General features: G+C 33.6%; 5 protein-coding genes across 9 annotated transcripts; 3 read left to right on the top strand and 2 right to left on the bottom strand.

The window, feature by feature from the left end:
- Nucleotides 1–10,028: 10,028 nt before the first annotated feature.
- On the top strand, nucleotides 10,029–11,526 carry LOC105777869 (aquaporin PIP2-7). Its single transcript, XM_012601364.2, has 4 exons — nucleotides 10,029–10,421; nucleotides 10,541–10,836; nucleotides 10,932–11,072; nucleotides 11,178–11,526. The coding sequence occupies exons 1-4, from the start codon at nucleotides 10,136–10,138 to the stop codon at nucleotides 11,295–11,297; spliced, it is 843 nt and encodes a 280-aa protein (XP_012456818.1). The 5' UTR covers nucleotides 10,029–10,135; the 3' UTR covers nucleotides 11,298–11,526.
- Nucleotides 11,527–17,857: 6,331 nt separating this feature from the next.
- LOC105775910 (hypothetical protein) lies at nucleotides 17,858–19,078 on the bottom strand. Of its 2 annotated transcripts, none has more exons than XR_008190256.1 (3): nucleotides 18,530–19,078; nucleotides 18,357–18,408; nucleotides 17,858–18,249 (listed from the first exon to the last, which is right to left on the bottom strand). XR_008190256.1 is itself a non-coding variant. In XM_012598405.2 (3 exons), exons 1-3 carry the CDS (start codon nucleotides 18,679–18,681, stop codon nucleotides 18,058–18,060), a joined length of 393 nt encoding a protein of 130 aa, XP_012453859.1. In that variant the 5' UTR covers nucleotides 18,682–19,078; the 3' UTR covers nucleotides 17,858–18,057. The 2 variants fall into 2 exon arrangements, 1 of the variants encoding a protein (XP_012453859.1); XM_012598405.2 differs by having other exon boundaries at nucleotides 17,858–18,246.
- Nucleotides 19,079–24,560: 5,482 nt separating this feature from the next.
- LOC105777475 (protein GRIP) lies at nucleotides 24,561–31,007 on the top strand. The gene is made up of 22 exons (XM_012600771.2): nucleotides 24,561–24,757; nucleotides 25,183–25,651; nucleotides 25,872–25,987; nucleotides 26,134–26,303; nucleotides 26,466–26,559; nucleotides 26,952–27,038; nucleotides 27,166–27,246; nucleotides 27,458–27,583; nucleotides 27,706–27,814; nucleotides 27,902–27,981; nucleotides 28,173–28,301; nucleotides 28,402–28,502; nucleotides 28,595–28,728; nucleotides 28,849–28,946; nucleotides 29,026–29,145; nucleotides 29,259–29,286; nucleotides 29,416–29,474; nucleotides 29,632–29,703; nucleotides 29,768–29,815; nucleotides 30,066–30,171; nucleotides 30,311–30,369; nucleotides 30,545–31,007. Exons 2-22 carry the CDS (start codon nucleotides 25,192–25,194, stop codon nucleotides 30,656–30,658), a joined length of 2,391 nt encoding a protein of 796 aa, XP_012456225.1. The 5' UTR covers nucleotides 24,561–24,757; nucleotides 25,183–25,191; the 3' UTR covers nucleotides 30,659–31,007.
- Nucleotides 31,008–35,031: 4,024 nt separating this feature from the next.
- LOC105777346 (phosphoinositide phosphatase SAC6) lies at nucleotides 35,032–41,760 on the top strand. 4 transcript variants are annotated; one of them, XM_052622088.1, is made up of 20 exons: nucleotides 35,032–35,728; nucleotides 35,818–35,901; nucleotides 36,273–36,331; nucleotides 36,418–36,509; nucleotides 36,879–36,936; nucleotides 37,161–37,217; nucleotides 37,322–37,355; nucleotides 37,489–37,569; nucleotides 37,968–38,074; nucleotides 38,552–38,638; nucleotides 38,730–38,807; nucleotides 39,065–39,135; nucleotides 39,221–39,319; nucleotides 39,494–39,590; nucleotides 40,115–40,223; nucleotides 40,405–40,477; nucleotides 40,661–40,754; nucleotides 41,125–41,217; nucleotides 41,371–41,437; nucleotides 41,526–41,760. In XM_052622088.1, exons 1-20 carry the CDS (start codon nucleotides 35,578–35,580, stop codon nucleotides 41,663–41,665), a joined length of 1,731 nt encoding a protein of 576 aa, XP_052478048.1. In that variant the 5' UTR covers nucleotides 35,032–35,577; the 3' UTR covers nucleotides 41,666–41,760. The 4 variants fall into 4 exon arrangements, 3 of the variants coding, with proteins under 3 accessions (XP_052478048.1, XP_012456025.1, XP_012456026.1); XM_012600571.2 differs by having other exon boundaries at nucleotides 36,204–36,331; XM_012600572.2 differs by having other exon boundaries at nucleotides 35,579–35,728; nucleotides 35,822–35,901; nucleotides 36,204–36,331.
- Nucleotides 41,761–44,708: 2,948 nt separating this feature from the next.
- LOC105774909 (uncharacterized) lies at nucleotides 44,709–46,926 on the bottom strand. The gene is made up of 4 exons (XM_012597477.2): nucleotides 46,514–46,926; nucleotides 45,579–46,370; nucleotides 45,445–45,492; nucleotides 44,709–45,369 (listed from the first exon to the last, which is right to left on the bottom strand). Exons 1-4 carry the CDS (start codon nucleotides 46,694–46,696, stop codon nucleotides 45,124–45,126), a joined length of 1,269 nt encoding a protein of 422 aa, XP_012452931.1. The 5' UTR covers nucleotides 46,697–46,926; the 3' UTR covers nucleotides 44,709–45,123.
- Nucleotides 46,927–71,389: the final 24,463 nt, after the last annotated feature.

The following is a 71,389-nucleotide window of genomic DNA, read 5'->3' as shown; positions in this document are numbered from 1 at the left end:
AGCAAGGTATGAGCTAGAAAGAAGGAAAGTGATGTTGAAGTGGCGAGAAATATGATAATATGGATCTAGCGAGTTTCTTTGCAAATTTAGGTGATATTTCGAGTCTGAAAAAGTGGAATATGTCGATTTTTTTTGGAGGCAACAATTCAATGACTAGAGAGAGGGGCAACTAACTAGGTTTTGGGTTGAACACAAACAAGTCAGACGATAATCAAGCCATTGTTCGTCAAGAATAAAGTGGACTGAAACAAATTCTCATGGATGCATTTGACAAAGAAATGAATGATGAAGGAAATACTCAAGAAATAGATGCTAATGTTGTTGGCTGTGAATGGGCTGATGATGTTTTTACAAAATCTATTTTTGATGTTACTGAATACAAGAAGTATGAAGGGGATAATGAGAATGAAGACAAGGATAGTGAAAAATAAAACTTGAGTGGCAGTAGTGGAAGCAAATGGAAAAGAGATGACCATTTGAAGAAAAATGAGGAAGATAAAAAGTAGTGTTTGGGTAGAAGCACACGTATCCTAAATTAGACAATTGAAATGCAAAATGGTGAGATGGGCTTCACGCCAATTTGGGGGCTTATGAGGGTTGGCCTACAACAACCCCAAGCAACCCTTGAGGATTTTAAGCTTGAACACTAGGGTTTTGGTTGGCCCCTAGCTGTTCAGTAGTTGAAATATTTGATCCACTACTATAAGTTCAATCTCTATGTTTTGATGGAAACTAGAAAGCATTTTGATGTTTTGAATGTATGGGCTAAAAGTTGGGGTTTTCTAAATCATTTGGGGGTTTCATATGAATGCAAAAGTGGGGGACTTTTTGTAATGTGGAGAATGACTATTGTAGTGAAACCCGTTATTATTCATAAAAATTGTTGAGTGTTTCTATGTATCCTTTTCATGAAAGCCAATTTCTTATTTATATTGCACAGTTCTATGATTTCAGTACTAGGATTAGGTAGGCCCCCATACAGGTCAACAAGTATTCTACTATAAGGTCTACATGTGCTTTCTGGATGGAGGTTTGCCTACATAGTGATGCAAACCCATGCAGGTGAACTGTATGATGGTGACCTACATATCAGCAAGTTATGCTTCGTTGATCGGGTTGTGGGTTGATATGGGAATCGGGTCAGTCGAGTTGAGGTGAATACCATAACAATATGTCCCCCTCTTAGTCGAAGAAGAGTTATAAAGTGTCTTTTCTGAGATCTAGTACGTGCATGACACGGGGACTTTGAAATGAAGCTTGTCAGGTACACTTATAAAACTTGTTGATTATTCTTTGCCACGCAATAGGAAAGGTATAGTTGTAATAATTCGATTGCTTAAAAAAATGAACCGTTAAATTTTTTACTTTTTAAAAATGACCCTTATTCAGCCCTAAAATCATCCAACCATCTGAATTTCAAATTCTTTGCAAAAGAGGTGTAGTTGAGAAGAGAAATCGACATTCAAAGGTAAAAATTATGTAAACCATTATTCTGGTTAGTCTAGATTTAGTAAGTAGTCATGGTTAAAACAAGGGGAGGTGGTTGTAGTAGTGCCAGCGGTCGTGGTAGGCGCCATTATGATTATTTGAGGTATGTGGAGGATTGTGTTACATGCACTCTGGTGGAGGCCAAAGCCTATCCTTACACCACCAAGTACGAGGATATGAGCTAACACGTGGCTACATGAGGCATTCAATTGCCTAATTTTTCTTATGAGTTTTCTATTGTGGAGGGTGTGAGGAGGTTAAGTGACATCAATAAGGGATTTCTACTTCTTTTACATGTTTTGGAGGCTGATTTTCACCTTCCTCTTCATCCATTCTTCTGTCACCTGCTGGAGGAATATGAGATAGCTCTGGAACTATTGTTTGGTTTCTAGTAGTGGGTCGCAATTGCGTATTTCATAGACTGTTATTGCCAAAAAGAAGCACCATTTCTCTCTGTTTTTCAAAATATCTACCAGTTAAAAGCTTGCAATTGGGGAGGATCGTTAGGCCTTTTCTATTTTTCTCATCTCGAAGGATGCAAGTCAATTATCTCAAATTGGTCGTCTAACCTTCGTTTAAATCGTTTCAAATATATGCGAGTGAAAAATAAATTTAGGGAAGGCTTTGAGTTACCTATCAAATGGTCTATCCCCAGTAAAATCGTTTGTATGTGGAAGCAACCTATTCAGTGTGAAGTAGGGCGGGCTCAACTTGCGAGGCTTCACAAAGGTTGCATCTTGGAGCTTAAGGAAGTGCTGACAACTAGGAATGTGTTCCACTTTTGCCTTCTAGATTTGAGCCCTAATGGTTGACGACCCATTGATGATCGAAATGGCAAGGACACTCAGTCAGTGTTAACTGTAGAGTTCACGTGGCCACACGAGGCTACTAACAAACTCGAGCTTTTTCTTGTAAGGAAAAGAGTGGAACCTAGGAATTATTTTTATACATTTTGAAAATTGAAGCCTTGTTCATGGTCTTCCAAGTCTACTGGTATTCAAGAAGGTAGCACAAACACTCCTATAAATATTGTTTGTTCTGACGATAAACCTATTGGTAATGCAAGCACAACTCAAGTTGGTGAAGAGTATACACCATCAATCGAATCAACAAGCCTATTGAGAGAGATCGACACATACATGAATGTACGGTCATTTATACAGAATGTGCGAAGAGCTCCTTCTAGGGAGGGAAGCAATAGTAGTCAAAAGAGCAAAGGACAATAGTTGGTTCTGCTAATATTGTACTGAGCAGTGAAAAAGAAGATATGCCAGAAGTGTGCGAGCTTTATTGAAAGAAAGGTAAAGATCATGCGACACCCTCGATGACCATTACAACTACTACTATAGCCCCTATTCCATCAATTCCTCCTCTCCCTATGAGGCCACTTGCTGGAGGCACATTTGGCGTAATTCAAAATATAGAACCCATTATTCCTGGGGACATACTAAAATTGGTGTCCACTAGTGGTGAAGTTGACACCTTATTTGCTTGGCCCGATCAACTAAGTGCAAAAAGGTTCCCTTTTTTCCCTGTTGAAGTGGGGAGAAAATGGAAAGAATCGACGCCACAAGAGTTCAAAGAATATGTTTCTCCTTCTGCTTCATCTTATTTTACTAAAAGGCCATCCTTGAGAGAGCTAGTCTTGTATTCGCAAGTTGCTCTTCCTAAAGCTGAAGTTATCAGCTTAGGGCTCGCGAAAAGTATAGATGAGGAAGAAATAAAGATAAAAGAATTTGAGGGCTCCTTCGAATCCACTCAATGAACCTTAAGGGAAGCTCGCAATTTATATAAGAAATTAGAGAAGATTATAGGAGGCCAGAGGAAGGCCTTATACTCTTGGAGAAAGCCAATGATCAACTACATCAAGAGGTTGTTATGCTTCGAGCTGAAAAAATTGGCCTTCAGAAAAGTATGGAAGCCATGGATGAGAAACAAAAATTGATACGGTTAATTTGGAAAAGTGCCATGAGAAAGCTTTGGCGAAGTATCAAGAAAGAAGATGCAAAACTTTCAGGATTATCTGCCAGAGTTAAAGTCAAACATTTTGTTGCATGCCCAGGTTATTTGTGGGCCCTTTGATGCTCAAAGGGTAAACCTTGATGCTTTGAGTCATGTCACAGCTGCTAATATTTTTTAACATCCGTTTCCCCTCGGGTCCTACTTGGGAAGAGTTCGCTAAAGAGTGTAAGAACTCAAGCAAACTTTTTGTGGCTGATGAACCTATCGAGGCTAGTGTTTCTCTCGTCGTAGATTCTGAGAAAGGTGAGAACAAAGATACAATGGAGGATGTTGATAACTCGAATTCCAATGTTTAATTTCCTTCTCTTATATTCGTTGCATCTTGACATATCGCTTTGAAATGAAAAGACTATTTTTATTGTGTTTTAAAATTCAAGCAACTTGTCTCCAATATGCTTCTTTTACTGATTGCAAGTTAATAAATTGTTTAGAATAGTTATGACTTTAAATCAATAAACTCTTAAAACATTTATTATGATTGTAAATCAGTGAATTCAAAATGACTTGCTCATGATCGTAAATAAATGAACTTAGGTTGTGATCGTAAATCAACTAGCCTTAATAATATTAGTCGTGATCGTAAATCAACGAGCCTTAATAGCATCAGTCGTGATCGTAAATTAGTGAACTGTTTGAACAGAGTTGAGATTGTAAATAAGCTTACTCAGAAGAACTTGTTCATGATTGTTAATCAATGAACTTAGGTTGTGATTGTAAATCAATAAGCCTTAATAATATTAGTCATGATCATAAATTAGCAAACTGTTTAAATGAAGTTCCGATCGTAAATCAACTAACTTAAAAGAACTTGTTCATGGTCAAAAATCAATGAACTTAGGCTGTGACCATAAATTAGCGAGCTTTAACAATATCAGTCGTAATCGTAAATCAACAAACTATTGGAATGGAGTTGCGATCATAAATCAATTAATTCAGAAGAACTTGTTCATAATTATAAATAAATGAACTTAGGTTGTGATCATAAATCAACGAGCCTTAATAATATTAGTTGTGATCATAAATCAGCGAACTGTTTGAATGGAGTTGTGATTGTAAATCAACTAACTCAGATAAAATTGTTTATGATCGTAAATCAATACACTTAGGTTGTAATCATAAATCAACGAGCCTTAATAATATCAGTCGTGATCGCAAATCAACAAACTGTTTAATATATTTCCTATTTGGAAAAATTAAACAAAATTTTTAAAAATCATAAATTTATTGAAAAAGAAGATAAACCTTTATACATAGTATTTTTTCAAATGGCGAGCATTCCATGTACGAGGAAGAACAATACCATCCACTTTTGCTATCTTATAAGCTCTAAAGCCTATTTTCTCCACAATTTTGTAGGGTCCTTCCCAATTTGGACCTATTTTTCCTTGTTATGATGTCGATAAACAGGCTTCGGTATTTCTCAAGACTAGATCACCCACTTGAAATTGCTTGTTTTTACTCTAGCGTTATAATATCAACCAACATTTTGAGCTTGCGAAGCGTTTCTAACTTCTGTTGCCTCTTTGATTTCATCGATAAGATCTAAATTGAGTCTGATGGCTTCCTGGTTGAAATTTTCATCAAAATGAGATGTCTTGTGGGATCGTAAGCCTATTTCAGCAGGGATTACTGCTTGGGTACCATATACCAATAAGAATGATGTTTCTCTAGTTGCTGTGTGAAGAGATGTTCTTGGGGCCCATATAATTCATGGCAATTCTTCAAGCTAGGCACCCTCAGTATCATCAATCTCCTTCTTTAAAGCTGCGAGGATTTTCTTGTTCATTGTCTCTACTTGACCGTACGTTTGGGGCTTTTTAACAAAAATTTAGACGAGTGATATCTATAGGTCTATATAGAAGCTCTAGAATTTTCGCTGGAATTGATTTCTATTTTTCGTTATGATTAAATGTGGGATGCCGAACCTAAGGAAAAAGGATTTCCAAACAAAAAGATTCCATATGCCTCTCTGTTATTGTAGCTAAGGCCACAGCTTCTATCTATTTAGTAAAATAATCCACTACTACAAATATTAACTTCTTTTGAGTTATGGCAATTAGAAATGGATCCAAGATATCAATTTCCCATGTTGCAAATGGCCAAGGACCAGACATCATTTGTAGGGGTTCAGCTAGTTATCGATGTACTAGATCATGTTTCTGGAAGGAATCACAAGTGCAAACCATTTCATGAGTATCTTTCTATATGGTTGACCAATAATATCCCTACATGAGAACCTTATAGACTAATAATCTTCCCCCTAGGTGATCGCCACACACTCCTTTATGTATCTCTTTCATGGCATACTCAACTTCAGCAGGAGTGAGGCATCTCAAAAGTAGCTAAGAGCAACCTTTTCTATATAGTACACCTTCTAACATGATAATTTAAATAATTTTAGCTGAATGAAATCCAGATAATCTTTAAGTATGAAAATGTGTTAAATATGAATAGTAGTGTCACACCTCGCTGCTTTATGTTGCATCTTAGTTAACTCTTTTTTCTCTCAACTGTTGATTTTCTCCTTGTAAGGGTTGTATAATGGAAGTCATCCGTGTTTGCTCCTGATTTAAATCAAGCACTTGTTGGCTGTCACAGCTTGGGTGACTCTATGCTCTAGCAAAATTTTCCCTTTTTTTTTCGATGACAATGAAGGAAGCTAACTTGGATAAAGTATCAACTTTGGTGTTCTCTATTTTGGATAACTGTCTGACCTCTGCTTTATTAAATTGAGTGACCAACTCACTAGCATGGCATGGTATCTCTTTAAATTAGGCTCATTTACCTCATATTCTTCAATCATTTGATTCGCTACCAATTGAGAATCGATGAATATTATCAACTCCTTTACACTTAGTTGTCAGGATAGTTGTAGCCCAAAAATTAGTGTTTGCATACTTTATTTGGGTTCACTAACAAGTAAGGCTTTCACTAATAAGGGTTCACATGTAATTTTGGGGTTGCAAACACACAGGAGTCACATACATGGATACCTCGTATTAAAACTGGCTTGCATAAGGGGGTTAAATCATATTTAGTCAAAATTTAAAGAATATAACAGGCACGTACAAAAGGAAAGGTACTTAAACTTAGAACTTTTTCTCATACTGAAAGGAATTCAAACAAACAAGTGTTTTACTTCATGGTTCGCAAAAATCGTAAATAAAATAGTCTTAAGAAAATTAAGTCTAGTAAAAATAGCAAAGTCATTTATCATGATATCACTAATCTCAAGCAAATGACCATATCGCCTTTTCCTAGGGTTCGCTGGTACCCATCCTAGTCAGCCTCGCTTGGATTAATCACCTTGCCACTGCCTTCCGCGATCTATTTACCTACGAAGTAATAGAGGAATGGGTGAGTTCGTTGAAAACTCAATGAATATACAGGAAACATCATAGTATGCTTAAAATACGGAGTTAAAACAAAAACTTAGTCTGAAAATCATTTCACGAGCTAGGTTCACCGTGAAGGTGTAAGACCTAGTTCGTAATTACCTGCTTGTCAGGAAAAACATATAATTTTGTAAAACAGTTTCACATGTGCTTGTTGGAAATCATACTTAAAAACTTGGGTTTTTTTTGCAAGAAAACATAAAACATATTCACGTACTTATCATGTCCTTTTGCTTGTTCTTGTTATTGTCATTATACTGAACATATTACATGCTCTTATACTTCTCACATCTGTTGGATAAGCGGATCTCCTTATATCACCTCATTTGTGACTCAGAGAGTCCTTATCATGTCTCATAAGTGTAGCAGAAAGCTAAACATTCTCTTGTACACTAACATGTCCCTTTGGATGGAGCATAGCTGGACATTCCCTTGTCTTTCCACATGTCCTAGGGCCTCAACACCCAAATCACAGAACTTATAGGTCAATACTCACAATCCTTTGGCATGCCAATATACCCAACATAGGCTCACATAAAGAGCTCGCATAAAATACTTGTTCACATAGAGCTCGCATAGAAGCTCGCAAAAATACGGTTTATAAAATCATGCTTTAAAAATATATCCTAAAATATTTAAAACATAAGTTTGCATATAAGCACGCATAAAACATATCTTTAAAAGCATATTCACATATCTTGGATACATATTTTATAGAAAATCTTACTCTTGCAACTTAGTTTTTTTTTTAAAAAACCTAAGCTCCTAAAAAACACAATGGTTCTTACACAAATGGCGATCCTTGAACACTTACCGGTTAGTTGAGAATCTAGACAAGTTTTGCTTTTCCATTTTCCTTGGTGGTAGATGGTTCGGCTAGTTCACAACATACATACATAAACATAAATTACTTAACAAAGTGCATAAAATTCAAACATACGAGCGAACCTAGTATCTTGGACAATTAACCCTGGTAGAACAGAAGCTTGCATTGGTTTCTAAGATCTTTGGTTCAGAATAGAGACTTGACAAAAAGAATAATTGATGAGAGAACTCTTTATGAGAATGGCTTAATTTATAAGTGTTTTAGTACTATTAGTATACTTTATTTGACTTAAGAAAAAAGTTACGTGCATGGATAGTTGTCCTAACTGGAAAATAAGTCAACTTCCTAATTCAAGTATAACTTGACTTGTACTGGCGAACTGAGGTTCGCCAAACCAACTAGCGAACCCCAGCTCACCAACCAACTGGCGAACCCTAATTCACTAAAGCAACTAATGAACCCTCAATTCACTAAACATTGGCAAACATTCCTTACCACGTCTTTAGGCATATTTTGTTCGTCAAACCTATAGGCAAACTCTGCTGAAAGTCTTCTAGCGGACACCGGTTCACTGTACCACTGGCGAACGTCCTTCTTGCGAAGTCCAAACTTTCAGGCCCTATCTTGGAATGTTACAGATGCTGCAACCAATCTGTTCATTAAAAATTTTATTCACTAGTTGTTGATATGTTGCTCCTGCATTCTTTAACCCAAAGGGCATAACTCGATAACAAAACAAACCATCATCTGTAACAAAAACAGTCTTATTCTGGCCCTCTAGAGCCATAAAAATTTGGTTGTACCCTGAAAATACATCCATGAAGCTGATGAACCTATGGCCCACTGAAGCATCCATTAATCTATCAATTAAGGGTAAATGAAAACTATCAGGGTAAATGAAAACTATCTTTTGAGCATGCCTTGTTCAGGCTGGTAAAATCAATACACATCATCTATTTCTCATTGGCCTTCTTCACCATGACTACTTTCGATACCCAGTTAAGGTACACCACTTCCCTAATAAACCCCACCAAAAGCAACTTCCCTGCTTCTTGTCTAATGGACTTCACAACTTGTGGAGTGAACCTTTTTCTCTTTTGTTTAACTCGTTTTCCTTTAGAACACACATTTAACCGATGCACAATCACTCGTGGATCCACACTAGGCATGTCTGCTGCTGACCACGCAAAAATATCCAAATTTTCCCTTAAGCACTGCGCTAAGTCCCTCTTCTCCTCTTTTATTAACACCAATGAAATCCTCACAAACTTCTCTATGTCATCATAAAATAATTGCAAAGTTTTCATTACCTCTAGTTTACGAACTCTTTCCTCACTCCTAACATCTAGACTATCCAAATCCAAAACCTAACTAGCTACCTCTATCTACTGTGAACTCTAGCCTTGTCGCTCCTGCTCATGAGTCTGTTTAACTGACACATATGACATTGCCTGGCTAACCGCTGATCAAATTTCATAAATCCCACCCTCGTTCTGGTAGGAAACTTAATCTTTAAACAAAAGGTGGTGATCATCATTCTATCCATCCGCATGATAGGGCACCCAAAAATGACATTATAAGCCATAAGGTGGTCCACCACAAAAAAAAACTGAACATACTCTGTAGTTGTGTGCTTGTCATCCCGAAGAGTAACAGGTAAGGTGATGCACTCCTTTACCTGAACCGAATGATTAGCGAAGCCATATAAAGGGATCGCCCTTTTCAAAGTCTACTTTTTCAACCCCATCTTTTGGTACGCTTCCCAAATTAAAACCTCTATAGCACTTCCACTGTCAAATATAATTCTCTTAACTTCAAATCCAGTTGATGTCACCACTATAGGGTCTTTTCCTTTCTTATCACATACTGAATCCTCATATTCCTCATAAAATTTTACCCTCCATTTCTCTTGGACGTAACCTCTTAGGCGAATTAATGGACATCACACTTTTGAGATGCACCTTCCTCTTTGTGTTAAACGTTTGGTAGAGGATATCAAAAAGCTTGGAAATTTTTATTGCGAAGAAGAAGAGTCGAGATCTACATTGCAAATCAAAAGAGAAATATCAAGAATGGCTTGCTTCTAATTTCCATTTTATGAAGAGTGATTCGGTAAAAAAAAGAAAAAAAAACAAACTTTCAGGCTTGGTTTCCTTTTGATTAGACGGCACACAAGGTGGGCTTTGCCAACAACCCAAACTATCGGGCATTAATTGTTCTGTCACATGCTAGCTGTAAATGCAATGCGATGGATTTTCCCTCTAACATTATCGTTCGTAGAAAAAGCTTATTTATTCTGAAAGAAATCACAACTGCCTAGCCTTTATTGCAAGAGCAAGCCAAGCATAACAGCAGCTCGGTTTGAGCAAAATTAACCAAGGTAGTAGGAAAATAGGTAGCGGCCATGGAAAATAGTAGAGATGGCAAAGTTCAACAGCTACATGGGAAGGATTACGTAGACCCCCCACCAGCTCGCTTGTTGGACATGGAAGAGCTCAAGACCTGGTCCTTTTACAGAGCTCTCCTAGCTGAGTTCGTTGCTACCCTTTTGTTTCTTTATATTTTAGTTGCCACTGTCATCGGTCACAAAAAGCAAACAGGCCTCTGTGACGGTGTCGGTCCTCTTGGTATTGCTTGGGCTGTCGGTGGCATGATCTTCGTTCTCGTCTACTGCACCGCCGGAATCTCAGGTATTCACCGAAACCAATTGCCTTTTTTTAATGGAGTATGCCGTTGATGCTTTACATAAATAGAATAATTCATTTACACGAGTGCATCAAATGTAAAGTTGTGGTTAAACTTTAAACAGGTGGTCACATTAATCCGGCAGTTACGTTGGGGTTGTTCGTGGCCCGGAAGGTTTCGTTGTTTCGAGCGGTAGCGTACATGGTTGCGCAGTGCCTGGGGGCTATTTGTGGCGCAGGTTTAGCAAAGTCATTAATGAAGCACCCCTACAATAGACTAGGTGGCGGCACCAACCTTGTGGATTCTGGGTACTCAAAAGGTACCGCTTTGGGAGCCGAGATTATTGGCACTTTCGTGCTTGTCTACACCGTTTTCTCAGCCACCGATCCCAAAAGAAGCGCACGTGATTCCCACGTCCCTGTGAGTCTTATAGTAGCAGAAAAGCTAGTCTTTATTCTGAAACTTTATTTTGATGTTATAAGTAAACTAAGTTTTCTGGATGTGGGTTAATTTAGGTGCTAGCTCCCTTGCCAATAGGATTTGCTGTGTTTGTGGTTCACCTGGCCACCATTCCAATCACTGGCACTGGCATAAACCCTGCTAGGAGCCTTGGTGCTGCTGTGATCTACAACAATGAAAAAGCCTGGGATGATCAGGTTTATAGTTAATTTCATTTTCCAACATTATATTTTGGCCATTTGTGATATATGGATGATGATTGAATATTAACTTTGTTTTTCTTTGGGCGGTGATAAAAACAGTGGATATTTTGGGTTGGCCCTTTCATAGGAGCGATTGCCGCTGCAGCATATCATCAGTACATACTGAGAGCTACAGCCATCAAAGCTTTGAAATCCTTCCGCAGCAGCCCTACTAATTAACCTCATCGTCTCCTTAGATGCTGTCTATCCCTAAGTAATAAATAATATGGATTTCTGTGTTTAATTTTTCTCAGTGTTGGCACTTGTGAGTGACTTGTAACATTACCGCCTTGTTGGATGATTCTTGAATGAAAGGGGAAAAAAGTCAGTGGAGTAGGTATGCAAATATGAATGCCACGACCAGGCTTGTATAATTAATGAATCGATATCGACATGCTGAACATTCCTACTTTTTTCTTTATTATTTTTTTCCCTTTTTTGCATGCATTGAATTCGCAAAATGGACAGGCAGATGAAGCCTTGGGGAAACCCATTTTCTTGCATTAGAAGACAGCATTACGTGACTAGACGCCCCGCACTTGCCCTTTCATTTGGGTACTCTAGGATTTATCTATGGCGCAAAATTAGGGCTTGCTTTTCTTTCTATAATTTCACATCAATCAATACTGCCACTCTAACCAAACACCAACTCAATTAAATAATAATAATATTCTTAAATAAATTATACTTTTTTTAGAGTATTTTTATTATTTGTATATCTTTTTACACAATAAATAGCAAAATATACCAAGTTAAACCTTTATAATTTTAAACATTTATGCAAAGCACCATTTATTATTTATTATAAAATTATATTCTTTCACCCGCACATGCCTAAGTTTAGCATATTTTAAATTAGGAGTTGAATGTGTAGGTGCAAGTCTACCAACCATTCACAATATTTACATTTATGTCACCTCCACAAGTATGGATATATGATAGAGGTATATAAAATAAAAGCTCTATATAATTAAACAACCTACCTATATGGTACCCGACTTTTCTGAATCAATATAAATTTATGTATAATGAAATCTGAATTAAAAACACTATGCATATTAATCTTTAAATTTATCATTATAATTAAAATATCATTTGATTTTTAATAAATACATTAATAATATAATTCTTTATTCAAATCATGGTTACGTCATAAATCTAATATCTATATTTAAAAGTTGGAATAGCTTAGAAGAGGTCTTTCCCTCACATTTCCCATGCATGCCTAGTAGGGATGTTCAATCAGTTAACCGACCCTTTTAAATCCTTGACCGTTAACTAAACCGAAATTTTAAAAAAAATTTAACCGAACCAAATTTTTTCGGTTAATTCAATCGGTTAACCGAATTAACCGGAATTTATATATTTTTTATTTTTGGTTAAAATAAGTATAAAACATATAAAAAATTAACCGAGTTAACTGACCGATTAATTTATATTTTCAAAAAATTAACAGAATCGACCGAATACTTATATATTATAATATTATTTATTAAATTCGGTTAATTCACTTAACCGACTGATTTCGAACCGAATTAACCGTTAACCAAACTTCTAAAAAATTATTAACCAACCCCCGATCAAATTAATTCGGTTTTACCCGAAATTTGCACACTAGTGAGGTTCCACAAGCTACGGTAGGATATTGACTAACTATTTCCATGCACATTGTCAAAAAAGGGGCCTCCAAAAATGTCAGCATTACCTAAAACCTTTCCTCTCTCATCTATTATGATTTGGATGCTTCATATTTACTTCAATGAGATAAAAAGGTCAGCAGCACTTTAAATGTTTTCCCATTAACCTCAGATTTTTTCCCCCTTATGTAATCAACTTGAACCAAAGATTTTCCACTTGTCCAAGAAAAAACCAAAAGAAGAACACACATACTCACACATATATAGGTATAAATAGCAATGAACTTAACATTCTTTGAGTCGATGTGAACATTATGATGATATTGAAATATTACTTGGCACCCAATAAACTACGTGGCTTCACATTTTTTTCCAGTGTCGTGAATAATATAATACATTTAGAAACATCAAATTAACTCTAATTAAATTGGTAAAATATCATGGAGATCTTGTACTAGGAGTTAGATTGTATTTTGTTTCCTCAACTAAAAATTGGCAATTTAATATGTTAAATCAAAAAACGAATTGATCATTCTTCTAAAAATTTCATCCATTTCTACTGTCAAGTGATGTTGTGATTGACTGAACAATCAAACAACGACATGTGGTGTGTCGCGTGTAATTCATGCTGATTTGACTTTTATCATGTCAACAAATATTTTTAAAAAAATCTTTAAAATAAACATTTTTTTAAAAGAAATATTCAAAAATAATAATAGAAATTTATTTGAAAACTATAGAAAATTATTAAGAATCTAATTCTCAATCATTTTTAAATAGTTTTCAATAAAATTTAATAATTATTTGAGAAACTACTTGTAACACCCCAATACTCGACCCAATCGTCAAGTCCAAGCTACAAGGTGTCACATCCGATGCCAGAACAACTACAATCAATAACATTCAATCCAACGTCATTATACATTTAAATACAAGTAAATCATGTGTATTAAACAATACATAATCATTTTCGGGTCTTATACGAGCTTACAAAAACTCTTTTGTTAATCCGAGGTAGAAATGATCAAATTGTAAAGGTTAAAAAATTTTGAGTTGATTTCACGATTTCGGGGTTTCCTCATCGCAACATTACTCTCTGACTTAGGTTCATTGTAACCTCCAGGCTACGTCGTCGCAACATGAATCCTGAGTCATTTCTCATCGCAACGTGACAAATTGTTACGTCAAAAATCAACTTGTTACAAGTTTGAGTGACTTGAAATCACACATATATATTCCCATACAACCAAATTATCAGCATCCCAATTGAAATCAAGTCAACATATGCCAAAATGTAATTCACACTAACATCAACTACCAATTCTATCTTCAACAATTTACCATACAAAAACCAACAAAAAATCCTAGGTACATGCCACATGCAATTCAAAAGGTACATTACAAACTTTGTTGATTCGGAGAATCGATTCTTGGATGTTGGAATGACTTCTCAAAATTTCGAGGTTCATTTATACCTACACACGGAGAAAACAAATCATGCACTGAACAATAATGCTTAGTGGTACATTTACAATTTAAGGTAGATAAAACATAAGCATTAACATTAAACTTCAAGCTAAAACATGCAATTTGTACATAACATCTAGCCAATACATATGCTAGTTATCAACCTTTCCAATATCAATCAAAACACATAACCATATTGGTATCAAATACCAAAACAACATACCCAATTTAGACCAATTACAATTTACCTATCAATAGCCAACATTTCCTTACAGACCAATTCAATATTAGCCATAAATCAAACATTCTTTATAACATATCATCAACATTACATTATCCATGTAATATGACACACAATTCATTTACTTTGTTGCCATCTTATTCAGCTCGTTTCTAGAATATGTCGACTCATTTGCGTTCATTTTGGCCCCTAGGGCTCGATTTTAATTGATTTACGTAATTGTTAACATGTTTCAATCCATCCCAATTTCACATATATACATAATTGGTTCAAAAGCATCATATATTACCATATTCACATCATTTACCAAACTTATAATTTACAACCCCTATTAACCTTACTCGAACTTGAATGTATACTCGGATTGTCCAACAAACACACCAAACTGGCACCAAAGTGAATCATCAGATAAACCGAAGTAGGGTAACTAGCATGTAATGTGCATACTGGCATACAAAACACATCTTGGCACACAAAGCGCATACTGATGCACGAAGTGCATCCTAGCGCACAAAGCGTGTATCTGGCACATAAGGTACATCCTGGTGCATAAGAGCATAATCCCGTACACAACTCAATCCTATGGTATTCCAACTCTATTTGACACAGGCCAAATAGCTAATAGGGTACCATATTCAACTCATTTACAATTTAGTACAATTACCATTTATCAATTATATTGACAATCCAATCAATTAGCATATCACATAAGATTCATTTCATTCAATACATTTTCATCAAATCTTATAGCACATATCATATTCTGAGCAATTCATACTTAAAACTTATTTAATTTATCCCGTCATTTTGGCAAATCCACAATTAAGCTCAATTCATTAGATTTTATTATCACATATTTCTAAATACATTTAACATGGAGATGTAATCAATTAAAACGACCTTAAATCATAAATGTACAAACCATGGTCTTGCGTCTCTCATCGACAACTCTCGTTTTTCCTTTACCTCTTAAAGCTTTCGTGTCAACATTAGCTACAAATAATCACAAAACATATCATACAATCAATTTCTATTCAATTCATAACCAATTACCAATTTACACATACTTTGCAAATTATTCAATTTAGTCCCTAAAACCAAGAAAAGCACAACTTTCAATTTAGGGCTTCAGATTGAAATCTGATTTCACTACAACTCATCAGGGACCTTCTATTTTCTATTCCTATCAACATTTCATATCAGTTTTTTATTTTATTTAATTTGGTCTCTAATGTACAAAACTAACAACTAAGCTTTACAATTAAGTCCTTTTCTTAAACTAAGATTAATTTCTAACAACTTCACACCTATTTCATTCAATTCTCAACAATGACAACTTTCAAAAACATTAAAAATTTTACGAATTAGTACATGGGCTAGCTAAATCAATTTCCATAAAAATCAAAGAAAAATGGCCAAGGAACTTACTTAAAATCAAAGCAGAAAGTGCAAGGATTCAAAAATGACGTTCTTCTCTTAGGTTTTCCTACTTTGGCTAGTTGGAGAAGATTTTTATCATCTCTCCTTCCACTTAAATTCCTTTATATATGTGTAATTAAGCTTTGCTTAATCTAAATTAACTTTTAATTAATCATTTCTTATAATTTTAACTAAAGTTAATTAGTTTAATCACCAATCATCATTACAATCCACAATCAGCTATTTTAAAATGGTTTATTGACCATTTTGGCTCTTTGGATAATTACAATTTAAGTCCCTAAGCCATTTCCTAATTAAAAATCTATAACGATTAAACTTTACAATTTAGTCCCTGAGCCTTAATTAATCACAATTTCAACTAAATTGCTTATCCAAATTTCAATTCATATATGCACTAACTCCGTAAATATCCTTATTTAATAGAAGGACTAAATTGTAATAGAAGGACCAGTTCACTTTTTAATAGAAGGATTTTTTAATAGAAGGACCAGTTCACTTTTTAAATCTAACATACATGGACTAATTTAACCATTTTTTGAGTAGAGTGGGCAAAATATAATTTGATTCCTAATACAGAGGCCTTTATGGTACTGTTACCACGTTGGATTTTTATGTTTTTTCCAAACAAAAAAAAAACTTCTACCTTGAATATTACATTCAACGTCATTGTTTAATGATGAATTTTTAACAGAATGATCAATTTACACTTTTTCAAATGCACAAGAGTTAATTTACCACTTTTTTTAAATAAAGGGAACAAAATACAATCTAACTTTTAATGCAATACCTCCATATTACTTTTACAAAATAAATTTCTTATATCCTAACCCCATACCATAAATTCTAGAATTAGTCCTATTCTCATAACTTATATAATACAACCTAAAACTCTAAACCTTAATTTCCATATCAATCCTAAATCTTAATTCAATCCAAAATCTTGAATCACTTGTATCTTAAAGCCTTATATCTTAGCCCCTATCCTAAATCACAACCTTAAACTTTAAATTTTAAAATCTTAAACTCCAAATATTCCCGTTAATTATTTAACATAAAATTTAGGATAATTAAAATTAAAATACTGTTAAAGAGAAATTATATAATAAGTAAATGATATTGATTAACAATGCTTTTAAAATATATATATATAAAGCACACCATTTATCAAATAAATGTCCAAATTTTGATTTCTCATAATCATTTATATTTTTTGGCATAATGACTTATTTGGTCCTCCAATTTTTTTAAAAATATTTTATTCTTCTATTAATTTTTCATCTTTTATAATCTTTAAATTTGTGTTTTTAAATCAAACCACCCGAAATGGATAGAAAAATTAATTTCTTTTAAGTTTGTTGATGTAGCATACACTTTGATTGTCATGTGAATGACACGTCAGCAATTAATTATTTTTTAAAATTTAAAAAATAATTAAATGATGACATGTTATCCACATGGAAGTCCACATGTATGCCACATCATTAAAGCAGTAATTTTTCCATCCATTTTAAGGTGATTTGATAAAAAAAATGCAAGTTCAAAGACTAAAAGAGAGGAAAAATTAAATGGAGAATTAAAATGTCTTTTGTTTGTGTGTAAAATTTGAGGGTCAAAAAAGTCATTATACCTATTTTTATTTTTTTAAAAATCAATGTACATCTTTTATATTAGTTTTACAATCGTGAAAATTTTATATTAGTTCGAACTTGAATTTTTTATTTGAAAGTGCAATGTCTTATTATTATACTCAACACTTTCGTTCGAATATCTATATTTGAACTATACAAATATATATAGTTTAGTTTCAAATTTGAATCAGTCATAAAACTAGAAGACCAAGAAAGGGAGGAGGATTGCATTTATTGAGAAAAGAGACACTCTTCCTTTTGTGAAGAAAGGATATGTATAATCATTCAAAAAAAAAAAAAGAAAAAAGGAAGAAAGATTTGAAAGGATTAATATGGAAACAATGGCTTGATGATGAAAATGCTATGTACAAGAGACATCTGATCAGTCCATTTTTAACTGATGATATTTACAGACAAAAATCCACAATAAAATTAGAAAAAGGAAATAAAAGTCTACCAAAATTTCCCAAGAAAAGAGTAGTTGCCCCATTTCAAGGCTGTTGTTGCCTGTTGTGGACCATTAATGCTCAAACAGGGGAGGCAGAGGCGATGCCAAATTTATCTGAAAACTTGCCTCGGCTTAAGGGCGAGAGAAGCTCCATTTGATGAATGAAATTCACGTCATGAACCAAGGGATTGCCTGTTCGCCCTGGTGGCGACCCTCCATAACAGGATGGCGAGCACCCATTGCAACTTGATTCTCTTCCCTCGCTTGTCTACTTGATAATTCGTATACAGATAGATATTAGAAATCATCATTTCCCATTTTCATTCTTTGAACAATGCCTCGTAATAAAAAATATTTTCTCAAGTTATAGTGACTAACCTTCACGGTAATCATGTTTAGAACTCCACTTCTCCCATCAGTATAGGGTTGTCTGTGATTGTAGGTTTGGTTATACTAAATAGTAGGAATGAAATGATATTTCAGGGAAGGGGGCATTTGTAATAGGAACATGTTTGATTAAAAAGATAGAAAGGGCAATCAATGAAACAAACCTGTGTTTGGTACATCGGAGTGGTTTGAGACAGTCAGGAATAGCAGGTCCAAGGCGACGAGGTTTGGGGCAAAGGGGCTGCTCATTACCTCCAAAACCAAACTTGGTGGTGTCTGAATCAAGGAGATTGCTTTTAACAGGAAAGTGCTGCATACTTCTGTCTTGGATTCGGCCTTCCTCTCCAAACAAGGAAGCGAAATTCGAAGTCACAAGCAAAAAACACAACAGTAACTTGTGACTTTATGTTTTTCTTTTTTCTTTAATATTAAGCTCTCATTCAAATGGAAATAAATAAATAAACCATCCTTTTTAAATTGAAGACTGGGCAGGCAATGCCACCCATTGAAAGAGAGAGAATAGAGATGAAAGAAGCCGAAGCCACATTGGGTTGTAGAGAACTTGCACAAGTGAAGGAGAGATATATTTTGCTTGGCTAAGAGTGGATATAGGAAAGGTCTTGAGAGAGACTCTTGACTATATGTAGCTGCCATTGGCTTCCAGCTCCTAGTTTTCCTCTATTTCTCATTTTTGCCTATAATTAATTGCGCCCAAGTTTCCTCACCTGGAATTTTTCTCCTCCCATTTCAGGATTATCAATTAATATAATAACTTCATTATTTCATACATACATACATGTACGGTTCTTAATGCAAACTCAGATAAAGGCAAAGTCATGTGTTGCAGCACGTATAGATTATAATTGGACACTTTAGACCTTGTTTCTTGTTAAAATAAAATAAAAAGGTTTGTTGTAAGAATCACGTTTTAATTAGACCTCCACCTAAGGCTGGCTGGCTGCCATTTTTCACACAATTCTCCTCCCTACTTTAGGATTCACTGAGAGAAAAGTCCTCCATAAGAGGATTATTTTTACATTTATAACCCTTTTGGGTTCTTTTTATTGATGTGCTTCTCTTTTTTGGATTAATTTATTCACTTAGGTAATGAAATTTATTTTGCATAATAATTTAATAAATATGTAAAAATAAATAATAATTACGGCATTATTTATATAAAATAAATGATTACATATACAATAAGAATAAAATATTATACATATTATTATTTTATTACTGAAATTATACTTAACAGATTTTTAGTAATGTTATATAATAATTACATCATTATTTATATAGACAATAAATGATTGCATATGCAATAAAAATAAATTTAAAAATATTGTACATATTGTTGTTTTATTATTGAAATTATATTTTAACATATTTTTAATAATTTCGTAAATATAAAATAATCCAAAATTTTCATTATATACAATTTTTAGTTTAATAGCTACTTAATAATTTCTTTTTCATTATCATTTCATTGCTAATATTGTGATCGAATCTATATATACCACCCTTGATTTTACTCTTAACATTATACTATTGAATCTCATTGTTATAGATCATTAATGTTCATTCTATTCGAAAGAACTCTAATTGAATATTAGAAAATTATTACTAAAATATAACGGTTTTGAGGAGTGTAGAACATTTCTTTTAAGGTTTTAAAATACTTACAAATACAACAAAACCCTCAACACTTCAAGCAAAACAGTGAAAATGGTTAACAAAAAGCTATTTATATAGACATCCAATAAGTGTATATTTTCGTGAGATATCTTTTCATATAGATGTATCTTGTAATAAAATACCCTTTTATAGGGTTGTATTGTTTTGAAAGTAACTTTATATAAATTTATATCTTTATATGATAACTTTACGTACAAAAGTTACTTCTTTACAACACATCTATCTGGTAATAATTAAAATTAGTTAGACTTTTCTAGATAAAAAATACTATTACATACCAACATTATAAACTACTAACAATCCTCCCTTAATTTAAAATGTTAGTAACTTCATAAACTTTCACACAAACCGATATTATGCGTACAAGATGATCTCTTAATTTGAGACATTAATTAGCAAATGTATTTTAGTGTTCTAATGAAGTTGTTGGTGTCGAAGATTGAACCACAACTCCTAATATTAGAAGTTGCAATAACATCACATATATTATTCATTTATATTTTTGTCAGAGGTTGTTCATTTTTAGCACTAATATGGACATGTGCTCATCTTACTCATAATAAACATTTACAAGAGAGACCTTACCTCTACTTGTTGAAGTGATGTCACTTCTTATGTTTATATAGGTAGAGTTCCTTTAATGTCTCCATTGCTTTAGACATTTAAATAATAAACAAAGAAATCCATTAAGAGAATTCAAACTCATCCTTTATATGCAATCGACCACACTAGTTTTCATTAAACTTATTTTTAGAATGAGTTTTACTAGTGCATCACATACACATAATGATAACTTGTTTTTACCCACTGAATTTTAAAATCGAGGTTACTAATTAAAATTGGGTTCCCATTATCGATATCTAATAATAGGGTTGAAACTAATTCTAATTGTAGTATTAATAAAAATAATTTTTCCTCACATTTGTTGGAAAAATTGTAATTTTTGGAAACTTTGAGGCATATTCTCAATTGGTAAAGGTGGAGAGTTGAATCATAAAATTATGGTTTTATATTCTACTCCATGAGACCTTTTCAACACTATATCATATACTGAAAATGGTTAAGTGATGAATGAGAAATTGATGTTCAAAGTAAGCTACTTGTGAATATTTGTTGAGGAAAAGAAAAACTTAGATACCACATTTGTTAAATTCCAAGTGTAAGATGTGTATATATATGAGAACCCACTTAAAGGATAATTGAAATGACTAAGCTTGGAACCTTGTCTTGCGCACAGGGGGTATAGATCCATTGGGGCACACTCGTACGATGTGGGTGACGCGAAATGTTTGGCCCAAAATGGGTCTACGGATATTTAAGCCCAACATGAAATTTACTTTTCTCAGCAAATATACAAAATCTGATTTAAAAGGATATTTATGGATATTTTCAAAAATTCCTCCATATTGAATGCCTAATAAAGCTTAGTAAGTTTGTTTAGAATTTAATAAACGTTTCTAGTCAAACATAGGTTTAGTCAGTATTAAACATAGAGAATTCATTATATATAGCTTATAACAGTAATTAACAACCAATTCAGTATACTCGGTGGACATTGTTCGATTTAAGTTTTCATCAATATATCTATAGATTTCTCCTCGTTCGAGTTTCACTCAGTATAATAGTAAGATTTTCCCTATTGAGCTTCATTTAGTATAATGGTAAGATTTGCTCGATTGAGCTTCATTTAGTACAATAGTAAGATTTGACTCGATTGAGCTTCATTTAGTAGGATCAATAGATATGGCTCGGTAGAGCATACTTTCAGTATATGATACAACATTCATTAAGAGAATGTTAACAAGAATGTAAGCATTTTAGAAGTATAAATAAACATACAAACTTACTAGACTGATTTGCAGAAGATTCCAAGGTACAGGGACTACTCTACAGTTTTCCCTTTTCCACGATTATCAGCACATTCTTGATCTAAAAATAATAATTTCATTCCATCAATTAGAATACCAACACAATTTAATTATTCCATGCAACTAGGTTCTTTTTGAAAAATTACCTATTTGCCCCTTAACTTTCTGTTTTTATTCAATTCAGTCCTTAGGCCCTAATCATGCAATTTACCCAATTTTCCTAAACACCCATGATAACCAAATATTCTATAACTTCATATCGGCCCCTATTTTCAATAATTTCACCTCAACTACAAGCAATTTATCATTTAATCAATTTAGCCCATAAACATTAAAATCATCAAAAACACTTTTCAAAATAATCTAATCTATCAACAAAGCTCCATATTTCATTACAAGCTTTAAGAAATAACTTCATTCATCAATGGAAACTTTTATAACATTTAACAGTTTCACAAATTGGTCCTCAATTTAGCTAGACCAAGCTGATACGAACTCAAAAATATAAAAATTATTAAAAATGGGCATTAATACACCTACCAAATCAAAGCTTCAAATCAAAGCATGAAAACCCTAACATTTTCTTTCTATTGTCGTGGGGAAGATGAGAAGAAAATGAAAATTTCCTTTTTAATTTAGGTTTAGTTTATTATATATACTATGGCATTTTTATAAATATTTAAACTTTCTTAATTAAGCTTTAACAAATCATTAATTAAGTCTAATTAAACCACTTAATTAAGCATAACCTCATCAAATCCCACTAACTAATTTCCCATGGGTTAAAATTTTCATTTAGTCCCTTTAATTTAATTACTCAACCTTTGCGGTTTTTACAATTTAGCCCTTTTACCTATTAAACTATCTAAACGATAAAATTTCTTAATCAAAATTTAATATGACTCTAGAGAGCTCGTAAATGTATTAATTAAATAATATTTACAAAGTATTTCATCGGAATTATGGTTTCGAAACCACTGTTTCCGATACCACTGAAAATCGGGCTATTACAACATATCATATTCATACAAACCTAATCATCTTTTTCTTTCATACACTTACTTTGAATTCTTTTAGCTTCAATATAACAAGACTCATAGAATCCTTTACGTTATTATTGTTTTAATTAATTCATACACCATACATTCAATTTGTAACATATTGAACCTAATTCTTTGAAATATAAACAAAGTTAACATGAATACTTACTCTTTTGACAATAACTTCATTTTTCTTTGCAACTCTTCCGTCGTTGCTTTCTCACTTTCATCATTAACTTTCACTTTTCTACCAACTTTCTCCATTTCTAACTTCTAGTCTCTTGTTCCAAGATTAATAAACATACTCTTTAGGGTCTACCTACATTTTTCCTCTTTGATGTCTATGGAAATTCTCAAGAATTTAGAGTGAAATAGTAAAAATGAATGACAAGGAACCAAATTGTAAGAAAGATAAAGTTTCATTTTTATTTATAATGGTGGCGACGTTGGGATGAAGAAGCATGAAGAGAGTTCTTCATGTTTCTATAAAAATATCTTTATTAATTAAATAAAAAAACTCTAACCAATAATATTTTGATACCATTTTCACTAATTATTATCATGATATAATATCTTAATATTCACGATTGTGTCATTTTTCACTTTTGATAAAATTGTAATTTAGTGTCTCTTATTTTTCCACTTATTCAATTTGGTTCCCACTCACTAATTTATTTTACGCTTTGAGTCCTTTCCTCATTTGGGGTATTTGCACTTTTGGTCATCCAACTTTTTCCATATTTATATTTTCACACAATGAATTTTGAATATTTACACTAAGGCCGCAACACTTTTCATATTTTTACAATTTAGTTTATCTTAAATTAATAAGGCATGTCATATTTCTTGATTCAACCTCTTTTGACATCCAACGACCTTCCTTTTATTAAGCTTATGCCATATCTCGCTTTACTGAAAAATTTACTACACACGATTTCAACTTAAAATGTTATTTTTATGGTATAACAATTTTTGAGACGTTACACGCACAGCTAATACTACACTGGTGCAACCTCGGAAAAACCTTTTATTATGCCTCTTTATATTAGTCACTAGTTTGTATTTAACCAGAAGCTAAAAGAATCGTCGCACTCACTCTTCCAAAAGAACTAGCCAACGCTGCTCCTTGGGACCCCCCGGAGCAAATTATAAGCATTGGCCACTTTTAGTTTTCCATCAGAGTGGTCCTTCCAAATATAAATTTCATTTATTGATTAGGTTTTGGTATGAAAGAGTTATTTATAGTAGAAGAAAAATTATGGGTGCTGAGGATTTTTTAAATTAAAATTAGAGTGCTGTGAGGGCAGATCAAAGATATTGATTCGAGTAATTGGGACCTTGAATCATCTTAAATTGTACCTCCATACCCAAGAATGAAACATGAGTTTCGTGTGAAGCGTATCAACCCCGATACATATTAACCTTAAAAAATGGCTAAAATTCCCAAAGCAACATTTTAAAAAATAAACCTTATTTTTTATAAAGCAAAAATAAACCATATTTAAATAATAATAATAACCCAACTTCTAATAGATTATCAATCAGCATAAAAGAATTAAAAAAAAAGTAATTTCTTTTTTTATCTTAGATGGAATTCAATTAAAAAAAAAAAAAACCTAATTTGAAGCCTGGAATTTCAAATCTAGATCGAGCTGTAACTTCTTAGAATTGAGCTCGGCGGTCCGTTCCCAGTTTCCCTCGAAACCGAAAATTCTTGTTCATTTCCAAATTTCAAATCAGTGATTGAATCGAATCGATCCTCATCTTCTCTCATTCCACATATTCAAAGGTACACAATTCCTACTTTGTTTCAAATTCGGATCTAATACACGCCCTTTTCTGAATTTCCATATAAACATTGATTTCCTTGCTTCCATTTCCCCCGATTTCAATGACATCTATCAATATAATTCTCGTTTGCTTTAGCATTTATTCTTTCTTCTTGCATGATGAACAAAAGCATTAAGCGAAAATTTAGACTCTGGAGAAGTTTCTCATCTTTGGTTCATCTTGATCAAAAAGCGGCGGTTGAGAGCATTGCTTGAACTTGGACTTTGTCCTCTATCATACATTAAGTTTCCAATAGCTCTTAAAGAATAGGTGCTACTAATTAGCTTCCTGATCTGCTAGTTTTATAGTTAATAGCTTCAAAATTCGTTTTTCATTTAAAATCTTTAGATTGCAGCTGATGTTTGTGTTGCTGTTGTTGCATAGTGTGTGATAATGTCTGGGGAGGGAGTTGAGGAGGTTATTCAAGTGCCTGAAACTCGGGAAGACGAGTCTTTGAAGCCCGAGGCTCAATTTTCTGAAACAAATGGAGATCTTTCCAAGGAAAATGCTGAGTTAGATGCCAACTTGAGTTCGGATGACGCTCATGACAAGCTTTTACAGACAGTTACTGAACTCAAATTCGAGAATGAAGTAATAAAGTCTCAGCTGGAGAGCTTCAAAAATTTCCAATCAGAAAATGATGTTCCGTCACAACAAACTAATGTAAGCGGAAAGGAAACTAAGTTTTCGGCAGATGTAAAAGAACTACATGATAGAATAGAATCTTTGAGCAGAGAACTCAATGAAGAAAAACAAACACGAGTTGCAGCAGAAGAGGCTTTAAAGCATCTTCGAGAGGTCTACACAGAAGCAGATGCTAAAGCTCAAGACCTCTCTGGCAAGCTTGCTGAAGGTCTGAGATGTCCATTACTAAAACTTGCACCTTATTTATATTTTAAAAATACTAGAGGAATTAGCTCTGTAAAATTGGCTCATTGTAAACTGAAAACTTGTTTTCTCTAAGAACATTTGAGATAACAAGAGAAGAACACTCTGTTTTTGGTGTAATACATGTTATTATTTCTGCTAACTCTGTTCTGATCCTTGAGTGTATACCATTGATCATCGTGCAGCTCAAAAAAAGTTGGATCAAGAAATAAAAGAGCGTGAGGAGAAGTACAATGAGCTTGACTCCAAATTTAACCGGCTTCACAAGCGTGCAAAACAGCGCATTCAAGAGGTTCAGAAGGTGAATTTTGTCCTTTGATTTTTTTTTCTTAATGTTGTTAAAATTTCATATCAAGAAAATTTCATATCAAGAGAAATAGTGGAAGGAAAGTTTCATGTTTGCATGGGAACTAAGTTAGATTTTTGTTTGGAGATTGTTATTTTCAGGAAAAAGATGACCTTGAGGCCAGGCTTCGTGAAGTTAATGAAACACTTGAGCAAGCATCATCCCAACAGTCAGGTCTGCAGCAAGAGCTTGAGCGCACACGTCAACAAGCAAATGAAGCATTGAAAGCAATGGATGCAGAGAGGCAGCAATTAAGAAGTGCAAACAATAAGTATAACCACTGTTGAACTACATGATTCTAGCAATGAAGTTGAACAAAAAAAAGTGCTTATCCTTCATAATGAATCTCATTGTCTTAACGCTGATTGATAGAGTGTATAAGAGTTTTGTTCCTTATTATCGCTCTTATAATTTGGATGCCATTAATATCCAGACTCCGAGACAATATTGAGGAATTGCGCCGTTCAATGCAACCTAAAGAAGATGCAATTGAAGCATTGCAGCAGTCAATTTTAGAGAAAGATCAGGTACTATATTGTTATGTACATACAATTTAATGTGTTTGGTTTTGAATAATATTTTGTGTGTTCCAATATCAATATGTTTCATGCATATTTGTGCTTTTTGGAAGACCATCAAATCTCTAGCTCCTTTTTTCTGTCTTCTCATTACTGTTCAAAGCATATATTAGGTCTGTAAAAGCTTAAACAATTCCTTATTACAACTCAAAACTTATTGCATCATCAATTTGATCAAGTACTTCTACTTGGTAAATTCAATTGTGAACCTCTGAAAATGGAACAGAGTTAACATTAACATCAGTTCCTATGAATGAATTAATGTTTTGTTGCTTGTCTTTCTAGTGAACTTTACTGCTGAAAATCTTGATGGAATCTATCTTATGCATGCTCACATTTAGATGTTGGAAGACTTGCAAGGACTACTACAACTTGCGGATGAAAAAAGGCAAGCTTCACTGGCAGAGGCAGCTGCTAAACATCAGAAGGTAAGTTGGACAGGCATATAATGTGTCAATCATGGTTAAGATGCTAACTAAGAGCTTTCTCTTCTTTCTGGTATACCATGTGAGCATGGTGCTTTAGTTTTTCTGATGCTTCTCTCTTCTTCATCAGAATATAGAGAGCTTGGAAGCACAACTTGCTGATGCTTTATCCGATAGATCTAAGGCCACTGAAACAATTTCTTCCATGCAGGTAAGATTTATTGTCAGAGCATTTTGTTTTAGTTGGAGACTAGACACATTCTTCAAGCCCTTTGCCTAAAGTATTAACCTTATTTACTTATTTTGTATGCTTCAGGACAAAACCCCCCGGGGGGGGGGGGTGTGGCTTGTTCTTTTTCATTGTGTGTGTGTCATTTCTAGGCTCTCTGAATACTAAGCGTTATGGATACATACTTTTGCAGGTGCTCTTGGCAGAGAAAGAGTCTAAAATTGCTGAGATGGATGCAGCTTCAACTGGTGAAGCTGCACGATTAAGAGCTGTTGTAGAATCTATTAAAGGAGAGCTTGCCCACCTGAAACATGAGCACGTATGAATCAAACTCTTAAATAAGTTAATGCTATTAATGAGAACAAAATTGTTATTATACACAAATATAGTGGGTTAACATTTGTTTTCCTTATTATCAAACAAACCATGTGATATTTTCAGGAAAAGGAAAAGGAGAGCTGGGAAGCTGCCTCTCTGGCATTTAAAACAAAACTGGAAGTTGCTGAGAGTAACTGCATTCGTGCTGAAATAGAAGCTGCTAAAATGAGAAGTATAGAAATTTCAGAAGGAACTATTGTAATTCTGTATTTGTTACTCATCTGCAAGAGAATGAAATTCCATTTTACTTTTTGGATAGGTCAGCTGGAGCTAGAGGCATCTCTGCAAACCCAGATGCTAAGTACTAGAGAAGCTGAGCTAGCAGCTGCCAAAGAAGAGGTATTAGGTTTATCTGCAGCTCATTTTTTCAGTTAGTTCTTTTCCTGCAATTTATACTTTGGTTCAGCTGACCTGGGCAAGATGTTAATATTGTTTAAGGATGTAAATCTATTGTTTTAGCTGAATGTTTATGCTCACAACAGACATAAATATCTAGCAAAACCTTATATGTCCTGTTTCTTGTTTTGCAGGTTAGCCGTCTTGAAAGGGAATTTTCCTCTTATAAAATTCGTGCACATGCACTTCTCCAGAAAAAGGATGCCGAGCTAGCAGCAGCTAAAGAGTCTGAGCAAACAAAAGCCCTCGAAGACGCATTAAAAGTAAAATATTGTAATATAAGATAATGATGATAGCTTTGTTGTCTACATTTTGTCTTTCTTTAAAGGATAAAATGGAAAACCATTTCTTTGATTACTGCAGGAGGTAGAAAGAGAATTGTCATTGGTATCTGCGGAAAGGGATACAGTTCGTCAAGAGCTTCAGGATATTTTACGCAATCATGACAAAGAAATTGCAGAAAGGTAGCATCATAAGTTAATCCATGATGAGAACTTTATGTTCACCATTTGTGGTTTGAATTCTATACTGAAGTTTTTACTCTGCTTTGTACTAGAGATGCTGCACTTGAGAACACCAAACAACAGATCAAAAGTTTAGAGAGTAATCTTCATTCTGCTAATGCTCGCCACCAATCAGAGAAAGCTGCATGGGAAATAGACCTTAAAAATTTGGAAGAAACTTGGCGATGTAATGTTTCTATGCATTGCAAAATTTCTTCCATTTTCTTCCTTTATTTTCCTTTCTCCTTAAATATGCTTCTCTTTTGCACTTCAAATAAAGTTTCATTTATAATTTCTGATTTTGCAGACAGATGTGAAGCACTTACTGCAGAAAATGAAGCATCCTCTGGTGAAGATACACGAAAAGAATTAGAGGAGACAAAACTACAGTACAAGCGGTTGAAGGTATCTAGAATTTGGTATCCTCCTTGGATGATGACATAACTTTTTTTCTGTTTTTATTGAGTAGATTCTTTACTTGCAGGAAGAGCATGCATCATTACGAGATCTTGCTGATAAAATGATTGAGGAGAAGGATAAAGAAATTTCTAGACTTTTGGATGACAACAAGAATCTTCAACGATCTCTGGAGTCAAGACAACTGGTATGTTTCCCTTTCTCTTGTATGGTTGTCGACCTTACCTGAAATCTCAACACCCTTGAGATGTGTTTTGCATTTCTTTAAAGTTTGGGCTTACAATGAAGTGAAATTTTCAGGTTGATCACACTGAGAATTACAACACAGGTATGATGAGTACTTATGTGGTACTACTTGCAAATATTTATTCTACTTTTAGATAGAAACTTAGATTATTTTATTTTATTTTAATCTATTCTTTCATGGAGCTCTGATGTTTAACGTTGGTCTTTTCAGCCACACAAAAACAAGATGCTCCAAATCTAAACACCTCTGCAGCAGAACAGCAGATTCTGGTAGCTTTATATTTCTGTTTCTTTTTACCAGGGTGGGGAGGGAGGGGCTTTTGACTTAAGAATTTTTCCCTTTTGATAAATCTTCTATGGAGTTAATTTTTTTTCAAAACCATATATTAGTGAAATGATTTTATATTAACTTGTCCTCCAAATTTAGCTTTTAGCAAGGCAGCAGGCTCAGAGGGAGGAAGAGCTGGCACAATCACAGCGACACATTTTAGCCCTTCAGGTTAGTAATGCCCATTCTATTTTAATTAATTTCCACAGTTTGGTTTGTTGATGCATGCTTGCAGGAAGAAATTGAGGAGCTCGAACGTGAAAATCGTCTCCACAGTCAACAGGTATGAAGAAGTCTAGAATTATGCTGTTTCATTGTGTGTTGTATTTGTACCTCTGATCAGTCCTCATAGAGGTCTTGGTGTGGGAAATTGTCTGTTATCTAATGAAGGCAAGATTCCCACGGGTAGAAAGCGAACTTAATGAAATGAAATGGATATTCTTGCATCGCTTCAAACTTTTACTTCACTTTGAAATTATTTTATTTTTTTCAACTAAGTAGATTACATTCTATCCTTTACATGCATCACACAGGAAGCTATGCTGAAGGAGGAACTTCGCAACATGGAAAGGTCGAAAAGGAGAGAAGGTGTTGATATGACGTATCTGAAAAATGTAATCATAAAGCTTCTTGAAACAGGTACCACCTTTCAGAGTTACAGTTACGGTCGGCCTTAGAAGTTGTGTTAATTTCACCTGCCTTATTCCATTAAAATGTCAAAGTATCAAAATCAATGCAAATAATTTGTTTTTTGAACCTTTGCTAATTATTTGAATAGGTGAAGTGGAAGCTCTACTACCTGTTGTAGGAATGCTTCTTCAATTTAGTCCTGAAGAGGTAAATTTCTATTATACTGCTTGATGCTTAAGTTCATGATATTAGGCAAATGTTCATACATACTATGCTACAATATAATATAACGCCACAATTCTTTAACTTTAGTGATGAAATCTTGTAAGGGTCGATACATGGAAATTATAAACGTACTAATGAAGAATCTCGTTTTGTACAGATGCAGAAGTGTCAACAAGCCTACCGTACCTATACCGACGTTCCATCAAGCCCAGCAAATGAAGCATCAGGAGGACCAACCCTTTCTCTTTTCTCAAGATTTTCATTTTCTTAAAACAACATAAAATTCTTCTGTTTGATGATCCATCTGCTTGTCTATCCAGCTTCACCCACAGACGGTGTCTGCTCAAGGCTGCAGCCAGTGAAATATTGTTTTTTTTTTTGGTTCTGTAACATTCCAAATTACGTAAATGATTCAGTTGTAAAAGAACACTCACGAGGACAAAAGGTATACATACAGCAAATGCAAAACGTGGAGGCATCTGTTTTCGGCCCCATTCATTAGTATCAGTAAGGCAACACCCTGAGTGCATCACCAACGTAATTCATTTTCATTTATTTTGTTCTTTCCATTGAACCTAGAATTCAATGCAATGCCTTAACCAAGGGCTTTTTCTTGATTATTTCTCTCGAGTTCCACAAAAATGCTACTCGTGAACTGCAGCACTGGGATTGGGAGATTGCATATAGATTTATTGCGTATTGATCTACAAGGTGGAAAGTGAGAGTCGTAAATATAAGAAAATTCAAGCCTTCCGGCTAAGAATCTTTATGGAGTTGGAAACCAGCAAATCATGTTAAAACCAAATTATATTTATATTAATATAGATTCGGTTTTAAGCATTTTATTAATGTATGATGATACGCCAATTGTATTATGTAATATTTAAAATTATTTTAGGATTTAAACTAAATTACAAAAAGTTAGACAAATTCTGAGACTAATAAAGACAAAAATTTAGGGGTTAAATTGAAAAAATTGCCAAATTCAAGGATAAATGTTTATCTCTATTCTAAATCTTATTAAACTTCATTCTTTTGAACTTCTAACCTTGTGCAAAGAACTTGCAATTAGAGGTGTTCATGGGCCGGGCAGCCCGGCCCGGCCCGACAGCCCGCCCGAAATAAGGGAGGGTTCGGGTAAAAATATAGGCCCGAAATATGAGTTTGGGCAAAAAAATGAGGCCCGTTTAAAAAACGGGCCGGGCCTCGGGCATGACTTTTTTGGCCCGGGCCCGGTCCGGCCCGAATATATAATAAAAAATATTTTTTTATATTTTTTAAATTTTAAATTTTTTAAAAATATTTTTAAAATACTGTTTTTAAAATTTTTTAAAAAATTGGTGTTTATTTTAATATTAGATTTATCTTACAATTTATCTTACATAATATTAGATTTGTTCATGAGATTTACTTCTCCGAAATATGAAAGGATTTAAACAAAATTATAAGGTAAAAAAAATGAGTTTAGCAAAAAAATAGACTCTTTTCAAATATGAATCGGGTTTGGACTTGAATATTTAAAGCTGAAGCTCAACTTGTTTTATACTTTTTTAATATATTTTTATTTGTATATATCATGTAATTTATATTATGTAAAAGTAAATATATAAGAATACAATAGTATGTAAACATTAAAAAAATATTATCTGAAATTAAAATTTTAATAAAAACTTTCTTTTTCTTTAAGTCATTTACTTCTTCTCCCTTGTTTTGTTCAGTGGTAGTGCCAGCCTCCGAGCTGGCTACCACCTGCCTTTTTCTCCTTCTCATCAACCCTCTATTTCTTTTTTCTCTTCGTTCACTCCACGTGGTTTTTTTTTCAGTTTGCAGATTTGTTTTGTGGGTATCTTTGTTGTCTTCAAAAATTGTGATGGATGGATGACAGCACTTGTCATGGTTGAACCTTCACCAGCCACCAACAGTTTCTCTTGGAAAGTGGGTTGGTTGTGGATACACAAATGGTGGCTCTTTTTTGGCTTCTTAATTTGTTTCTATTTGGAGCCTATTTAAGAATAATAAATGATTTCAGTAGTCGATTTGGACATGTGTTGTCTTAAGTTATATTTTTTGTTTGTTTTTCATTGCTTATTCCATTTTGAAAGTTATTGTCTTGTCTTCTACAAGTTTTTTGGTCTTACTTATGCATGTAGTCTTGCTTTTGCAAGTGATTTTAAGAATGGTTTTGTCACCTTCCTCTCCAATTTGGTGGATACTCGGTTCTTTTGTCGATTTTGGCCGCCTCTTTGGACCATCCAATGTTGGTTTCATTATCATGATAGGTGCTTCCAATCACATCCAATGTTGGTTTCCTTATCATGATAGGTGCTTGCAATCACTCCAGATATGTCATACTTGAGTTATGACAAAGTCGTTTGTCAACGTGATGTAATGTTCTATTGATGCGGAGGCTAAAGCCTTTATCGTGTTGATGAAGCTTTGTCCTTGACCACCAACGGCGGGTGTTTGTTGTTTGTTTCACCAAATTGTATGATCCCATTCATGGAATGAATGAATGAATTCTCTCTCTCTCCCCCTTCCCTCCCTCCCTCTCTCGTGCACACATATATGTAAGCCCAGTTCGACTCCTATATTCATCAGTCAATTGGCTATATACTTCGTTTAAAAAAAATTGCATTTTAAGTCAATTTTTGTGATATTTAGCGAAGTAGGTTTATTTTGGAGAGAGAGTATTAAAACGCATTAAGCTAAAAAGTGTTTTTTGCACAGTTGACAGGAAAAATGTGCCCAATCGGGCGCATTTTCCCTTTAAGATGCATTTTTTTAAAATTTTTATAGTATTGTTAGTTCCTTCGATTATATGGCTAAATGTTAGTAGTTTTGTTTTTAGTCCCGGGTTTGATTCCTCTCTTACTCACATTTGTATTTTTTATTTCATGTTGTTCTAATTTTTTTATTTTTAATTAATATTTTCAACATATTAACTCATTTGGTTAAATGGTTTAATAATAATGATTTCATTCTTAAGACTTAGGTTCAATTCAATTCATCTTCTAAACACATTTGTAATTATATTTGAAATAATTATTTCATTTTATAATATTGGAAATCATCATACCCACAATACACAAGGAGAAAATAAATCTTATATATAAAGAAAAATATAACAAAATTAGTTGATGTTTATATTATATATAAAGGAGTTATTAGTTTCAAATATTTTAATGAATGATATATATAATATTTTATTATATAATTACATATTTATTATTTTATTTTATATATAAAAGAGACATTAATTAAAAAGATGAATAAAAAACTTGAAAACAATATATTAATTAATTAAAAATAAAAAGCTTTAAACATGATGAAATAAAATTACAAATGTGTTTAGAAGAGGAATTGAACCTAGAATTTTAAAATGAAATCATTATTATTAAATCATTTAACCCAATGAGCTAATGTATTAAAAATATTAATTAAAAATAAAAAAAGCCTAGAACAACATGAAATAAAAAATACAAATGTGAGTAGGAAATGAATCAAACTCAAAATTAAAAAATAAAATCTCTAACATTTAACCATCGAACAATTTATTTTGTTAAAATAAATCAGAAAATACATCTTAAAGGGAAAATGTGCATGCTTTCCTGCCAACCGTGCAGAAAACACTTCCAACTGGATGTATTTTTACAAACTCTCTCCAAAATCGATCTATTTCTCTAAAATTACAAAAATCGACCTAAAATGCAAAATATGACATATATATAACCAATTTAGCCCATCTATACAGTATAAAACCTACCAACGACGGATTTCGAATGGGACATCTATTTGTAAGAATACTTTCAAAATTTTAAATTGAATTTCAACTTTTACAAAATAAAATCAGAATTTTTAAAATTCCTTAATTTTAGATGACTTTAAATCCTCTTATTCTACTTTTTAATAGGTATTGATCTATTGTACTGGTTATCGAATCGTCACTTGGAACTTGCTAGTCAAATTATTATTTTTAACTTAACAGCTCCGTGACTTAAATAAAAACTTTTGGATAGTTTAGTGGACTTAAATGAAAACATTTAAATAGGTAAGTGACAACTTTGTAACCTTTTGAAGTTGAATGACCAAAATATAAACTTACTAATAGTTTAGTGACTTTGGGTATAATTTATCCATATTTTAATAAATACAATAATATGACAGATCAAAGTCTACCAAGAGTCTCTATTATGTAAAGTTTCTTTTAGTTCTTCTACTAAAATGCATCAAATTAGTTTTTATATATTAAAATTTATCCAAATCTTGACTTCCTTATAATTTATTGTTAAATTACTAAAATTTAAACAAAATATATCAGATTTACCCATAATTTGACATGATCCATAAAAAACCCAACCGTGTTCGAATTTTGTTCAGTCACATAATAGTTCAAAACACATTAACTTTTTAAGGGATGGTATGGTTGGATTTTTTTATGGGTAGAATTTGATCATGAATAAATAAGTTGAATATGATATATTTTATCTAAATTATGATCAATTTAACAATAAATTATAATAATTAATAATTTAAATAAAAATTTAATGTACAGTGACTAAAATAATAGTATAGGCTGGGGGCAGACTTTTGACCTATTTTTAATATTATTATTTCCCTTTTTTTCACCAAAAAAAATATCATTTGAAAATCGGCAACTGGTCAACTCCAAACAAAGGCGGGCATAGAATTCTAGATAGAAGATTTGCGTGTCTGGAGCTCTACCATCTTCTCCTTAGCAGCCCTTTTTGAAAAACTCAGTCTCCAGCTCTGAATTTGATGATAGAATTGGAGGGAAAGAGATAATGTTAGCAGTTGAGCCATGTCAATCTCACTGTCCTGCCCACCTCACCACCATCTATCAGCTGATATAGTTAAACTGTAGGCCGAGGGTTGACTTGTTGAGCATACTCGCCGTCCCTCCCTCCCTCCTCCGCCTATCTTTTATTTGCCACAACCCCAAAATCCTATCCAACAACAACATTCATCGCTGCATCACTTCAACTCTTGCCTTTACTCCTCTTTTCCTTTTCCTGATCTCTGTTGTCTCTTTGGCTGCCTGCAATAGCCAATTTTTACTATTCCTTTTCTCCCTTCACCTTCGTCCAATTCTACCCACTTGGATACTTGGCAAATTTGATCCCTTTTTTGTTTTACTTTTATGATTTTTTTTTGTGAAATATAACTCCAATAATGAAGGAGAAGGCTGAGCCAGTCCAAAAGCTATATACAAGGATGCGGTTATGGGAATTCCCTGATGAATATGTGATCGAACCCACCGATGGCTCTTCTGCTTCCTCCTCCCTTTCGATTAGTCTTGTTGATGCCTCAATGAAGCTCATTGGTGGGTTGTTTTTATCTTGTCTATCATTCTATGCCTCCCTTTTCAATATTTGCTTGCTGATTTACTGGACCTATTTATCTCTTTTTTAGATAGTATTCCAGAATGCAGCTCTTTCCGTGTTCCTAAGATTCAAATGATTTTTGGAGTAGTTGGAATGCTAAAACTTGTAGCGGGTATGATAAATTTCTGATTTTCCTTTATTCTCTGTTCAGTTGGTTAATTCAGACAAATGGTTGTAGCTTTTGTTCATCTTGATAATTTCTTAAGGCAGTTCCATGAAATGAAAAAAAAAAAAAAAACGGGGACCTAATTGATCAGTGAAACTGTAGTGCCTGATTAGAGCAGTTTTGGCATATGGATCTAGAATATCAAATGGAGTTGAAATTAGTTTTCTTTTCTTTTTCTTTGTATTCTCTTGTCTGAATTGGCCCTGTGGTTTCTCCTATAATTTTAAAGTGTTAAATTTTATGTTTAGGGTCTTATTTATTTGTTATAACTGAGAGAAAATGTGTTGGATCTTACTTGGGGCATCCCATCTTCAAAGTTATATCCTTGAAGGTTCTTCCCTGTGTTCATTCGGTTAAAAACTCTACTCCGGAACAGGTATATTGGCTGTTTCCTCCCTTTTTCTTCTAGAAAGCTGATTATTAATTGTTTAACACAAGAATCTTTTATACCAACTTCGGCAGAAAAAGATGGAGAATGAATTTTCTCGGCTGCTAAAAGTTGCAGAGAGGACTACTGGACTCTATTTCTCTTATGACACCAATTTAACACTGAGGTGAACTGTTGTATCAAATTAGACCTCTGTATATATGCATAGTTAGAACAAATTTCTTTCTAAAAAAGAATACATCTCAGCCGAAACAGATTTTCTGTGCACAACTGCTTTTTGAGTAATGTCTTCTCAATGCAAAACTTCCATCCAAAGCAGTTTACTTAAAGTCTCCACAGTCCACACTACCAAATCAGCCTTGTATTTGTACTGATAATTGCTAAGAATAAGTTTATAGGCCTTCAGGAGATATTAACAATTACACACACACACACACACACACCCCTTTTTCATTTTGCAAATCTTTTTTTTATATTCACTTTGAATATTCTATTTAAGTTGAAAGTAAGGGTTATATGATTTGGTGCACTACAGTACTCAGCGATTATATGATCTGGGAAATGAGTCCAAAATGCTTCCTCTATGGAGACAGGTAAATGGTTCATTTTTAAAGTAATTGATACAAATATTGCTCCCCTTATTTTCTAATTGTAAGATTATTAGATGATCTGCCACTGATCTCAAACAGCTTTGCTTTTATGGTAGCCTCTAGAAGTGCAGTGTTAAATTTTCATTGATATTTCCATTTAATTCTTCATTGCCACTAAGTCACTAAGTAAAGGGACTTTTCCTTGTCCCCCAAAATGTTTGCCACAGGCAGAACCTAGATTTCTTTGGAACAGTTATATGTTGGAAGCACTTATAGACAAGAAGGTTAGTCTTCTTTCTGAGTAGCTTTCCAGTTTCATGCAGCAGTATTCTGTCATTTAAGTCTGTACTTGCTAACTACCCTTTTTTTTTTGGTTCTGTGGCTGCAGCTTGATCCCTATTTGCTTCCAGTTGTCCAAGGGAGTATCCTGTATGGAACTATCAATTCCAGCATTTTGTGGCATGAGAAGTTCTTATCTCATTTTTTTAACTAATTCATTATTGTTGTTGACTTCTCGGTCTTTCAATTTGAAGCAATTCCTTAACTGCTAATCAGGCTTTCATAATTTCCAAGCAACTATTGGAAAAGAAATTGTAGATGTTACACTGATTGCTAGGAGATGTACAAGGAGAAACGGTACTCAAAGCTGGAAATGACTTTTCAATGTCTTTTAGCTTTCTTCATATACCTTCTAAAACTACATTTTTCTTGAGAAATAAGGTCTTTTGCTATAACTTTTAAATATCGTTTCTGGTAAGAGGGGAACAGGTCCAGTTTTTGAATGATATGCAAAATAATGAAATTCTAGGGCAGATTCTCCTTCTCTTACAAACATTTCTTCTGTGTCGTTCTTTTATTGGTTAACTTTCATCGTTTATAGGAAGCATTAACTAGCAGGATTGTCCATGCACTTTGAGCTTGGTGGAAAAAGGAAATAAATAGTTTTTAAATGCAAGTGCATCTTCTTAATTAAAAAAATTTTGGCCTTGTATAGACATGCTAGTCTTACTGTTACTACTTGTATCCTTTAAAAGGAACCCGGATGTGGAGAAGAGGAGCTGATTCTGAGGGGCACGTTGCAAATTTTGTGGAAACTGAGCAAATTATTCAGATTAATGGGTTTACTTCATCATTTGTTCAGGTAAGTAGGTAGCCAGTCAGATCTATTTTATTCGTTATGCATAAAATGCAATAGTATCTGGTCTCCTTTCCTGTCCTTAACTTTTCTAGAGAAGTATCAAGCAAAGATATATTGGCCTTAATGCTAAATTAAAAGATTACTAGTGAACATTCGGATGTGTAGGTTACACAAAATAGAAAGAAATGAGATTGTCCAGTGATTATGCATCTGAATGTTGGAATATGCATCATATCAACTCCATCAGGGATTTGAAAAGTTCACTACATGAAGTGGCTTGTACATGTTCTGGTGTGAAATGAAAGCAAGTAGTTGAACAAAATCAGATAACCTAAAGATACTGCATTTGGAAATCCTTGGGTTTAAATAGGGGCGTATTTGCAAATATGCAGCATCCATGTTATGAAGCCCTCTTTGTCATATTCTTTGACTTTTTGGGTCAGATTGTTATAGATCCCATTCCTTATTTTTCCTTTGCAGGTTCGGGGGTCAATACCATTTCTGTGGGAGCAAATTGTTGATTTGACTTATAAGCCTAAATTTGAGATTGTGAGACCTGAAGAAGCTGTAAGTGTCTTCACTTATTGCCACTATTTGAATGTGCACCTGAATTCTTTTCTTCCTTTACCGACTTCGCAGTATATGACATATTATGCAGCCACAGATAGCCGAGAGGCATTTTCTGGATCTGAGAAAAATGTATGGATCTGTTCTAGCTGTTGATCTTCTCAACAAGGTGAGCAGTGGTTGATTAATGGTTTCCAGTATGCAATTGGACTTTATTTTTGCAATCAATAGTAAGTTCTCTTACTAAGTGCATCAAAAACACCTTTCTGGTGACATGCTGACTTTGTCTGTGCAAACAATGAGTTGTTCACACTTTGTATGTGCCTGGAATATGCATGTGGATGAATGGAGGGTTGAGTATATTTTTTTCTGAAGAAATTCATTCTATTTAAAATGTTTGGTCTTGTGCCACTTTATTATTACCAGCATGGAGGTGAGGGACGTTTAAGCGATATGTTCTCAAATGCAATGCAGCCCATAGTTAGTGAAGATTTAAGGTCTAGTTTCTTTCTATCTAGTTTCTTGTTTCTTTGTTTTTGGTTTTGGATGTGGTTACGTTTTATGCAAAGACTGATCATGCAGATATCTGCACTTTGATTTCACTAAGATCTGTGGACATGTTCATTTTGAGCGCCTTTCCTTCCTCTATGACCAAATTGCAGATTTTCTTGTGAAAAATGGGTATGGTTTTGTAATTGCACTTTTCTATCATGTACAATGTCATAACTATTCCTGGAGTAGTTTTTATTCCATTGCTTATGCAAGGATAGGTTTTGAAATATTATTTCCCTGGTTAGAGTTATGACACTGAAATATGCCCATTAATATTGGTTTTGCTTTGTCTGAAACTGATAGGTACTTCTTGTTGAATGAAGAGAGTGAGAAAATGGAGCAACTTGGAGTTGTAAGGACCAATTGTATTGATTGCTTAGACCGCACCAATATTACACAGGTAAGTTAACATAAACTGGAGATATATTTCACATCTTGGCTTTGTCTATAGTGGTAAACATGTAGCAGACATTTTCTTTTCGGGTAGCAGCAAATTTATGCTTAATGCTTACCTGCTGTGACAATTTCAACTCCCCTGTTTTAACCTCAAGAGTTACCTTCATTCAGGGAGTGCTATGGTTGTTACGCCTATGAGTAATACAAGATATGTCATAAGAAGTATTTTAAGTGCTAGAATGAATTCCACCTATTATCATATATACTAGATGGCTGTTTCTGACATCTGAAATTGCTTATTGTAACTAAATCAATGGCTCTTTTAAGTTTAGAATTTGATGTATGAGGACTATCTTTTCGTATCTATGTTGCTTTTGTTGTTTAAGTTGCAATATAGATCTTTCTCTCTGAGACAGATACATACTCAAGGAGAGGTGTATGCAGACATGCATGTAATTACATGTTATTCTTGTTTACCACACTGTGTCTGTTCTTTTCTTCCGTAACCATGCTAATATATGTCTGCAGAGCATGATAGGTAGGAAAATCTTGGAACTTCAGCTCAGGAGGATTGGGGTTTTTGCAGCTGAAGAAACCATTAGCTCACATCCAAAGCTTGATAGATGCTTTAGAATATGTGAATATTGCCATTTCTTATGCTAATAATTTGCTTTCAGTTGATATATATATATATTTGTTCAACTGCTTTCAATTGATATTAATTCTTAATGTATTGGTACTCAGTATATTGCACATATCTATTCGGTTTCCTAGCATGTAAACTGAAATTTACGTTAAAAATCTTTGGACATATATAGTGTGGGCTAATCATGGGGATGACATAAGCATACAATATTCTGGCACTGCTGCACTAAAAGGAGATCTTGTCAGGTACTTTAAAAGTTGAATGTTAATGTATATATTTAGCAAATGTTCTGAGGCTATTTTAATGCATCTTGGTAGAAATAGCATTTTGTGCTCAAATTTCTCTGCGACAATGATCTTTGCTCTATCCATGATTGCATAAGACATTAATGTTCTGCTCTACCAGAACTTATTCCTTTTGGATTGTAGGTCTGGTCAGCGAAGAGTTCAGGGGATCCTTAAAGATAGATATATTTCCTTTAAACGCTATTATTTGAATAACTTTTCTGATGGAACAAAACAGGTACAGATACTTCGTTTCTTTAAGTAATACTTGCAATCATTTGCAGAAAGGATAATATTTCTAGCCTTTTGCACTTCACGACTGTCTATGAATGTTTGGGATGGGGTGATGTTAATGGTTTTGTTCTTTTCATACCCTTGTTCAAATGCTAGAAAAATCTTTTATATCTATAAGTGCCGGTTGGTTGGTATTCACATCAAACTTTTTTTGAGCATATCTATTTCTTGAACAGTCATTTATCAACTTGTAACTGATGCAGCAGCTCTTTGTTCACTTGATGTTGTTTTGCACTACTGTGACATCCTTTCTTCTGTGATAATTTTCAATAAAGATCCTGACTTTCTCTAATTTAATGGTGACATGCATGAAGGATGCGATCGATCTCCTCCAAGGACATTACAAAGTCTCTGTAGGAGGGGATATAACACCTCCATCTCAAACAGGAGGCCTTGAGGCTATAGCTGTAAGACAAACGACATTTGAGTTTTAAGATTTAACTGTTTCATCATGATGTTGCTGAAATTGTCTCCATGCTGTTATGCTATTTCTATAATCTATCTTTACTTAATAGCTTTAGCTGCTTGAGATCTTAAGTTAATACATTCTCTTTGTGCAGTCCTTTCCGCTAGCTTTGTGTTTGGTATTGATAGGGTTGTTATTGACAACAATGTCATTGGGGCAAGGTGAGTTGACTCGTGCTTCTTCTTATGATTATCAAGTAGCAGGAAACACTGATTGACATAAATAAGCTTTGTCATTCATTTTCTGCAGTTGGAAATGATCCAAGACATCTGCTTTTCTCAGTTGTGTGGGGAAGCATTAGTGTTGGTATTGCATCTTTTGTTAGGGCCAAGGGCAGGATTTTCTGTAATCGGCCTCGTTTACAATTGCATGATAAACCTGGGTATTGATACACACATTTTTTATTCAGCTATTTTTATGTACTAATCAACGTACATAAGTACTTTGTTTTTTGGGTTCAGAATGTATTATTTATTTCATTTTCCTTTGTTTCTCCTTTTATTATTAATGTCATTTCACATAGTTGTATTTATTTCATATGTTGTTTTACCTTTTTAAATTTAATTTTATGCTTTCTAATATATTTTCAATTTATTTATTTATAAAATAATATTTATTTTAAATATTACTTACATTAAATATGTTATATGTTATTTATTTTGAATTTATAAAAATAAACGCGTTTATTCACTTGCAAGGTAGGTGAGGAAGAAATCTACTATTTATAAATGATTAATTCAAATTTATTTAGATTTATTCCTATTAAATATATATTTTTATTTAATGTTTATTAATTATATATACACTTCTTTTATTTTGTTGACCGGTGTAGTTGAGCTTAATTTATATTTTAAATAAGTTTATCTTTTCAAACATATTTAATATTTTTATTTATAAATTTGTTTTATCTTTTCTTTTTGTTTTAAAAATAATTACCATTTTTATTAGAAAATATAAATAAAATCTGAAAGTTTGATAAAAAACAAGCACTTAAATATTAACTGAAGCTTATTTAAAAAGAAAAAGAAAAATACCCACACACTCATTTTAAGGTTTAGGGTGGGTTTGGATGGGCGGTTGGGTGCGGTACGGTGCGTTTAGCGTACTTTTTATCTCACGCTACAGTGTCGCTACAGTATTTAATCTCACCGCCACCGCTGTTTTTACACTAACCGCAGGTAAACGCACCGCCCATCCAAACTCACCCTTAATGAAAAATATAGGGAGTCCCCTAAGAATTATTTATCAAGTGAGTTTCAAATTATCTTCTTCTATTAATTGTTTATTTTTCTTCATATTTTTTATTTTTTCTTCAAGGTTTTCCTTTTGCCAAAGTATTCAAGATTTTTTGAAATAATGAAATTTATTTAATTATAAGCTTATTTTAATTATTATCAAATTAAATTATATTCTAATGTTAGTATTATTTCTAATAAAATCTAATCAATGATATTACAATTCCTTTTTCCTTTCCATTATTATTTTTATTTTTTTCATAATTAGTTTTATGCAATTACATGATAAATATTTTAAAATTATATTTAATTCATTAAAATCATTCAAAACAAAACAATTTAAATTTTAGTGATAAAAATAATTAAAAAAGTGAAATTCAGAAATAAAATAAAATAGAAAAAAACCAAATGATATTTTATAATTCAAGTAAAATTTGAGCAAAATTAGTTTGATAATTTCAACAGTAGTTATATTTCTAGAGAAATAATTTCTGCTGTTCAAATTAATAGTTGACAGTTTATTGTTTTTATAAAATCTCATCGATAATAATAACTTTTCTTTTTTGAGTAAATTATACAAATGGCCACTTAACTATGTTTACATTCCTGTTTTGGTCACTAATCTTTAATTTTTTAATTTAGCCACTAACGTTTGAATTTGTTCCTTTTTGGTCACCCACCATTAAATTGATAATGATCTAATTGGTATCATAAAACATTTAGTCCTCAATAATTACATATTCTATGAATTTGATCCTAATTCTAAATAATTCAATAAGTTTAACCTTTCACATTTACAAATTCTATCAATTTGATCTTCGACTTCCTAACTAAAACTTTTAGTTTTTAAAACAAAGGCATTCCACACCTATAAATTTGTAAAACTCAAAAAAAGGAAAAAAAAAAACACCTTCTCCAATAAAATTAGGTGTTCTGAAGTAATGATATCCTCTAGCCTCACTAGATTAGATAGATCATGAACAACTAATCTAAAAATGGGCAGAAACAAATAAACTACTAAAAACAAAACATTTTGACATATGCAATAAAAAAGTGAAATAGTAGTCACAGTTTCCATTTTGCTTTGGGTTTATGGCATTAAATTGCATGTGCACATTGTTAGTTATACTCAGTAACATGAACCTAACATAATAAACAACACTTTGAGACTTGAATTCCCATTAAATCTATTCGAGTTAAAAAAACCGGCCTGCATAAGGTGTATGAATCAAAAAATCCAACAAAAGAATTACTATCTTTAGATCATCCTCAATCTTTGCCACTTAAGTGTAATTGAAATGGATTATCAAAGAATACATTTGTTTTATGGGAGAGGGTATTTTTTTTTTTTGATATGTGACAAATTTATAGATGTGGAATGCCTCCGTTTTAAAAGCTGAACGTTTTAGTTAGGAAGTTTGATGATCAAATTAATAGAATTTATAAACGTGAAACAGTTAAATTTACTGAATTATTTAGAATTAGGATCAAATTGATAGAACATGTAAGTACTGAAGACTAAATGTGTTAGTATATCAGTTAGATCGCTATCAATTTAATGACGGATGACCGAAATAAGAACAAATTCAAACATTAGTGCCTAAATTAAAAAGTTTTAAAGACGAGTGACCAAAACAGGAATACATGCATAGTTGGGTGACCATTTGTATAGTTTACCCTTATTTTTCCCTTTTTGTTTTATTTCTATGCTTTTACTTTTTATTTTAATCATTAAAACTTTTTAAATGATGATAATTAATTTATTTTGAATAAAAGTAATTTAATGAATTCATCTCAAAGTTAATATATAATTAAATTAAATTAAATTAAATTAAATATAATTTTAGAATATTAAATTTTACTTGAATTAAAATATAATTTGATTTTAAATCAATTAAAGATAATTAATAAGAGATTAATTATCTTTTATTTAAAATTTACTTAATAAATAAATTTTAAAAATATATATTTAAGAAATCTCGGAAAATAAGAAAAATGATTGTATAAAATAAAGATATTATCCTTCCCAATAGTTTAACGTCACATCAATAATTTCATCCTTAATTCAAGAGTTTCATTTGGACTTGATTATTTTTAGGATGAAAATGTTGAAATTCAGAATGAAAATGCTGATGCAACATTAAACTATTGGAAAATGGACTATTGAAAAAGAGACACAAATGTGAAGTTACTATTTTATACAATATTTTCCACCGAGAACTGTTACAAAATTATAAGAGTAATCTGAGAGAGATTGTGGACTTTGATTTGCTCTTCTGCTCTCTTCTCTTCTCCTGCCCATCCCTTTCTACTACAACCCAGAAGCACAAATCGCTCATCCAGGTTGATATTCAATATCTTGTACATACTAAGGATTGATTCAGCTGATCATATGTAAGTACTAATTATAGAATGTGACGAAACACATTGTGTAACTTAAGTGCCACTATTTTAGATTTTCACCGAGCCCTTCATCTCAGCTCATTTCCTTACAATAGAAATATATATATATATATATATATACATGAAAATGATGCAAGCTGTGTCGACATCTTTAATCCCTTCACTCATTTAAATCTTAAGGCTGCTCATTCCTACACCAATGTTAGTTTTTAGACTGTAGAGGTCTTGAGATTGAGCCAAGGATGTTGCAAACATTGCTGGGCAGTTGGTCGCTTCTCTGGTGAAAAATCCAGAAGAGGACAAAGGAACTCTGAAAACTCACGAGCATCACTCTCACAAAATTTGTATTTATCCACTAAATATCTATCAAGTGGCCTCAACTTGAGCCGTCGAATCCTCTTTAGATCCCCATGCCTGTCAAAATAATCTTTTGATCGACCTCCTCCAGTGGCAATCTGCTTGCACAAGAATAACAATCAGAATGATATTATAAACGGGAGAGGACATTATTATTACAGAAACAATTTCACCTTTCGAGGTATCTTTCCGAGGAGTTCCATCATGAGAGCAAGGTGATTCTAGAAACAATCCAATGAAAAATGTTGTTCTTAGTACAATGAAAAGGACATTAGAAAAGCAAGATGCAAGGAATAGTCATATATACCTCATCTTCGCTAAATCCTTGGCCGCTTTTAGGGGCAAACATCAATTCACCAGTAGCAAGCTCAAAGGCTGTACAAGCAAAAGACCACATATCAGCTGAAAAGGAATACCCAGAACCTAGTATGACCTCAGGAGATCTGTACTGTCTGGTTTGAATTTCATCGGCAAATGTTTTGTCAGCCCAACATGCATTCCCAAAGTCCACAACTTTGCACCTCATATCAATCCCATCCAGAGATTTTGTAACTTTTGGAGCTTCTGCTGCTCCTCCCATAGAAACTCTTCTAAGAGAGATATTAGCGACTGCTCTTCTTCCCCTTCTTTTCAATTTTTTCTCAATGATGTTCATGGTAGACCCACCATTTAGAGCACCCCCTTCAGGCCTTTCAAGAATTGGAGTCAGAGCAGATCTGACAGGATCCTTGGTAGGATCAATGGTGGAAAAGAGAAGAATATTTTCAGGTTTTAGATCAGAGTGGATTATACCAAGTTCCCTATGCAAGTAATCCAAGCCTATCAAAATGCATTTGCATATCTCCCTAACTTTATTCAATTCAATCCCTTTGTAACGAGTAAACTTGATTAAACGAAGCAAGCTATCACCAAGGAATTCAAGGACCATGCAAAGATGTTGGCCATTTGGGCCATTGTGCTTAAAGTGGTCAATTAGGCGCACCACACACTTGGAATTTGAGGGGTCACCATCAGCAATAGATAAAAGGAATTCAATCTCATGAAGGGCAGCTTCAGCAAATTGTTCTGCACTTTTCTGAATCTTTAGAGCAACGTATTTCTGATTAAAAAAAATATTATTGGGATGAGTATACTTTATTTTCTTGGTGGAGTTGTATTTTAAGGTTTATTCACCCTGGTTATTATTTCATGTAATGGTATGGTACTACAAAATATTTATATAAAAGGGTAAGAAGGGCTTACTGAGGAATGAGTATCGTAAGCGAGCCATACAGTGGAGAAATGGCCCCATCCCATCTTCCTTTGAGCAATGTAACGACCAGCAGCAAAAGGATCTCCAGTTCGAACGGCATGATATCCTCCTTTCCTGTATGAGTCAATTCCCTCGTCATCTTCCTCCGAACCAGATGATGAAGAACACGACATCTTCAATCACCCTTTTCCCTTCTTTCTCTGTTTATGATATTACGTACTGGCTTTCAGGTAACGTTGTATTCAACCCTATTACATAACAAGGGAGAGTCTGTTTTGGTTTATATTTCTTTTTCTCCTTTGAAGTTTTGGTGGTTTATTGGGTTGGGTCAGGTGCCTTCTTTTTTTAAAGAAAATGTTGTGTGGCTTTGAATAGAAAGAAAATAAGTATATATGTAAAATGGGAATGCAACAAGTTGTGGCTCTCCACCTTTTCCTGTTTTGTGTTAATTACCCATTTAACAATGTTGGGGGTCAAGATATCACAGTTAGAATCTCTGTTTTTTTTCAACGCTTCACTAACATTAATGATCGAATAATATAGCGGTAATATGACATACATTAAACAACCTGGGGTATTTCACTCTTTCAATACGTATTATAAGGGAAAGCCTGAACAACAAATGCTATTAGTGCGACTCGAATCCTGGCCACACTTGGGGCGTAAACTACAACTAAGGTTACTAAACTATTAGTAAATTTATGTTTTGGTCACTGTGCTTCAAAAAGTTACAAAATGATCACTGAACTATTCGAAAATTTTCATTTAGTCACTAAATTAATTGAAACTTTCTATTTAAGTCACTAGGCTGTTAAACTTTAAAAAATAAAAATAAAATCTAGCTAGTGAGCTCTAAGTGATGATTCAATGATTGGTATGGTGGATCAGTACCCGCCTATAAGTAAAAAAACATACCTTAGATCCAAGTCAATCTAACCATCAATGTCAAAGATCGGAGAAGAAAGTTGTTTGAATTTTGGTTTGCTGATTTGTGATGTTCAAAGTTGTTTCATTGAAAAAAAAACTGAGTTGTAGAAGAGAAAGGGAATGAGAGCTTTTGATTGATACAAGTAGTGCGAACAAAGGAATCCATACAGTAGTGATTTAATAGCTTGGTGACTTAAACAAAATTTTTTGAATAGTTTAGTGATCATTTTGTAACTTTTTAAAGTTAAATGACCGAAACGTAAAATTACTAATAGTTTAATGATCTTGGGTATTATTTACCCAAAAAAAATACCAGTTTTGACTTTTTGAATAGTCTTTTAGTTACTAAACTTTAAAAATTCATAATTTAATCATCAATATTTATGATTGTGTTGATATCTCAAGAGAGGCCTCGAACACTACATAACTTCTAAGAAAGGCCAATGTGAAGGTATTGTTTTCTCCAATGGAGGCCTTAAGATTTTGTCCCCCAAGATAGGGGTGCCTTGTAGCGTGAGATGGTTCATATAATGGTGCCACGAGCCTACGGGGTTTAGACAATCGTGCCAAAAACCACAAACGATTCTTGAACAAGTCAAACCATAAAAGTTGAAGAGTTTGTGTATAAAGAGATTTGAATCATTAAATCTTGTCAAAACAATTGGTTAGTAAGAAGATAAGAAAGGGCCTTTCATGTTGAATTTGATAATTATGAACCTTTCAAAACCTCCCAAGTCTATGCTTTTAAGCCAATTAAGAAGTGAGGTGTCCTCATGCCACCCCACCATCGATATGATCAAACTCCTAAAAGAGATCATCTAATCGAAATATCAATTTTATAAAGATTTTGAACACAAAAATTAAGACTACATCTACTTAAAAAGATGAAATCAAAGTAACTATCTAGCGAGGGCGCCTTAGTCAGGTCACCAAGCAACCACATATGCAACAAGCGCAAAATAAGGTTGAGACCTAGAAAACAAGGCCAAGGCACTAAGAAACAGGGCTCGTGCGGAGATAAAAATGGTAGGAAGAAACCTAAAAACAACATAAATGCTCACACCTCTTTGTAAATGGGCATTTTTGACCTAATTCGTGGTGTGTCATAGATAAGAAGATGGGGAGTTGTACCCTTCATCTACCCAAGTTGCCCTTTATCCAAACTGCTTGGAAGTTATAAAAGGCTAAAGAAAAAAAACATGCTTTGAAGAGTACAAGAAACCCATCAAACTGGTGCTTTAACAGATAATCTCGTGCCTGATATTGTTGTGGAAGGAAATGATATGCAAGAAACTAGAAATGAACTCTATATTGATGATCAGATTGATTTTCTTTCCACTTGAACTAAGGAATCAAGACAATATCCTCCACACACTTAAAAAGACCCCTTCCTTGAATATGGATATATCATGGAAATATACTCTCAATTGCTAATCAGAGATACACAAAAGGATAAATGACCAACAAGACATTGCACTAATTGACAATAACCTCGTTGACCAATCAACCCTCCTTCACTGATATCTCCATCAAGGGGATAGGTATTCAAAGGCATCGACCCAAATGAAAATATCTTGCCAACCTAATGGCATAAGGTGCACGACTAGCAATGATCAACTTACTGACTTGCTTAACCCCGCTCTTGCAACCTCACAACTTCAAGCATCTTCATCTCTTAAGACCTCAATTTCTCTAAATCTCTTCTTGGTTCTCAGCTTTTCCAAAGTCGCAGTTCACTCATTTGGGAATCTTAGCCTTTTAAGGTCTCATCCTTTCCAAAACTCTTCTAAGGACTCAACTCATTTAAAGCATCACCTACAACAGCTTGCCCTTTGGACTATTTCTTTACAGTAAGCTAATCTTTTTCAAAATCTCCCCTCAATCTTTGTGATCTCAAAAATCGAGGCCACACCCCTCCTTGATGCCAAGACGGAGGCCATGCCCCCTTTGATGCCCACACTAGGTGCTAGGCAAAGGCTTGATGCTAAGGATAAAGGCCATGCCCTTCCTCAATGCCATGGTGCTCGCATCGAATGCCAGACCAAGGTTTGATGCCAAGGCAAAGATCATGCCACCCTTGATGACACAATCCTCGACTTTTCTCCTCGGCTTAACCACTCTTGTTAATGAACCAACTCTTTCTTTAGTTCTCACTAGAAGTTGGTTGTTCTTTAGCTGGATGTAATGACATCACAAAGCTCAATAGATATCATCGTAACCGCCACAACTAGGGGTGAGCGTTCGGTCGAATCAAGTGAAACTTTTTTGAGTTAATCGAGTTCAGGAGTCCTATTTTATTATCTTAATTCAATTTAAAATTTTTTCGAATCGAGTCGAGTTGAATCGAGTGAAATTGTTCAAGTTAAATTAAAAAAATTAAACATGTCAAATAAAAACATTGTTAGTATAACTAATTTCATATTAGAGCACATAAATTTGAGACCATATATATTTGAAATTTTTTGAAAACAAAATAATAATAAAATAAGATATTTGAGTATGATAAATTTGAATAATTAATTAGGTCCAAAATTATTATTTTAGAAAAAAATTAAAATGTTTTATATATTTTTCAGAATTTTTAAAAATTAAAATTTTATAAATTTTTGAAATTTAAAATTATTTTAAAATCTTGAAAATTATTTTGATTTTTTTTTGTAATTTTGTATAGAGAGTGACCAATTTGCTTATTTTCAAAGTTGATAGGGACCAAAAGAGTATTTACATAAATATGTTATTCGAATTATTCGAATTGTGAAATTCAACTCGACTTGAACTCGAAACTCGAATAGAGTTATTCAAGTTGACTCGAATAATTCGAATAACTCGAATTTAATTTTTTTCTAATTTTTTTAATTGAATCGAGTTTTAGTTACCCCTAACCACCATCATAAACATAATTATCATTGAAGCTTGTGATGCGTTTATGAAAGGTGAGAGATGTTGGTTTTATTTTCGAAAAAAAAAGTATTTGCAGTAGAATTTTAAAATTTTTATTACAAGAACAACTCATAATATTTATTATAATAAAACATGTAAATCATAGTGCCTGTGTACGAATCTATTTGATGTTGCGATGAGGTGGTCAAATCGTAGGGAGCTTTCTAGGAAGGTTTTTGAGATTTCTCACCAATTTGATTTCAATTCTAGTTGATGTAAGCTTTTTTACTATTCTCGAATTTATTAATGCTTGAAGAGTGAGCTCTAAATTAAAATTACAAAGATAAGATATCAAAAAAATCGAGAATGTGAATTTTCAACAATCTCTCTTAAATTTATCATTTGTGTGTTATACTTATAAGATACCTTTGATGCCTTAAAGTTTTATATGATCACCTAATTTAGTCACTTTTATTCTAACTTGTTTACCAATAATAAAATCATCATCACTTACCCAAGTAATGAGTAAACTATTTTTCTACCTCTAGTCATGTTCGCTTTTCATAAACCAATTAATGCCATTGAAATGATATCATTAACTATTTATTTGAGTTTTGGTTCCAATATTCATCATGTATAAGTTACATACCAACTTTTTGCTTACTACTTCAAGATGTATGAATTTTAAATATATCATAACATGTAAGTCATACAAATATAGTCCTTCACTTACTCAAGATTAATGTAAGTACACAATAAACGTCACGAGTGAATTAATCTATAACGAATTTAGATTCTTGCATCTTGGATCCATTTTAATGTATTGTCAATCCATACAATTAATTTGAGAGTTCTTCTTGCTCTGATAGCCAATACAAGCTAGATATCTTTGTAATTGGATTATAGACGACATAACAGTCCTAATATGAATCATTTGCTCACATTGATTCTATAGACTATGGGCTTGTAACACCCCTAACCCGTATTCGTCGCCGGAACAAGGTTACAAAGCATTACCGAAATATACAGATCAAGGAAACAGATATTTCATTTTATATAGTATTCATGTTAGAAATTAAACATAAAGTCCCTTATATGAACCCTCGAGGTCCAAAACATGCATTAGAAACGAGTCGGGACTAAACTGGGTACTTAGAGAATTTTTCACAAAATCTCAAAATTTTTACTAGGTGTAGGGGTCACATGCCCACGCGGTTCACACGGCCAAGGGACACGCTCGTGTCTCAAACTGTGTAACTGTCTGACTTGGGTCACACGGCCAAGCCACACGCCCATGTGCTAGGCCGTGTCTAAATACCTGAGCATTATGTTTTGAAATTTTAAAGATGCAGGGGACACACGACCAAGTCACGCGCCCATGTCTCTGCCCGTGTGGCGTGTCTCAGCTTGTGTGGATGAAAATAGACTATTTTCCAAGCCATATTTCTCATTCCATTTTGTCATCCTCCTACACCAACACTTTAACACATTCACAATCTATTATAGGTCATTTAACCCAACACAAAATCAAGTCCTATACATGATATAATACCTCATATAATCAAGTATACACACCTACTTAAATTACCAAGTTCACATATATGCATATCTTATCAAATATGCTAACTTAACTGAATCATCAATATGCCAATATAATTTCTATCAATCAACCAATTTCAAACACATACCAAACATATTCATCACAAGCCATTCCAATGGCTAGTTACAATTAAAGCATTTATATGCCGATATTGGCCAATTAACCTATACATAACCATAATTGATTTACCATATATATACCGAAATGGGCTGATGGATAGTGTGAGTGATCTCCACCAAGCTTCCAATCCAACGAGCCTCCGAATTACTATAGAACAGGGGAAAATAAAATAGAGTAAGCATAAAATGCTTAGTAAGTCGTATAACATAGTAATTAACTTACAACTCATTTCAATATAAACATACAAGGCACATTCAATCAACTTGATCACGAGCCCTAACACATATCCTCATCACCTTTGTTAGTCGTATATTTCATATGAATATCAAGAAACATGTATGGGCTTAACAATAATTAGATTTCCATGTACATATACTTTCCACATCATATATTCATATAACATATACAAATCATATTCTTGTATTTCAAGTACATTTTCATAATAATTCGTCTCGAGTTTAGATTATTTCATGTCGAAACTTTGCCCATTAAATCATTTGAAATGCCAGTGTCACACGGGTAATACACTCAAGGTGTACAAATTTATAATCATGGATGAACATACTCATCAAACAAATTCCATATTCATATATTATCATCTCGTATCTCCATATATCATGTATTATCATTTTCATGTATTTCAGGCAGATACGTGTATTAATTAATTTCATGTTCATATTTTCTCATGTCAGGATTTTACCCGTTGAATCATTAAAAACATCGATGGATACATAGCTAGTACACTCGAAGTGTACAAATCAGAAATCCGTCAATTCATATTCAGGAGTGCTATTTAAAGCACATAATCGAGAAATCCTCTCTCAAGCCATATAATAGGAAGCTCACAAAAAGCCATTAATCGGGAAGCTCACAAAGAGCCTATCAGGAAGCCTATTCGGGTTATATCACAGGAAGCACATAAGAGCCATAATCAGGAATTTCACAAAGAACTTTTAATCAGGAAGCTCACGAAGAGCCTTTAAACATGAAGCTCACGAAGAGCCATTAATCAGGAGCTCCGGATAGCCATATATCGGGAAGTTCAAGCGAGTCATATCAGGATGCTCATAAAGAGCTGCATTTGTGTCTGCAACATATGTAGGATCACAATCGATCATATAACAGGACGTTCACAAAGAGCTGCGGTAGTCTGCAACACATGCAGAATCACTACCAATCAGGATGCTCGTAGGAACCATATAACGGAAAGCTTGAGAGGGCTTATAACGGGATGCTCGTAGGATTTGTGGTGTGTCCGCAACACATGCATGACCACAACAATTTGGGAAATCCTGTATCCATCGAATTCCATTATTCAAACAGGTTTTAATATTTATAGGGCTTTGTCGGATATGTAACCAATTTCATATATTTGGCATTTATACAATTCACATACACAACATTGAATTCAAGCATATAAATATACACAATTTAGTTACACGAACTTACCTCGACAAATGTTCGTGCATATAAAATCTACTAATCCGACATTTTTTCTTTTCCTCGTTCTAACTTCAAATTTGGTCTATCCGAATCTATATGAATGAATTTAACATTAATTAATGTTCATTTCAATTCAATTCACATCTTAGGCAAAATTAGGATTTTCCCCTAAACTTTTAATTAATGATGATTTCATCCCTAGGCTCAAAAAATAAAATTCATGCAATTTAATCCTTATTCCAAGCCTAGCCGATTTTTTACATGTAAAATTTACAGCCCATGTATTTCATAAAATTTATAATTTTTCCATGAGTTTTACATCTTTTCAATTTAGTCCCTATATCATAATTTCATCAAAATTTCCTTTACAAAAGTTGTTTATCTATCAACAACCTTTCATTTTCTACCATAAAACTTCATAATTCATCTATGTTCATCCATGGCAAAACCCTAGTACCTTGATAACTTTACAAATTAATCCTTGAGATAACTAGATTAAGTTATTACGATCTCGGAAAAATAAAAAATCATTAAAAACGGGCAAGAGTACTTACCTAATCAAGCAAAATAAGTTGTCTTGAGCTTAGGTTTCCATGGCTAGGGTTTTCATGCTTTTAATTTGGGAAATATGATATAAATGATGATATTTTTATTTTTATTTATAATTTATCATCTTTTATTATTTCACTTTCCAATTTCATCCTTTTCTTTATTTTATTTTCCATGAATGAATCATCATCCTTAACCACTAAGCATTTTTAATGGTTTATTTGTCATATAAGGACATCAAATTTTGAATTTCATAGCTATTTAATCCTTTTAGCTATTAGAACTCAACTTTTGCACTTTGTGCAATTCAGTCCTTTATCAAATTAAACATGTAATTGGTAAAATTTCTTTACGAAATTTTTATACGATATTACTATCATACTATAGACCATAAAATAATATAAAAATAATTTTTCTTCCAAAATCAGGTTTGTGGTCCCGAAACCACTGTTCCGATTTTACTGAAAACGAGCTATTACAGAGCTATTCAAATTACGTATAAATATAATTAGTTGTCTTCTACATTACAAAACAATATTTGTTATGCAATTTTTCATTGGTTTAAAAATTTTGATAATTAATGAATCGATATTTGTACATAGAATAAAGAATAATAAGTGAAAAATATTAATTAATCAAATTGAATAAATGCAATAATTACTGCAAAAATTACTACACTAAGGCACAATCCTAATAGAAGAGTGTAGGTAGTAAAAAGGAAAAATTGTGTCTCAAGAATGGTCTAGGAAGGAAAAGTAAAAAGCCTCTATATAGTTCCTTTCCCCTCACATAATCCCTCGTCTACTTACAACAAGTAGTCAATCAAAGGACTACCTTCGCAAGCACTCTGCCTTTTCAGGCATATTGTCAACAACCTCAATGGGGGATTAAAATCCTTATTCAAGTGATGTGGATGCCACCTGTTTATTTATTTGCTTTGATTACATGATCATAATGCAACACAACTAATAAATTTATGAAAAGCATCTCATATCCAACAGGCAGCAAAAAACAATGACAAGCAAATGAATGTTATGTTTTCCTGCATTAGGTATAGTAATTTTATCATATTTAATGAATTACGAAAATGATCAAATTAATTATTCATAAAAATATACAAATGTCTACGTTGATAAGTAATCATTAGTTTTATATGTATAAACAAATCTAGCTCAATGATTACCTATTTAAACTAATAAGAGGTTGTATCATAAAAATTATTTTGAATGTAGAAGATAAAATTTTATTACTTAGTTATCTAAAAGTATATTCCATAGTCCAATGGTGAGCAATTAACTCTGTTGTCTAAAGTCCAAAAGAGAAAGATATCTTGTCTTGATTATCGGAACGGGATTAACTCCCAAATATATATATAAATAGATAAATAGATAAACACACACTAAAGCATTTGAAGAAACTAATCTTATGTGTTATGTTGACACCATTTTTTTTATTTAAACGGGGTCGACTTGGATTTTGAAAAAGAAAACGAAAATAGGAGTCGCCACCAATCTTTTTTGATGAGGTGTGATCGGGTCACCTCGTAAAGCGGTTGTTTTTAATAAACAATTTAGATTTTATTAAAACAACGATTTTGATCCACGAAATTAAAAAAAAACAGGTTCGGAGTCGCTTACGCACGAGGAAGGGTTAGCACCCTCGATACGCCCAAAATTGGTACCTAGTTGATTAATTAGTGTCCTTGAGTCGAAAATTAAAAGCTCGAAAAGAATTTAAAAATATGATTCTTCTTTATATTGTGTTATTTAAAAATGCTTTAATTAAATCAAAAATAGAAAATGTCTCCTTATCTCAAAGTAACAAGATGTCACACCCAGTAAGTTAGGACCCGACATCTCATATTTTGAGAGTAAGTTTGCATTTCACTTTATATTTAAACCTCATTTATTTTAATTTTAAAAGGATATTCGGTTACTTAGAATCAACGAGAAAAATCGAAGCTCAGTAAGTTAGGGCACGATTTCTCGAATTTTCTAAATATAGAATATTGCCTTTATTTTTTGAAATTTTATGTGTTTGAAATTTAAAAGGATATTTTACTATTTGGGTTTAACGAGAAAATCGAGACCCAATAAGTTAGGGTACAATTTCTCAAATTTCTAAAATGCAAAATATTGCCTTATTTAGCAAAATTCCATTTCGAATAATAGCGGGTAATCTATTTGAAGGTAAGCATTTGTTTTGTTTGGAATAAAATAAAGTAACCTAAGTTGGATAACTATGTCGGAGTTTAATTTACAATATGATGACGTGAAATAACAATATAATAATAAATATGAAATAATGATACATGGATAATTACGCAAATGTATGACAATAGTATGAAGATAAGACTAAACTAATTATGGTACACACAATGACAATACACACTCAACATACATTATTTGAATACTAATATTAAAAATTAAAGACGAATGAATTAAGTAGCATATAACAATTTCAAAATGAGTAGCATAAAACAAATCGAACAAATAAAATGTAAAATAATTTTAAAAAGATAAAAGTGAGCTTTGAATAAATAGTATGGAAAAGAAATTTAAAAATCAATTATATACAAAAATAAATTTTAAAAATATTATGTATGAAAAATTTTAAAATAAATAATATCTGTACACATAAAAGCTTAAAATAAGACAAATCTTAAAATAGATAATAAATAAAACAAAAAAAAAGCAGATAGTAGTTGAAAAAGATACAAACCGATTTAAAATAACTAGCATATATAATATATTTTAAAATAAGACAAAATAATGTATAAAGTATTAAATCTATAAAAACATGAAATAAGTAAAAATAAAGAAGTTTGGAAACGATCAGTATAAAGAATTTCAAAATAAATGGCAAGAGAAACAATTTAAATTACATAATACATATAAATTTGAAATGGATAGTGCACACATATATTTGAAATAAATAAAAAAATATAAAAAACTTGAGATAAATACTAGTCAATCTAAAATAGTTTAAAATAAAATAATATATAAAAGAAAATCTTAAATAATAAAAGAAACAGTTAAAAAAAATACAAAAATGGTGTTAAAAGGTTAAGGGTGCGATTGAAATCATAATAAAATAAAGGGGCATAATTAAAAGTTTAAAAGAAATGGAGCAAGGGATTTAAATGAAAAGCTCTGAGGACACAAGGGACTGACTGTGAGAATTTCCCATCCCTTATGCGCATCACCTTGTGCAGGACCAGATTGGAACAAGCGAAAACTTATGTGGCCAAAATTAAGTAACTGGAAAAGTGCATCGAATGTGCCCTAGAATTGGAAGGACTAATCGCGCAAAATACCCATTAGGGTAATAATAAAAGAAAAAAATTTACTCCTGCCGTTTCATTTTGCTGCGAAGAACGCAAAAATAAAATAAAGGGAGAATCCCTTTTCTCTGCTAGGGTTCCAAAGGTTCCCACCGACGTCACGCCTCCCCACCGCCCGGTGGCCAGAGCCATGCGATGGCGCCTACTATCGACGCATTGAAGTGCATTTAGAGGTCGAGGCTATGGAACGGGGAAACAAAGGGAAAGAGAAAAGCTTTGGCCCCTCCTTGAACCCAAGTCCGGCGATGGTGGAGGACCATCAACGGCGGGCCTAAGGGCCGATTCAGGTAGCTTCTTTTCCTTTCCTTTTTTATTTTGATTATTTAAGATCGATTTGCAGAAAAGAATAAAAATAAATAAATAAATGTGCAAAAGATAAAAAAGAAGAGAAAACAATTCGAATCAACCTTTAAATCTTGTTTTTTTTTGTTTTTTGATTCCAATATCTGTGTGTTCGTAAAAAAAGTACAAAGAGATATTGTGGCTTTTTTATAGCCAAATTACAAAAACCGTTCTATTTCTAATCCTTGTCTTTTGCCATTTATTATTGTTGTTGCTTTGTTTGGTGGTCTCTTGCAGGTGTCAGACACGCGTGGAGGAGGCATGCTGGCGGCGATTTAACAGAGGCGATGGCGATGGCGATGGCGAGCCTAGATGCGGCCTAGGTGCGGCGCACCTAGGGTTCTCTTTTCTTTTTCTGCTATCTTTTTGCTGTTGGTTTTGGGTTTAGTTGGGCTAGGTTTTTTAATTTTTGTTTTGGGCCATTGTTATTATTTTTACTGGGCCAGCGAATTTGGGCATCTACAGCTGCCCCTCTTTGCTCGTTTTCGTGTAACGAGAACAGAGAAAAGACTAAGAAGGATCAAATTTGCCTGGTCTTGCCGAGGCTTGACTTCTTTGGGTGCTTCTCTTCAAGTAGCTTCATTCAAGTCCACTGTGCCTTCAGGGGATGAGATTTGTGGTTTTAATCCGCTCCACTGCAACTTCAGGAAGATAGGATTGGTTTCTTTCGTCTGCTCCACTATAGCTTAGGGAGATAAGACTGGATGTGATCTGCTCCACTACTGCTTAGGGAGATAAGATCTGTGGTTTTAATCCGCTCCACTGCAACTCCAGGGAGATAGGATTGGTTTCTTTCGTCTGCTCCACTACTGCTTAGGGAGATAAGACTGGATGTGATCTGCTCCACTACTGCTTAGGGAGAAGTGAGATTCACCGTTGTGGCTTCAATCTCTTTAATTGCAATGTCGGGGAACAAGATTCGCCGTTGTAGCTTCAATCAGTCCCACTGCACCACCAAGGAAGTAAGATTCACCGTTGCGGCTTCAATATTTTAAATTGCAATGTCGGGGAAGCAAGATTTGTCGTCGTAGCTTTAATCTGCTCCACTGCATCACCAGACAAGTAAGATTTGCCGTTGCAGCTTCAATCTTTTTAATTGCAATATCAGGAAAGCAAGATTCGCCATCGTAGCTTTAATCTGCTCCACTGTATTGCCAGAGAAGTGAGATTCGCCGTTGTGGCTTCAATCTCTTTAATTGCAATGTCGGGGAACAAGATTCGCCGTTGTAGCTTCAATCTGATCCACTGCATCGCCAGGAAAGTAAGATTCGCCGTTGCGGCTTCAATCTTTTTAATTGCAATATCAGGAAAGCAAGATTCGCCGTCGTAGCTTTAATCTGCTCCACTGCACTACCAGAGAAGTGAGATTTGCCGTTGTGGCTTCAATCTCTTTAATTGCAATGTTGGAGAACAAGATTCGCCGTTGTAGCTTCAATCTGATCCACTGCACTGCCAGGGAAGGTAACTTCGTTGATCTGTTCTCTGGGGAACATGACCTGTAGAATCCATTTCATGGACCTACTTATGCCTAGTGATTAGGATGTCATCATCAAAATGAATCGAATGCTCCTAACTAGATGTGTATGTATGATATTTACATGGAATGATATTTGTATGAATGCAGAATGAGAATGATCCCTTTTAATGTTTGGGTTGTCATTTAGGCTCTATTACCAACACGTCAGAATGCCATCTTGCCCGGCTAGTAACACTCATCTCCCACTTAGCCGGATTGCCCCCATTGTAATCTTCAAAGTTCAATCCGTTGGAATCTTCAAGGTTAAGTCCACGGTAATTTTGGGACATATAGTTCTAGCCATCTTCCTCCCACTGAGTATAAGATCTGGCTCCTTCCCAATCCTCTCCCACTGCAATTCGAGGATACAGGCTCTTAATCTCTTTGGTCACTTACACCATTCCCAGGGTGTTGTACCAAATGTTTATGCACAAATGTAGAACTTTTCTCTTCCGAGAAACTTCTTCTTAACACTCGGTGATCATTGCTCATTTGTTCATTGAAGCATTGTCACCAACACGACATTTTGTCATTTTGTTCAATCCATGCTTGGACAACAAAATTCAAAAGGATGGTCTTAATTTAGACTCCCTTCTTAGACAATTCGATCTTTAAACCTGGTGTGTTCCAAACAATAGTCCTGTTTCAGGTTCCTATATTATTTAGAAGCTTTCAAAGTAATATGCAGAACTCCTTCTGCTTGAATATTATCAGTCCATTAATCGTGATTTCAATGAAAAATGGTTGAAAAAGATTATCAAAATAGACAAGATGAAATTTTGTCGAGAGCAAAGCTCAAAATGAATGAATCAATCAAGATAGCAAATTTTGCTAGAATAAAAAAAATAAGAATAAATTAATCAAGATAGTGTATTTTTTCAAAAATAAAAAAAATGAATAAAATGGAAATAGGTGCCCTAGATATCGTAGCATGAGCTTCTCTGCCCCAAACATCTTGAGGACCCCTTTTGAACTTGATATGTGTTTAGAAATCCTAGAAGACTTTGTTGATGCCCCGAGATGTAGCATCTCTCCTTCTTATTAATTCGGAGAGGACAAGACTACCACATGCCCCACCTTCAATCAAAATTTGAACTGCCCATTCCTGGGTTTTCAATTCAAAACCCCTTTGGTCTCAAGGCGCCCTTTGCGGGTTTTCACCTTGGCCTCTCCTTTTTCTTTTTCATTTTTTTCTTTTTCATTTTTGTTTCCTTTTTTCAAATGAAGTATTCATTGCTTGAATCAGAATTCTCAAGATTAGGCATGATGGGTGTCGAATCCACCAATATAAACCTACGCCTTAGTTTGCAAATTATGCAGTATAGGGAGTAGGTCGATCCCTCAGAGACTGGTTTACTGTAAATTGTTGCTCTCTTGACCAGATTTATGTCGGGGCAGCTGTCGTGCCCAAGACGTTCGGGGGGATAAAAATTCGAAAATCTGAAATTAACAGGAAAATAACGTCAAAAGTAAAAGTTGAAAACAGAATAATAAAAACTGTGAAATAAATATTAAGAAAATTTTAATTAGAATAAGCTCAGCTTTAGGCACGAATTTTCCTCGTCTTTGAACCGATCCTCGAAATTGGATGAACTCCTCTTTTCCAATAAGCTAGTTATAGCTACCAAGGACGCCTCGGACACCAACTCTTCCTTGTGTAAATTAGTTATGGAACGTCCAATAACTAACCCTTACCGATCGAACAACCACGAAACGTTTGTGATTTAGAACTCCGGTAGCTTTGCGTTCTAGAAAAGCCTAGCTCGAACCAGTGCCCTCAACTGCATGGGGCATTTAAATCCGGTTACTACCTCCCTTGACAGAACCAAACAACTGTCTCCACTTGGCACGCCAATGTGTTCACAGAAAACCAATTAGAAACGTTCCTTTCGGAATTCCAACTGTACGTCTAACCACACTAAATCAAACGACGTCTTTTTTGACTTAGTGTTGATCTGACTTTATGAGTTGACAAAATCATACTCTTAATCCAGAGAAGTAATAAGTACTTGAATTTTAGGAGTTAAATGGCTCGGGTTCGTAACTCATGGGTTTTGACGAGGCTAATTTCGGCCTAAAGCTGAAAATGGGTTTAGTTGGCTAAGGTTTGGGACATGTTGGTATTTGATAAAGTAATTAAGGTAAATGGGTGAAAAATGTGGGTGATGTGATTGAGTATGGGAGTTGGAATATATTAAAGTGGGGTGGTTGACTATTTGGAAAAAAAATTGAAAAAGGAATTGCAAATGGTGATTAGCTATTGGAAATTAAAATTTGAAGGAAAGGAAACTAAAGAAACAACAAAGGCTACGTAGGAAGGAGAGAATTGAGAGATAAAAGTTAAATATTTTTTGATTGATTAAATGATGAACAATACAAGCTCTACTTATACTAGTTGATTTACTAAATTAGGAGCTAACTAGTCATAGGAAATTAAGGAAAAAATATTCCAAAATAAAATAAATCCCAAAATATTCTCCCACTAACTCAAAAATTTCAGCTAATTAATCTTGGAAAAATTCTACTTTGGCCCTCCTTCTTTGCTTCTTTCTTTAATTTGGCCCAATTGTTTCATTTTTCTTCTATTTAGCCTAAAATTGCATTCCTGCACAAAATTCAATAAATATGGCAAAATTAGTGGTGCATTCTAATAAATCAACCAATTTAAGTTACATAAAATATGTAACTTTAGTATTTAATCAAATCCCCCTACTTAGCTTATGCTAGTCCTCAAGCATTTTGTATGTATCTGTAAAAGAAATTTTTTTTCCAAAATAGGACTTGATACTCATGGTTTGCACAATTCAACAATTCAATCCTAGCTCATTAACATCTCAAATAACCTAGCCTAATAAGTAAGTAAATATATTTCAGAATTTATGAGAGCTTGATAGGCTTACCTTTCATTTATTATATTATTTATTTATTTTTGTACTTAGGACATTATCAAATTTTTTGACGCGAGGCATGATGACAACCCAAGCACCATGTTCCGGTTACTCAATTCAGACGTCTCTAAGCGGGTTATTTCGCCATTCTCATGATAACTTGTTAGCGGAGTGAGTGCAAATAAATTGGACAGCCACACGAACCTTTTTACGCGAGATGTGATGACAACCAAAGCACCACGTTTCGGTTACTCAGCCCGATGCACAACCCCAATTGTTCACTCCTAACATTCGTATCAGAGGAGTATTATTATTATTTTTTCTTTTCTTTTTTTTTCTTTAAAGATGAAATAAGGTAGGCAGTCAAGCAAACTCATAATTCCTAAAAATTTCTTACCCACTAAGTCTAGGTTATTAAAAAGTTTATGTTAAAGAACTAAATAGCTAAATAGGTCAAACCATAAGTGTACCATCCCAACTTAGAAGAAAAATTTACCTTTTACCGAAAACATGCAAAAATAGCGATGACAGATAAGCAAATTTAGAACCAATTTATGTTTCCCTCCCCCTACTTATTTTACATTGTCCCAATGTAATATTAAAGAATAAAAGTAAAGATAAGTAGGAGAAAGAGAGAAAAATAAACTCCCCATGTATTTCAACGTCGTGGAGGGCGGTCTTGTAGGTAGAGTGGACCTTAACTGAAATAAAAAGAATTTTCTGGGTTGACATGTGGAATTTAATTTCGTCTTGGAATGTTTTCCTGCAAAAATAAAAATGAAAATAAAATAAAATAGTATAAATAATAATAATAATAATAATAATAATAATAGGAAAACTAAAAATGTTTTTTTATGATTAAATTTATTTGCTAAGCTTTAAACTTAAGAAATAAATTAAAAACTAAAATTTTGATATTTGGTAAAATAGTCGTGATAAATGCATCAAGTAAGTTCCCAGGAAAGAGAGGTGAGTCACAATGGACATACTTAAGTACCAAGTCTTTCCTTAGACAGAACAAATCCTCGACATGCATTTTCATTTTCTATTTTACCAAAAATTTTATTTGCATAAAGGAAAAGAAAATTTGGGTTGCCTCCCAACAGCGCTTTGTTTAATGTCATTTAGCTCGATGACCTGTGTTATTCAAATTCTTTATCATTTTGTAATAGACTGCAAGGCGGTTGCATAATCTTCGAGAAGTCTTTTATGAATCGTCTGTAAAATCCATACACCGTGAAGTCATTCATGAAGACTTCAATGATTTTCTTGACATAATCGGAGAATTTGCTCGACATGCATCTCTGGAAAGTGGTCGGAGCATTATAGAGTCCAAACGGCATTCGTCTATACGCAAACATTCCGGAAGGGTACATGAAAGTTGTTTTGTCTTGATCTTCTGCCTCCCTTAATGTTTTGAGGATTTCTTTTTCCTCCTTCGCTTTCTTATCCTTTGCGAGCCTCTCTAGAAAAGGGGGTGGCATTACGAATGGTTTCTGAATTTTTGATTCCGGTCTGACTTTTGGATAAGAGATCTTCTTTTCCCGTTCCTTGTCTTGCCCATGACTTTTGTCTGGAACTGTTTCCAGAATCTTTACGCTACAAAGAGTTATTGCACTTACATTCTGCTTAGGATTCGGCTCTGTCTGGGAAGGTAATTTACCTTGAGATTCCAAACGATTAACTGCCATTGAGAGTTTACTAACTTGATTAGTTAACTCTTGTATTGATGCGTCTCTCCTCTGTTGATATTTTGCAGCATCGACGGTAAGTCTTTCCACAAGAGCTTCTAGAGATGTGCTCGGCTTGGGTGGTAGTTGCGATGGTTGCAAAGGTCTCGGTTGGTATAACGGATTATATCGGGGATTAGCTTTGTAATTCAAGTTGGGATGATCCTTCCACCAAGGATTGTAGGTGTTGGAGAAAGGATCATAGCGTCTTTGTGGAGGTCCCTGAAAGCCTCCGACAACGTCAACATGTGCCGTTGAATTTTCGTTAAGGATTGGGCACAAATCCGTCGGATGTTCAGACATGGTACAAATTCCACACAGTTGGGTCTGATTCTTCTTTTCTGTAAGCATAGATTGGACAATATTAGTGAGCTTATCCAATTTATCTTCTAAGGATGAAACGTTTACCCCATTAACCCGTCTTGTGGTTCTGAATTCGGCCGATACTGTTGAGAATTTACCGCCATAGTGGATATCAGTTCTCTTGCCCTTTGAGGAGTCATATTGACAAGCGCCCCTCCACTAGCAGCGTCAATCATTTTCATTTCCTTAGGGAGCAAACCCTCGTAGAAATATTGAAGAAGTGATTGCTCGGTCAAACCGTGTTGAGGACAACTTGCATACAGTTTTTTGTATCGCTCCCAATAGTCATAGAGCGATTCACTCTCTATTTGGCGGATTCCCACTATGTCTCTCCTTAGTTCAGCTGCTCGTGATGCTGGGAAGAACCTGTCAAGAAAAACACGAGATAAGTCATCCCATGTTGTAATTGAACCGGGGGATAAGTAAAATAACCATTCTCTTGCTAAATCAACTAAAGAAAATTGAAAAGCTCGAAGTTTAATTTCATCTTTGGTTACTCCCTGTGGTTTCATGCTTGAGCAGACCATGTGGAATTCTCTCAAGTGGGTATGTGGATTCTCATTCTTCAAGCCTCGAAAAGTGGGCAAAAGGTGAATCAGGCCTGACTTCAACTCGAACGGGGTTTCTCCGATTGGATAGCTGATGCATAACGGTGTTTGCTCGTTGGGAGCAGCGACTAGTTGTCGAATGGTTCGGTTCGCCATCCTTTCTTGTTCACCGAGGTTGTCTCTTACCTCTTTTGTTTCATAAAGTGGTTTGGTCTCTGGTTCAACCACTTCGACTTGTTTTCCATGTTCACTTGCTTCTACACGTCTAAGAACTTCTGTCTCTTTATGTCGCGCTCGTGTAGATTTTTCGATCTCTGGGTCGTATTCGAGATATCCGGATGAAGATCTGGTCATGAAGATGATTTAAACAATTTGTAAATGTTGCCAGTCCCCGGCAACGGCGCCAAAACTGATGGGTGTCAAATCCACCAATATAAACCTACGCCTTAGTTTGCAAATTATGCAGTATAGGGAGTAGGGTCGATCCCTCAGAGACTGGTTTACTGTAAATTGTTGCTCTCTTGACCAGATTTATGTCGGGGCAGCTGTCGTGCCCAAGACGTTCGGGGGGATAAAAATTCGAAAACCTGAAATTAACAGGAAAATAACGTCAAAAGTAAAAGTTGAAAACAGAATAATAAAAACTGTGAAATAAATATTAAGAAAAATTTAATTAGAATAAGCTCAGCTTTAGGCACGAATTTTCCTCGTCTTTGAACCGATCCTCGAAATTGGATGAACTCCTCTTTTCCAATAAGCTAGTTATAGCTACCAAGGACGCCTCGGACACCAACTCTTCCTTGTGTAAATTAGTTATGGAACGTCCAATAACTAACCCTTACCGATCGAACAACCACGAAACGTTTGTGATTTAGAACTCCGGCAGCTTTGCGTTCTAGAAAAGCCTAGCTCGAACCAGTGCCCTCAACCGCGTGGGGCATTTAAATCCGGTTACTACCTCCCTTGACGGAACCAAACAGCTGTCTCCACTTGGCACGCCAATGTGTTCACAGAAAACCGATTAGAAACGTTCCTTTCGGAATTCCAACTGTACGTCTAACCACACTAAATCAAACGACGTCTTTTTTAACTTAGTGTTGATCTGACTTTATGAGTTGACAAAATCATACTCTTAATCCGGAGAAGTAATAAGTACTGGAATTTTAGGAGTTAAATGGCTCGGGTTCGTAACTCACGGGTTTTGACGAGGCTAATTTCGGCCTAAAGCTGAAAATGGGTTAGTTGGCTAAGGTTTGGGACATGTTGGTATTTGATAAAGTAATTAAGGTAAATGGGTGAAAAATGTGGGTGATGTGATTGAGTATGGGAGTTGGAATATATTAAAGTGGGGTGGTTGACTATTTGGAAAAAAAAATTGAAAAAGGAATTGCAAATGGTGATTAGCTACTGGAAATTAAATTTTGAAGGAAAGGAAACTAAAGAAACAACAAAGGCTACGTAGGAAGGAGAGAATTGAGAGATAAAAGCTAAATATTTTTTGATTGATTAAATGATGAACAATACAAGCTCTATTTATACTAGTTGATTTACTAAATTAGGAGCCAACTAGTCATAGGAAATTAAGGAAAAAATATCCCAAAATAAAATAAATCCCAAAATATTCTCCCACTTACTCAAAAATTTCAGCTAATTAATCTTGGAAAAATTCTACTTTGGCTATCCTTCTTTCCTTCTTTCTTTAATTTGGCCCAATTGTTTCCTTTTTCTTCTATTTAGCCCAATATTGCATTCCTGCACAAAATTCAATAAATATGGCAAAAATAGTGGTGCATTCTAATAAATCAACCAATTTAAGTTACATAAAATATGTAACTTTAGTATTTAATCAAGGCAGGTTCTTGCCATCCATCTTTGTCAATATCAACACTCTTTCCGATGAGGCCTTCCACATAAGGTCCTTTCCAGGTTGGCATCCACTTTCATCTTAAGTCCTTTTGTATGGGAAGGATTTTCTTCGATATTAGGTCTTCTTCTTGGAATTCTTGGGGGCGAACTTTTTTGGTGAGCTCGCGTCTTTTATTTTTGGTGCTTTTGACCAAGACGGATAACTTTGAATCTTTCCTCTTCAATCAAATTTAACTGTTCATATCGGGCTTGGATTTGCTTCATCCAAATTCAACTCTGACAAGACTCGAAGTGTAGAAATATCAACTTTGATGGGTAAAACTACCTCTATTCTATATGCCGATGAGAAATGAGTTGCCCTGGTAGAGGTTTTTTTTTTTGCTTCCACTGAATCGTTCATTTTGGGGCGACACGGTGTTAATCTTGAACAGACTGCAAACTTCTGATGTCGTGCTGTTGTTCAAATTCAATGCATCGTCTGATATGAGCCTTTTGGCATTCCATACTGACATATGATTTCTTTTTCAGGAATTTGCTGACCGTCGACTTTGTGACATCGGCATATGAAAGCTTCTACCTATTTAGTGATAATCGACAACCATAAAAATGCATTGACGATCGCCAAAACCTTAGACGAGATTGGCTCAATAATATTTGTGCCCCACATAGAGAAAAATCATGACTTCCATTGATTCTTTGTAAGGTAGGATCTTGTTCTACCATTATTAACAAATCAGGGAATGAGCTACAATCTTAGTCATCTTCAAAGTCCTGAGGCTCATCTGGACACATATCTTGCTCAAAAGGAGATTCTGAGTCAATAGCAGTGTCGCTCATGTCCTTGATATCTGGAGACCTGTTGTAGGGACGGAAGTAGATCCAAAGAATAAAAGAATCTAAGAATATTTATCTGTATAGTATGATTATGAATGAAATGTAAACAATGAAAGAATATTTACTCAAAGTGAGAAACGAAGATGCATTTTTATTGAAACAAAGATATTGAACATAAGCCTATCTCACAAAAGGATCCTTATTGCTCCTAGGCTTAGAGCAATAAGCATGTTCTGGACATTACATTGAATTAGGTTTAAAAATACAAGTATCTCTTCCACAGTCCTATTGTTCAAAACACTCCCAAGTGTGTTAAGGGCAGACCCTTCATAAATTCTCTTCACCAGCTCCCTCGTTAGTGTTTGAATTTCCCTACACTCCTTTCGGGCCTTTGTTTTCTTCAAAGAATTCCAACTCTTTATTATCCATTAGACTTTGCACCAAGGCTTTGAATTCGGTGCACTCTTGGATTTCATGGCCTTCTTTAGCGTGGAACTCACAGTAGCTCATCATTCCTTTTGGTCTCTTCTCCAAATTCTGAATGGCTAATCCCACGTCTATCATTTGTTTCAAAACCCATTTCAGTGGGGTTTTTACCTCTGCAACATTGGTTTTGGTCCTCTTTCCTCCACTCTCAGCTATCGCGTTTACTCTTGGGTCTGGATGACTGGGTAACAGATTTCCTGCTACATTAGGTCCTGATGGATCATCGAACTTCACGATCCCCATATTAATGAACCTTTCAACTAACTTTTTAAATGTAGTGCAGTTTTCTATCTATATAAATAGATAGATAGATAAACACACACTAAAGCATTTGAAGAAACTAATCTTATGTGTTAGATTATTGTCATTTTGTCAGGTAAACAATTGTATATATAGTTAGATTTTTCATTAAATATATATTTTCTATAATTACCTAGTTATAATTAATAGATATAATGAATGTTTTGAGAATTAAAATACAAGCAACACATTGACATTTTCATTAACCTAAATATTATTTTGCTAATGAAATCTAATTACGCATGTATGATTAAAATTCACCAAAACCGTCTTTGATTGCCATTCTAATCGATAAATGAGTAAAACTTGATATTAAGCAATAAATTTGCATATAAAAACTGAAGCAAAATATTCTATTATATATTCACCCCATAAAAAAATTAACACATACAATTAAAAATTAGCCAACTTACCATAAATATGGAAAAAAAAAAAGGAATCAATGAAAACTGAGAAATGAATGTTATAGTAAATCGGGAAGTAAACTATAACTTTTCCAAATATATAATCATAATATTAAAAATATCTTTACATAATTAGACTTCCATTTATTATAACTTTTCATCATATAAATACACTCCTGCAACTGAAACCAAGATAAATCAGATTCTATAAAATAATTGAAGTCTTTTCCTTTCTTTTCAAATTTTCCTTTTAACATTCTTATTTTCTATATTTTCTTTTTGCTCCATTTACCTTCTAAAGGATCTTAAACATTAGTTTCTTAACTTTATATTTCGTTTATGTTATAATAGATGTCATAATGGTAATAGAATGATCGCAAAAATAAGGAAAAAATAAGAACACTTTATGTAGAAACCCTTTCGGATAAAAAAATTACGGACAGAGGAGAAGAAATTTACTAATATTGAAAACGAATGATACAAGAAGAGTTTCAACTACATCTATTTAAAGGTCAAAAAATCTTATTCTAATCAATGCCAAATAGAAAAAGTGTAGTTTTATGCAGATTCTATTTGTGCAGTATGGTCTATACCGCGGGAGCCTCTGGCCCTCGGCCTTTCACTCCCATAGATCCATTTATTTTGCCACTGTATTTTATTTCTTTAACAAGTTATGGGATTCAGATCACACAACTCTCACAGGTTCTGCAATGTGCTTTTTTTTTTCTTTCAAATTTCTTTGTTTTAATTTTTTATGTATTTATTTTTTTATTATGATTTAATTTTACATTTATTTATTAACATTTTATTTTATTTTTATCTATCATTGTGTGGGTGCATTTTAAATATTTTACTAACGTTTTTTTTCTTTCTATTTTGCTATCAACAATGGAAGGAAGCTCAATGCATTTAAAAAAAAGTTTTATGTTTTATTTTAGTTTATTAATCTTCGTACTTTTTATTTTTACTTTCGTATTTTTTATGTCATAATAGTATTGTCTCATTCTTAATAAAATTTCTCATTATTATGCCTCTTAGCATTTTCAAATATAATTATTTTACTATCACCAAAATTGTTAAATTATACAAAACAATATAGATAGCCTTTAACCCTAATTGCATACAATATCCTATATTTAATTTAGGTTTAATAACAAATTTGACTATTAACATTTACATATTTTGTCAAAATGACCCTAATTCTAATTTGAGTCTTTTTTGGCCATCAACCTTTAATCGTTTTTTAAATTTCCTTTTTAGCGATTTGATGAAAATGTCGATAAAAAGTTAACGGATGATATGGAGTTTCATATGTGGAATATTTTAATGAGATGTAATTTATTACTTAGATAACCCAATAAAATAATTACATGTGAAAATAATAAAATAAATAACAATTAAATGAAGTTAAAAAATAACTCTTAATTTAAAGAAAATAAACGTAATTATCTAAAAAAGTTTCAAAATGAATGCACACATTACATTTTTCAGTTTAATTTATTAATTATATTCAGTAAACAAATGTATACATTCATTTTGAAACCTTTTTAGATAATTACATTATTTTCTTTAAATTAAAAGTTATTTTTTAATTTCATGTATGATCTATTTATTTTATTATTTTCACATGTAATTATCTTATTGGGTTACCTAAGTAATAAATTACATCTCATTAAAAATATTCCACAACATCCTCGTTATAATTGTCACACATTCTTTCTTTACGTGTCTAGACTCATTACAAAAGAAAAAACTCTCTGTAACCTGTTGTTGTTTCTTTTGAGTTGGACTCTTAGCAGCTTCATTCTGATATTTTCTTTTCTTGCCCTTGTCCTTAGAAGCATTGGCCAAATGATCACTTTCAGACTTATCATGCTTCAACCTTTCTTCCTCTTACACACAATGAGAAATGAGCTCATTTAGAGACCATTTATCCTTTTGGCAGTTGTAACTAATTTTAAATTGGTTAAACTGTGCAGAAAGTAATACCAAAACCATAAGAACAAGTAATTTCTCAGAAAGCTCAATCTTAAGTGCCTTAAGTCTTGAAGCAACATGGAACATCACCATAATGTACTCGCTCATGCTTTATTGACCCTTATACTTCATAGACATCAAAGAAGTTAGAAGTGATGTCATATTAACCTTATCATTTTTGGCAAAACATTTCTCAATTTCATCAAGGAAACATTTGGCCTGAGTAATCTCCTTAGATTTTGTGCCCCTAAAGACTTCTAGAATATTGTGCTTCATGATCAGTAAACTCATGTGGTTTGAACTATCCCACATCTCAAAATCCCTTTTAGCATTAGGGTGTCTGCCGCAATGAGAAGTGCAGGTTGTTCTTCCCTTAATGCAAGGTCTATGTCTATACAACCAAGCACTATAAGTAAGTTCCTTTTCCATTCCTTGAAATTAGTCCCACTAAGCATGAGTAAAATTTATATTAGCAGATATTCTGGCAGCAGAAGATGAACTAACTAAATATAGAACAAAACAAATAAAACCAAACTCACATCAATATTCATAAGTAAACAATAAATTCAAAACAATGGCTAATCCCATCTCAAGATACCAAAAACAAGATTAGTATCAAGTATTTGGATAGTATTATTAACAGTAAGCGATACTTTTGTTGTAGCAATCAACAATTGACAATAAATTATGTCAAACAATGAATCAATCTTTGGACTAACTTATTGTTTACATAAAATACCTTATAATTGT

Source organism: Gossypium raimondii, chromosome 10 (genome assembly GCF_025698545.1).
Source record: "Gossypium raimondii isolate GPD5lz chromosome 10, ASM2569854v1, whole genome shotgun sequence".
Lineage (NCBI taxonomy): Eukaryota > Viridiplantae > Streptophyta > Magnoliopsida > Malvales > Malvaceae > Gossypium > Gossypium raimondii.
Note: the sequence above shows the minus strand (reverse complement) of the source record. Positions and strands in the feature narration are given on the sequence as shown.

What these genes read in the sequence shown, in the direction of transcription:
- LOC105775910 (XM_012598405.2), bottom strand. Translation starts at nt 18,681, where the DNA reads ATGCAGCACTTTCCTGTTAAAAGCAATCTCCTTGATTCAGACACCACC. An exon ending in CTCCGATGTACCAAACACAG is followed by an intron (nt 18,409 to 18,529) that starts GTTTGTTTCATT and finishes CTACAATCACAG; the next exon opens with ACAACCCTATACTGATGGGA. An exon ending in TAAACATGATTACCGTGAAG is followed by an intron (nt 18,247 to 18,356) that starts GTTAGTCACTAT and finishes ATTATCAAGTAG; the next exon opens with ACAAGCGAGGGAAGAGAATC.
- LOC105777869 (XM_012601364.2), top strand. Translation starts at nt 10,136, where the DNA reads ATGGAAAATAGTAGAGATGGCAAAGTTCAACAGCTACATGGGAAGGAT. An exon ending in CACGTGATTCCCACGTCCCT is followed by an intron (nt 10,837 to 10,931) that starts GTGAGTCTTATA and finishes GGGTTAATTTAG; the next exon opens with GTGCTAGCTCCCTTGCCAAT. An exon ending in AAAAAGCCTGGGATGATCAG is followed by an intron (nt 11,073 to 11,177) that starts GTTTATAGTTAA and finishes TGATAAAAACAG; the next exon opens with TGGATATTTTGGGTTGGCCC.
- LOC105777346 (XM_012600571.2), top strand. Translation starts at nt 35,578, where the DNA reads ATGAAGGAGAAGGCTGAGCCAGTCCAAAAGCTATATACAAGGATGCGG. An exon ending in GACACCAATTTAACACTGAG is followed by an intron (nt 36,510 to 36,878) that starts GTGAACTGTTGT and finishes GGTGCACTACAG; the next exon opens with TACTCAGCGATTATATGATC. An exon ending in GAGGCCTTGAGGCTATAGCT is followed by an intron (nt 41,218 to 41,370) that starts GTAAGACAAACG and finishes CTCTTTGTGCAG; the next exon opens with TCCTTTCCGCTAGCTTTGTG.
- LOC105777475 (XM_012600771.2), top strand. Translation starts at nt 25,192, where the DNA reads ATGTCTGGGGAGGGAGTTGAGGAGGTTATTCAAGTGCCTGAAACTCGG. An exon ending in CAATTTTAGAGAAAGATCAG is followed by an intron (nt 26,560 to 26,951) that starts GTACTATATTGT and finishes GCTCACATTTAG; the next exon opens with ATGTTGGAAGACTTGCAAGG. An exon ending in CACTGAGAATTACAACACAG is followed by an intron (nt 29,287 to 29,415) that starts GTATGATGAGTA and finishes TGGTCTTTTCAG; the next exon opens with CCACACAAAAACAAGATGCT.
- LOC105774909 (XM_012597477.2), bottom strand. Translation starts at nt 46,696, where the DNA reads ATGTCGTGTTCTTCATCATCTGGTTCGGAGGAAGATGACGAGGGAATT. An exon ending in AAGGATTTAGCGAAGATGAG is followed by an intron (nt 45,493 to 45,578) that starts GTATATATGACT and finishes GATTGTTTCTAG; the next exon opens with AATCACCTTGCTCTCATGAT. An exon ending in TCGGAAAGATACCTCGAAAG is followed by an intron (nt 45,370 to 45,444) that starts GTGAAATTGTTT and finishes TTGTGCAAGCAG; the next exon opens with ATTGCCACTGGAGGAGGTCG.